The following is a 72,089-nucleotide window of genomic DNA, read 5'->3' as shown; positions in this document are numbered from 1 at the left end:
TGAGTCGGTCGTTTCGTCCTCAGAGAATATTTCTCTCTCTTCTGTTCCTGCCTGTTCGCTTTCAGTTCGGTTTTGCTCTGTCTCAGCGCTCAGCACTGTTTTATCAGGCACTGGTAGTTTCAGCGCTTCAACTTCCTCATCTGTGGGACACAACACTTTCTTTGTGTGACTGGCGTGAATCCAGTTGGGAACTCCTGCACACTTCACAGCGGTAGTGGTCGTCAGGATCACTTGGAAAGGGCCTTTCCAACGGGGTTCCAGACACGACTTTCTCACGTGCTTCTTTACCATGACCCAGTCACCTGCTTTCAGTGTGTGTCCTGGACCTTGGATCGGTGGCAAGGTGCTTCCACCTGGTGAGAGAAAGAGCGAACCACGTCAGCCAGACCCTTGCAGTAGTCTAACACCATATCATCTGTAATATTCAAAAGCGCGTTTGCGGGAACTGCAGGAAGTCTCATAGCCCTGCCCATGAGAATTTCGTGCGGAGACAATCCAGTCTTTCTATCAGGGGTGTTTCTCATTGACATTAGCACCAAGGGCAATGCGTCAGGCCATTTCAAATTTGTCGATGCACATATTTTCGCCATTCTTGATTTCAATGTACCATTCATTTGTTCCACCAGTCCTGAGGCTTCAGGGCGATAGCTACAATGCAGTTTTTGCTCAATGTCCAGCGCTGCGCAAAGTAACTATATCACCTCATTATTGAAGTGACTTCCCCTATCTGATTCTAAAGAGATCGGGAATCCGAAACGCGGTATTAACTCCCTCAACAATAGTTTTGCAACTGTAAGGCGGTCATTTCTACGTGTGGGGTATGCTTCAATCCAGTGACTAAAAATGCACACAATCACCAACACATACTTCAAACCTCCATGCACAGGCATCTCAATGAAGTCCATCTGCATTCTACTAAACGGGCCACTGGCCCTGCCAATGTGGCTTGCGTTCACAACTGTTCCCTTTCCTGGGTTCATCTGCTGACAAATGACACATTGATGGCAAACTGCTTCTGCAGCTTGACGAAATCTGGGGTTAAACCAATCAGTTTTGAACAATCTTATCATGGCATCTCTCCCTAGGTGAGCCTGCCCATGATAGAACCGCGCTAGCTGCGATAAGAGACCATTTGGCAAAACAAATTTTCCCTCATTTGAAACCCATAACTCATCTGGTCTCTTTATACATTGTGACTTAATCCAGGAATCTCTTTCATCCTCCCTGACGTTATTCTGTAATGCTTTTAGTTCATCTATTGTATCTACGACCTTCAAGGCAAATGCTTCAGCTGGTTCGAGTTCTGGTTCACTTATCGAATTCCATTCATCTCTGAGTAATATACAGTTCAAGGCACAAAATCTTGCGACTTGATCCGCATATGCATTTCCCAGAGAAACATAGTCCTGTCCTTTTGTATGAGCACTACACTTTACCACTGCAACTTCGGCTGGCATTTGAATGGCGTGTAACAATTCCCTTATTCTCTCCCCGTTTTTCACTGGGGATCCTGAAGAAGTCAGGAAACCTCTCTGTGACCATAGTTGTCCAAAGTCGTGCACAATTCCAAACCCGTACTGACTATCGGTGTAAATGGTGACTTTCATCAATGCAGACAGTTGACATGCTCTTGTGAGGGCTACAAGTTCTGCTACTTGTGCAGAATAGACTCCTTGAAGCCAGGCCGCTTCCAAGACACCTGTTACAGTACATACAGCATATCCTGCTTTCAAAATCCCCATCCCATCTCTTAGACATGAACCATCAACGAAAACAATTTGGTCATTTTCATCAAGCTTAGTATCCTTAATGTCAGGTCGAGGTTTTGTGCAAAATTCAGTCACCTGAAGGCAGTCATGCTCGACGTCTTCAGCGTTCTCAACTTCAGCATTTTCACCGGGAAGCAAGGTTGCTGGATTCAACGTAGTGCACCTTTTCAGCTGCACATTCGGTGAGCCCAGAATTATCGTTTCATACCTTGTGAGTCTTGCTCCAGTCATGTGTTGCGTTCGGGAGCGGGTCAAAAGTATCTCAACTGAGTGAGGGACCATGACTGTTACTGGGTGTCCCATCACTATTCCTTCACTCTGAGTGAGGCTGATACCAACTGCTGCTACGGCGCGCAAACACCCTGGAAGTGCTGCTGCGACCGGATCCAAAGTAGCTGAAAAATACGCTACTGGTCTGTTTATGCCACCATGGGCTTGAGTCAAGACAGACAAAGAACATGCATCACGTTCATGACAAAACAATGTACAAGGCTTTGTGTAATCAGGCATACCTAAAGCTGGAGCCCTGCACATGCATTCTTTCAATTCAATAAAAGCATCCATCTCATCTCCTTTCAGCTCAATTTGATCCAAGGCATCCTTCTGGGTCAGCTTCAGTAAAGGCTTCGCTAGAGTTGAGAAGTTGGGAATCCACTGACGACAGTAGCCCACCATTCCCAAAAACTTCCTCACCTCCCTCCTTGTCTTTGGTGGACTCATTTGAAGTACACTCGTTATTCTTTCCTTCATTATTCTCCGTGACCCTTTCTCTATCTGGTGACCCAAGTATTTCACTTTCTTCTGACAGAACTGCAATTTGGAAGGAGACACCTTGTGTCCATTCCTTCCCAAATGGTTCAACAGAGCAATGGTATCGGCTGTGCAGCCACTTTCTGTCTTTGATGCAATCAGTAAGTCATCGATGTACTGTACTAGGGTTGACTCGAATGGCAATTCTAATGCTTCCAAGTCTTTCTTTAGAATCTGATTGAATATTGACGGTGACTCAGAAAACCCTTGAGGAATTCAACACCAACTGTACACTCTGTCTAAGAATTTGAAACAAAAGAGAAATTGACTGTCCTCATGAAGAGGCACCGAAAAGAATGCTTGTGACAAGTCGATGACTGAGAACCACTCGGCATCGCAAGGGACTTGAAACATTATCACAGCTGGATTTGGTACGACAGGGCAACATTTAATTATGATGTCATTTATTTTCCTCAAGTCCTGTACAATTCGGACCTTTCCACTCGGCTTTATTAGTCCCATGATTGGTGAATTACATGGACTGCTTAACACTTCTTTCAGTACTCCCTGTTTTACAAATTCGTCAATGAGTTGGGCAACTTTCATGAGGGTGTCTTGTGCCATGTGGTATTGTGGGGTCTGGGGAAAGGTTGCATTGGGCTTTACAGTCACTTTCACTGGTTCCACTCCTTTCATCAATCCCACCTCTTTCCCTGTCATATCCCACACTTCCTTTCCGACTGTTTCCCGTAATTCAGCTGGAATATCTTCTTCAGTTATCATCGGGAAAAGACAAATCAGAGGATACTCTTCATCGACAGTTTCCATCTCATCCCCCTCTACACTGTCCTCTTCTTCCCCATCACTGCTCGTCTGAATTTTTATTCCATCGTTCGAACACATAATCGAACAACCCAATTTGCACAATAGGTCTCTCCCTAACAGTGCTATCGGGCTTGAGTCACATACCACAAACTTATGTAACCCTTGATAGTTACCAATGCTGACTGGTCCCGGATCTGTAATTGGGTTTGTCAGCTGTTTGTTTGCTACTCCCACCACTTGAACTGTTCCCCCTGAGAGTGGCAAATTTGGTACTTCAATGCTCTTAACAGTTGAACGTGTGGCTCCTGTGTCAACCAAGAATGAGACACGATGACCCATTACTCTTCCCTCCACGTACGGACCCTTTTGATCAACTTCCAAGGATGCTGCAAGCACACAATCTCCTTCCTCTCTTGAACTTTCACTCTCCCATACATTGTTTATTCCACTCTCACTGTGTAATGGGAACTGTTGTACAGTGCCATTTGTATTCATTACCTGACCCGAGACCTGTGGAGGAACCATCACTTGCTGCTGACTCATTGGTGCCAAAGGTATTTGCATTTGCTGATTAGGTACCATGGGAAACTGCTGTTGCATTGGCTGCATTTGCGTCATCTGCATACAGGGCATCTGCATCTGCTGCGGCTGCATGGGCTGTAATCCCTGTAGCTGATTTATGGTCTGAAAATTTGGGTTTGGACCTCTCATTTTTGGTCCCCTCATTGTCTGAAATGCATTGACATCATTGTTTTGCTGACCAACACCTGCACCTTCCTGCACCACCATCGGACACTCGCGTTTCCAATGACCGACAATTCCGCACACGTGACACGGCAACACCTTTTTCAATGCCTGCACACCATTCGGAGTCACAACAGTGTTCAAATCCGGACCATTATTCACAAAACCTCCTCTGCCTCTGCCTCTCGCCTGTGGCTGAAACGTCATATTTCCCTGCAATTGCGGCTGCGGTTGTGGTACCTGTTGTTAGAACCCTTGCAACCCTTGCAAACCTTGCAGACCTGTCTGAGCTGCTTTAAGCTGCATCATCATCACTTTCTCTTTCAACTTTTTCTGTTTCACTTCAATTTCGTCGCTACAGTATTTCGCATAATTCAACACCTCATCAATAGGTTTCGACTGCCAACAAATCAAATGCGACTTTATCATCTGACTTATCTCTGGTCTCAGCCCTTCCACAAATCTAAACACAAAATGAAGCATGTCCTTCGCCTCTATTGTTTCCGTGCCACTGTAGTTCTTGAACGCCTTCAACAACCTCTCATAGTAACTATGAATCGACTCTTTAGTCTCTTGGGCAGTTCGATCGATCTTCTGCCAATCCACATTTTTCGCGGCAACCTTCATCTTCAAATGCTCAATCACCTTATAGTACAAGCTCATCACCATAGGTGATCGTGCACCCGTATCCCTGTCTCTCTCTGGTTCACTTGTCGGCCAACCTACAGCTCTTTTGCAATCCTCCCACAAATCTGCCGGAACCACAATCTCAAAGAGAGTGTTCAGGTCTTCCAAGAGACATTTTGCAAGCTTCACAAACCTATCAGTCTGTTGATACCATTCAATCGGTTTCTCTCTCAGTTTGGGAAAATCATCCGTAAAAGACTGAATGTCGCTTCTGTGCCATGGTACATGTATTAATTTTCCCCCTGCTGTCTCCCTCATTGGTAACATGGTTACTGCATCACTACTCTGTGGTCTTTTCTCGTTGAGCTCTGGGACACTGTCTTTCCTCTTTTCCTTTCTCTTTACCCATCTGCTTTCCCATTTGTCTAAGCACCTCCACACTTGTGCACTCTGCAACAATTCTCTAAGGTGCGCCTTCATGCCTGCTGACCTCATGTGTTCAAAGTCTGTGGTCCCGAAATCCAGCCTGTAGCTCCTGCTCAAGTGTTTCGTCTTGTCTATATCAACCCCGTTTTTGTCAGCTATTTCTTGCAAGCTTCTATGTACCTTGTTCACTTCTCTCGTAATCCTGGGACATAGATACCTCAGCTCTTCTTCCGAGTAGGACTCTAACCTATTCACACCCATAGTCCCTTCCACCAATTCTTGTGCTTCCATGTTCAACCTGACCCTATTCAAATAATCTTCTCCCTTCCCACTGGCTGAGCTTTGTGTGGAATTCAGACTGTTGAACCATTGTGTCAACTGTTGCGCATTCAACCCCATCAGTGTAGCATTCACATCGACTGCCATTGATGGTTGCGGCAACTTTTCAGTGTTCGATGTTAGAGGTATTATCAGTGGGGGGCTCGACCTCACCACCGTTGACTGAGCACATATGGGACTAAACTCCATCAAGGACCCAGATCCAGTTGGCTGAGCCGCTATTGGAGTTATCCCTGGAGTGTTTTCTATGCACCTCCTTTCTGTCCCACTCTGCAGCATTGATCCATGACCGCTCATACCTAAGTTAGGCTGACTGTACAAAGGTACCGGTGGACCTACAGTAATGGGTAGTGATATCGCATCTGGGTTCTGTCCATTTCCCATGTTCTGAGACATATTCATTCCCACACTATGGGTCATCATTGCCGGCATGCCCATCTGACTCCCCGTCATCTGAGCATGTGCTGTTCCCCCCTGCATCTGCTTTTGAGGCATCAAAAACTGGGTTGATTCAGCTTGTGCCAATGTCGGGTTGTGACCATTCTGTACTCCCATTACGGTCGTATCTAGAATCATTCCTGCACTGTTGTCACTGCTGTAGTACCTTGGGATCTGCGGCTGATAATTTTCTGCTGGTTTCAACATAGGTACATCTGGATATATTCTCCTAACCTGCGGTATCTGCGGGGTGAACAGTAAACTCGGGTCCTTAGACCCCGATGATGCTCCTGAACTCTGAGTTTCACTGTTCTGTACCGGTGCCGGAGGGGCAGAACTGGTACTTGGACCTTGTCCACTCTCTGCATAAGGTGGTGGACGGTCGTTCAGCAATTGCATGATTAACTCCTCATCTTCTAACTCCTCTTCTCTTCTCAACTTTTCCTCGTCCTCTCTATCCTTGGAACACCTCCTGTTTGTCTTACAGGTAGCTTTCTTACCTGTCTCCTCTTCTTCCTTAGTAATTGCGGGAAACAATTTTATCCCCTGCAATACATCTGACCTCCACACCTTCTGTGCATTATCCCACCTAGCGTCCGCTAGTGTCTTTTCTACCTTCCTTATCCTAGTCTCGAACTTATTTTGCTGCTGCTGTCTAGCCATTAGTTCCCAAATCGCTAGAGCCTCAAACTGTGCTGGCCTTGGAGGTACCTTCATGTCGTACATCGTGAATCTCAAATTCTCTAGGATCCTTATATTGAATGTTCCATGGATCGGGAACGCTACGCTCCCATGTTTCTCTGTCAGCTTGTGCCATTGCTTTAGCCAAAGGCACGGAGCTACCCCCTTTTCCTCCATTACAATGTAAGCTGGTGTACCTTTGGGCGGCGTCTCCTCTCCTACGCTCGCTTTAATGTAAGACTCCCCCTTCATCGCACTCTTTAATGCTTTAAAAAATTTCATTTTCTCGTCTTTTATTTCACAAAGTTTGTAATCAATAGGTGACTTTAATTCCCGGAATACTCTTCGCTTGCCTTTCCCCTACCAATCGAGCCCCACGGACTGCGTCCAATCCGTGCGCGACCCTTCTCTACAACCAACCTATCCCAGGGCGGCTCCTAGTGACGTCACACTCACACACACTGCGGCTGACAAAGCCTCGCGTCTAGTCCTCCTTCACTCAGCTCCTCTCGTAACAACTTCTAGCATGTATCGCGAGCAACCAAAAAAATTAATAAAACAGATCTGTCGGTTTACTACAGGAAGGGTAACACAATCGCTTCAGGACCTTAGGGATTTTTCACTAGCCTCGCCAGTTATTCCATCTTTCTCGGTCCCCACTTTCGCAAGCAAATCTGACCCGCAGACTCTGCTCTCAACTTGTCAGTGATCTATTCTAGTGCACTTAGAATTTGCCAAAGCCCGAAGTCGAAGTTTCTTTCATTCCCTTAACACACGTACCGACTCGTTGAACACGCCCGATCAACCTACTAAACCGACCAGACCACAACATAAAACAAGTGTCTCATACACTTTTCAACATACTCCGGAGTCTCTTGACCTCGCAGGGCCCGTCTTAACAACAACAACCACGTGGACCTTTTTCTGCACAAAGCGCCACATGCACATGAAGTTCGACGACTTCCCTACTCTCACACTCGGAGTCGCACCTCCGCTATTTTCTATGAAGTTCGACGACTTCTCTACTTCTACACTTGGAGTCGCACCTCCGCTATTCTCTAAAATCCTCGCAACCTTTTCACACAATCTGCGGCAATAAGCTGTGCAAGCGCAAAACCCTAACTTCACTCATACCGTCACTAGTACCACCAACGCCGATTCCACACCTCCATTCTCTCCATTCGCAAGCTCCGAGATCCCGGGAAAGTCGCGGGGGACTTAGCCCATCATCATTCTCTCAATCTGTTTTATCCAAGAAAAATCGAATTCAACTTCTCGAGTGGGGTCTCAAAGGGCGTAACCGTTAATTCAACACCATGTACTTTAAGAGTACGGGGTCCCAAAAGGCGTAACCGTCCTCTGCTACCATCTACTGATAGAGCGTTACCAACCTAACAATTTACCTGTACTTGGACGCTCTTTTGGCCGATGAATCTTTTGGCTAAGTGGGACCCTCTCCACCCGAGATCAGTCAATTTAAACAAATCAATAATCAATAACGAACGTAAGCAATACCCTGATCAACATAACACTTAACAATTAATCCAGAATACATTTCGGCGAACCATGACCTTTCGGTCATGAATAACCACACCAGTTTATTCAAAGTTAATGAATTTATTTCCCTATATTAACAAAGCTAGCACAATATAGATGTGTCTCAACACCAAATGATAAGCGTAAATGAACATTAATAGCTGTCCATAACGACGAAACAGGTGTAATCTATGCAGCATTTGAATAACAAGGCATTCGATGATAGCAATGCAAATCACTAAAACTATAATCTGTAATGAGCTAATTGCATACATTTAGTCAGCATAACAAGGTCTCAAATTGCATCGTGCAACAAAAGGAATCCTCATCTAACCTCAAATTAGCATCGGCATGTGGGACTTCATGCAAAAACAATTTAGCAACATTAATTTGGAAAACTCCTAACTAGGGCTCTTATCAAAAATCAGCAGTTGGTTACCTAAGAGAAACACAATGCAATTTTACAATGTCCTTTCATATTTACCAATTTCAATCAGCATTCAAGGAAGTCTTCGTCTCACAGGTACCGTTTCTCGATCAGCATGGGACGGGGCAAAGGGGCAGGGGTGGACGGGGCAGTTGCCTCACGGCGGCAAGATAAACTACTACTTCATGCAAAGGGACAAATCAAAGTTAAAGTCTCTAGGGTAAGAATCATTTAAATCTCTTTCTCTCGATTAGAGAAAGCATCAAAGTCTCTCAAAATGGCGTAGCAGCAAGGTGGGCCATATTAGCTGTAAAATGGCGGGTAACGGCAATAATAGCTGTAATGGCTATAATGGCGGGTAATCGCTGGTAATGGCCCCTTTCTTCTCGTGCACCTGGTTTAAATAGACAACAGTTCAAATTCAGTAGGGTCTTCCATTGGAGGGTTCATAGGTTGGCTTCAAATTGTCCAATCAAAAACAACAGCTCTCAAGCTTTTACTTAAGCATACATTATCCTTGGAGACGGGTACGCAAGTTGCAACATTTTATACCAATTAACTCATTTTCAGAGCTTCCATTGTCCGCACCTGCAGATTGACCTTGGAGTGAAGAAGAAGATGCCAGGCTGGCACAAAACCTTAAAGATAAGCATGTGAACGATCTCACTGGAAAAGTACAGCTTCAAGCAAGAATACACGTTTATTAGCACATTGGAAAAATACGAGCATCTAAACCGTGAGACAAGGCAACTAGGCCAAAGCCTCCACTAAAGTTATGCTAAGCTAAAGCATTTCTAACAAGCAAATCATGGCACACGTTTACGATTATGTCAAACTAGTACAATTCTAATACATCACGTTATATGAAGCACGCTTATAAATGTTGGCAAACTACGCTGAGGGCACATTTTGTCCCCGTACAATCTTTATTAGTTCGGTTAAAGTCACACTTGATTATTGCAGCACTACGTTTATGCGCTAATAAATGTAAAACCTTCATTTCTGCGTCATCAATGGCAGCAATTTTATATTGTTGAGCATATTAATCAGGGCTGGCTTTAGCGCTGGTGTGCCCCGTACTCCCGCCAACCCTCCTGAGCGCCCCCAACACCTCCCTATGACTTCCTCCTCAGATTCCTTCACTACTACCCTGAAAAAGGCCTCTCCTCTCTGTAGCCCCTCTCTCACAATACATTTAATTGTTTTTGAAATCCCTGGTAAAGACTTGTTTTACTAATCCACTGAACTATCCACATAAAATACAGATCTGTTCTTTGCAACAGGCATATTCACACTCTGTGCTGCTTTATGACGAGTCAAAACTGCCATTAAACAAAACTCCAATCTCGCTCTCTCTAGCGTGAACATTAATCACAAGAGTTATCTGGACATTTGTATTGCTACCTGAAAGCTTGATGCACAAGAAACTTTGCAGCAGGTGCTTTTAAATGGTAAGTTAAACTCGACACTCCCCTGGGGTCCACCCCTCCATGTCAGCGCTCCGGTCGCACTGTCTGTGTTAAAGCCGGCCCTGGTGTTAATTTTCATATGTAAATGATGGACAATTGAGCTCTTACACTGTCTGTATACATCGGGGCCGTAAAAGGCAAAACCAGTTATCTCTCAGATATAGTCGGTATAAATAACGTCTAAGAAACTTTCTTGGCAGAAACGCATACAAGCACAGGCAGGAATTCAAATCCGTGTTTCAAATACGTAGTTTTGCATTAAAGCCGTTTATTCAATTTTATAAAACACTTTCTTGTGTTTAATGTCTTTCTAATTGATGATTCTCATAACTGTTTAACATACATTCTCTATGCGTCTCCGGGAGCCTACGATCCATTGGTAAAGCCAGTGTCAAGAAGTTTACAAAGGAAGTGACTCCTGATAGAGCGAACCGTGGTAACAATTTACCTGTGTTTGGACGCTCTTTAGGCCGATGAATCTTTTGACTTAGTGGGAACTCTCTGTACTCTTAATCCGGTCAATCTCATCAAAATCAATAATCAATAACGAACATAAGCAACACCTTGAACGACATAACACTTTACAATCAATCCAGAATACATTTCGGCGAACCCTGACCTTTCAGTCAGGAATAACCACACCAGTTTATTGCAAAGTTAGTGGATTTATTTCCCTATATTAACAAAGCTAGCACAATATAGATGTGTCTCAACACTAAATGATAAACATAAATGAACATTAATAGCTGTCCATAACGTCGAAACAAGTGTAATCTATGAAGCATTTGAATCACAAGGCATTCGATAATGGCAATGCAAAGCACTAATACGATAATCTGTAATGAACTAATTGCGTACATTTAGTCAGCATAACAAGATCTCAAATTGCATCGTGCGACATATGGAAACCTCATCTAACCTCAAATTAGCATCGGCATGTGGGACTTCATGCAAAAACAATTTAGCAACATCAATTTAGAAAACTCCTAGCTGGGGCTCTTATCAAAATCAGCAGTTGGTTACCTAAAAGAAACACAATGCAATTTTACAATCTCCTTTCATATTTACCAATTACGATCAGCAATCAATGAAGTCTTCGTCTCACAGGTATCGTTTCTCGGTCAGCATGGGTACCGTTTCTTGATCAGCATGGGACGGGACAAAGGGGCAGGGGTGAACGGGGCAATTGCCTCACGGCGGCGAGGTAAAACTACTACTTCATGCAAAGGGACAAATCAAAGTTAAAGTCTCTAGGGCAAGAATCATTAAAGTCTCTTTCTCTCGACTAGAGAAAGCATTGAAGTCTCTCAAAATGGCGTCGCAGCAAAGTGGGCCATAATAGCTACGAAGTCTGCAAAATGGCGGGTATCGAGCTGGCAATGGCTACCTTCTTCTCGTGCACCTGGGTTTCATAGACAACAGTTCAAGTCCTGTAGGGTCTCCATTGGAGGGTTCATAGGTTAGCTTCAAATTGTCCAATCAAAAACGACAGTTCTCAAGCTTTTACTTAAGCATACATTATCCTTGGAGATGGGTACGCAAATCGCAACATTGTCTCCCAATTAGCTCACTTTCAGAGCCTCCATTGTCCGCACCTGCAAGTCGACCTTGAATTAAAGAGAAAATATGCCATGCTGGCACGAAACTTTAAGATAAGCATGTGAACAGTTTCTGTGGAAAAGTACAGCTTCAAGCAGAAATACACGTTTAATAGCACATTGGAAAAATACTAACATCTAAACCGTGAGACCAGGCCACTAGGCCAAAGCCTCCGCTAAAGTAATGCTAAGCTAATGCATTTCAAACAAGCAAATCGTAGCATACGTTTATGATTATGTCGGATTAGTGCAATTCTAATACACCACGTTATATAAAGCACGCGTATAAATGATGGCAAACTACTCTGAGGGCACATTTTGTCCCCGTACAATCTTAATTAGTTCGGTTAAAGTCACACATGATTATTTCAGCACTACGTTTAAGCGTTAATAAATCAAAACCTTCATTTTCTGCTTCATCAATCCCTCCTCTGATGACTACTTGTCATCACACCAACCACTCCCACAAATTTTATTCCATTAAAATTCTGTCAGTTCCCTTTTCCTTTTAGTACCCCTAGTTTGCGCTTTGTATTCTTCTGCCATTCTTTTCATAATTTTCTCCTCCTTTCTTCTTTTAATTCTTTCCATAATCATTATTATTCCCCTTTTTATTCCCCAAATTCCAAATACACAAATTATTACTATTAATATTCCTTCTATTATTTTCAATAATATTCCATTCCAAATTCCCCCAATCCAATGTCCCACTGAAGCGAGTCCCTTTCCAACCTTCTCCCACACTCCTGGTTCTTTCAGTTCTTTCAAATCTGCACTTTCTTTTGTTAGATTAGCAAGCATAGTTTTAATTTTCACACTATTATCCAGTATATAGGTACAACAGTGACGTGCACCAATCATTTTGCAAACGCCTCCATCCTTTGCTAAAAGAATGTCTAAAGCAAGCCTATTTTGAAGAGTCATAGCTCTTTCCGCTGCAAGCTCAGCATCTATCAGGATTATAGCACCTGAAAACTTTGTCAACATGTTATCCACTATAGTAGACAACTTTCGTATCTTGATAGAATTCAACACAACTCCTAATGAAGGAATCATGGCTCCAAATATATCACCTACCACAGCAGCTGCGGTCTCTCTTTTCTGGATACGATGGGATCCAGATGTCTTTTGAATCATCGATACGTCATCCAGTTGATAAACCTTTGGGAACACTATACCCAAATAACATCTCCCCCACCATCCCTTTGGAAGACGATAACAGGCGTTATGCCCACAAATGTAATATACACCTGGAATGACAGGGTCAAGTCCGTTCATCATGAATGTCCATTTGGCCTTAAAAATAAACGTATGTTTGCATTCACTCGCTCCTACAAAAATATTGTCATAATAAGATTCTCCTCGATATATACAAAACTTCCCTACATGCCAAGCATCTAAAGCTATTTTCCCCTGTGTCTTTATAGCAGCAAAATCATAATTATCTACTGAAGTCCTCTTATGTAGCTCCTTTTCTAATTTCGCTTTCATTTGAGCCCTTCTATCATCTGTGCGATCTAAAAAGCTTATTTCTACAGCAGAGACGGAGCAAGTAAGGTTCTCCCTATGAGCATGAGCCGTCTCAAAAGGTAGCATTGGCTCGAAAAATTCCCTCATAATTTTAAAATCCCAATCTTTTGCAGTCTGGCTTAGCTGCGCTATTATAGGAACATAAGCAAAGGTAACATCATAATTCAAGTAAAAATACTGTATGTTAGTTTGACCATAAAACCTAGACATTACTATACTACATGTAATCCCATATGTAAGAGGCATGTGGTGATAAGTTACCCCTTCCTTTACTGATGTCGGTATCTGGGTACACACATAACAATCTTTCGCATCCATAGTCTCAACATACTCTGTTAATAAGTGATAGAAAACGTTATACGAAAGCTCTTTCTTATCGTGCAAGAGCCTCTCATCCAGTGCTAGTCTTTTCAATGGTTTTAGTTCAGTGACAGTAACAGGAGCAATAGTAGAAGCCTCGATATTCTCACTTTCACCCTTTCCATGCACTCCAAACACAATTGCCATTATTATTATTACACATGTAACTACCAAGCCTATACACACATATTTACAATATCTCTTTCTATTATTTTGCGCCATGATCTGTATAGAATCAGAGAGCTAGAAGCACTTATAAATGAAACTACTTAGCAATTCAGTTACAAAGCTGAGCGAGCACAATGTTCACACCGTCTTCTTCAAAAGGCCAGTCACTTATCAGTTAGCAGCATTTGTCTCAATTCGGCAATAATTCAGAACTCAGTCTTTATCAGTTTAGCAAATGTCTCAGCTGGTTGTTTCTTTCACTTTAGATCGTAGCAAGCAATATCATTTACTACCCTTTCAATCGACAGAGTCTATGAAACTTTTCTTTTCTATTGGTATCTCTTCTTCTTCTTCGTTCTCGATGCTTAGAGATACAAACTCATCAGTCCAATCATCATTGACTGCATATGCCCATTCAGGACCGGAATATCTCCTGTTTGGTATCCTTTTCCTTTTCAATTTTGCTTCTCTTTTCGATTCTGCTTCGCTGGTACTCTCCTCTTTTGTCAAGTCTTTTTCTTCACTTGACGATTGTTCCACAACAGTCACTTCCTTTCTTTTCTCTTTCACTTTTGGCCTTCCTCCTTCGTTCAAACTTTCTTTACCCCTTTCTTTTATTGGTGAGATACTTAGTCTTCTCTTTGCACCATGTCCATTTGATGGACCTGCGATCTTTTCTGTGGAAGCTTGAACCTTTTCGTTCTGTTCTGCCTTGTCCCCTTCTTCCGGGGAATCGATCACGTTCTCCTTTTCTCTTTCTGTATCGTCTGCTTCTGGGAAAGCCTTCCTCTGATCAGGCTCTCCTGCTTTTTCACCTTTTTCGAGCCCTTCGTCACCGTTACTTTCTTCAGGCTCTTTATCACTTTCAGCTGCTTCAGGCTCCTTGTCACCTTCAGCTGCTTCAGGCTTTTTGCTACCCTCAGCTGCTTCAGGTTCTTTGTCACCTGCAGCTTCTTCGTCGCTATCTGAACTTTCTCCTTGGTCTCCCCCAAGTGAGTTGGTGTCTTCGTCGTCGGAGAATATCTCTTTTTCTCCTGCTTCTGCCTGTTCGCTTTCAGTTCGCTTTTGTTCTGTCTCAGCACTCGGCACTGTTTTGTCAGGCACTGGTAGTTTCAGCGTTTCAACTTCCTCATCTGTGGGACACAGCACCTTCTTTGTGTGACTGGCGTGAATCCAGTTGGGAACCCCCGCACACTTCACAGCGGTAGTTGTCGTCAGGATCACTTGAAAAGGGCCTTTCCAACGGGGTTCCAGACACGATTTTCTCACGTGCTTCTTTACCACGACCCAGTCACCTGCTTTCAGTGCGTGTCCTGGACCTTGGATCGGTGGCAAGATGGTCGCTTCCACCTGGTGAGAGAAAGAGCGAACCACGTCAGCCAGTCCTTTGCAGTAGTCTAACACCATATCATCTGTAATATTCAAAAGCATGTTTGCGGGAACTGCAGGAAGTCTCATAGCCCTGCCCATGAGAATTTCGTGCGGAGACAATCCAGTTTTTCTATCAGGAGTGTTTCTCATTGACATTAGCACTAAGGCAATGCGTCAGGCCATTTCAAATTTGTTGATGCACATATTTTTGCCATTCTCGATTTCAGCGTACCATTCATCTGCTCCACCAGTCCTGAGGCTTCAGGGCGATAGCTACAGTGCAGCTTTTGCTCAATGTTCAGCGCTTCGCAAAGTAACTTTATCACCTCGTTATTGAAGTGACTTCCCCTATCTGATTCTAAAGAGATCGGGAATCCGAAACGTGGTATTAACTCCCTCAACAATAGCTTGGCAACTGTAAGGCTGTCGTTTCTACGTGTGGGGTATGCTTCAATCCAGTGACTAAAAATGCACACAATCACCAACACATATTTCAGACCCCCATGCACAGGCATCTCAATGAAATCCATCTGCATTCGACTAAAAGGTCCGCTTGCCCTACCAATGTGACTCGCGTTCACAACTGTTCCCTTTCCTGGGTTCATCTGCTGGCAAGTGACACATCGATGGCAAACTGCTTCTGCAGCTTGACGAAATCTGGGGTTAAACCAATCAGTTTTGAACAATCTTATCATGGCATCTCTCCCTAGGTGAGCCTGCCCATGATAGAACCGCGCAACTGCGATAAGAGACTATTTGGCAAAACAAATTTTCCCTCATGTGAAACCCATAACTCGTCTTGTCTCTTTATACATTGTGATTTAATCCAGGAATCTCTTTCATCCTCCCTGACATTATTCTGTAGTGCTTTTAGTTCCTCTATTGTATCTACGACCTTCAAGGCAAATGCTTCAGCTGGTTCGAGTTCTGGTTCACTTATTGTATTCCAATCCTCCCTTAGCAATATACAGTTCAAGGCACAAAATCTTGCGACTTGATCCGCATATGCATTTCCCAGAGACACATAGTCTTGTCCTTTCGTGTGAGCACTACACTTTACCACTGCAACTTCGGCTGGCACTTGAATGGCGTGTAACAATTCCCTTATCCTCTCCCCGTTCTTCACTGGGGATCCTGAAGAAGTCAGGAAACCTCTCTGCGACCATAGTTGTCCAAAGTCATGCACAATCCCAAACCCGTATTGACTATCAGTGTAAATGGTGACTTTCATCAAGGCAGACAGTTGACATGCTCTGGTAAGGGCTACAAGTTCTGCTACTTGTGCAGAGTAGACTCCTTGAAGCCATCCCGCTTCCAAGACACCTGTTACAGTACATACAGCGTATCCTGCTTTCAAAATCCCCATCCCGTCTCTTAGACAGGAACCATCAACAAAAAGAATTTGGTCATTTTCATCAAGCTTGGTATCCTTGATGTCCGGTCGAGGTTTTGTGCAGAATTCAGTCACCTGAAGGCAGTCATGCTCGACGTCTTCAGCGTTCTCAATTTCAGCATTTTCTCCAGGAAGCAAGGTTGCTGGATTCAACGTAGTGCACCTTTTCAGCTGCACATTCGGTGAGCCCAGAATAATCGTTTCATACCTTGTGAGTCTAGATCCAGTCATGTGTTGCGTTCGGGAGCGGGTCAAAAGTATTTCAACTGAGTGAGGGACCATGACTGTTACTGGGTGTCCCATCACTATTCCTTCACTCTGAGTGAGGCTGATACCAACTGCTGCTACGGCGCGCAAACACCCTGGGAGTGCTGCTGCAACCGGATCCAAAGTAGCTGAAAAATACGCTACTGGTCTGTTTACACCACCATGGGCTTGAGTCAAGACAGACAAAGAACATACGTTCATGACAAAACAATGTGAAAGGCTTCGTGTAATCAGGCATACCTAAAGCTGGAGCCCTGCACATGCATTCTTTCAATTCAACAAAGGCATCCATCTCATCCCCTTTCAGTTCGATCTGATCCAAGGCATCCTTCTGGGTCAGTTTCAGTAAAGGCTTCGCTAGAGTCGAGAAGTTGGGAATCCACTGGCGACAATAACCCACCATTCCCAAAAACTTCCTCACCTCCCTCCTTGTCTTTGGTGGACTCATTTGTAGTACACTTGTAATTCTTTCCTTCATTATTCTCCGTGACCCTTTCTCTATCTGGTGACCCAAGTATTTCACTTTCTTCTGACAGAACTGCAATTTGGAAGGAGACACCTTGTGTCCATTCCCTCCCAAATGGTTCAACAGGGCAATGGTATCGGCCGTACAGCCACTTTCTGTCTTTGATGCAACCAGTAAGTCGTCAATGTACTGTACTAGGGTTGACTCGAATGGCAACTCTAACCCTTCCAAGTCTTTCTTTAGAACCTGGTTGAATATCGACGGTGACTCAGAGAACCCTTGAGGAATTCGACACCAACTGTATACTCTGTCTAGGAATTTGAAACAAAAGAGAAATTGGCTGTCCTCATGAAGAGGCACAGAAAAGAATGCTTGTGACAAATTGATAACTGAGAACCATTCGGCATCGCAAGGGATCTGAAACATTATCACAGCTGGATTCGGTACAACAGGGCAGCACTTGACTATGATGTCATTTATTTTCCTCAAGTCCTGCACAAGTCTGACTTTCCCACTTGGCTTTATTAGTCCCATTATCGGTGAATTACATGGACTACTTAACACTTCTTTCAGTACTCCCTGCTTTACAAATTCGTCAATGAGTTGGGCAACTTTCATGAGGGTATCTTGTGGCATGTGGTATTGTGGGGTCTGGGGAAAGATCGCATTGGGCTTTACCATCACTTTTACTGGTTCCACTCCTTTCATCAATCCCACCTCTTTCCCTGTCATGTCCCACACTTCCTTTCCGACTGTTTCCCGTAATTCTGCTGGGATATCTTCTTCAGTTATCATCGGGAAAAGACAAATCAGAGGATACTCTTCGTCGACTGTTTCCATCTCATCCCCCTCTACACTGTCCTCTTCTTCCCCATCACTGCTCGTCTGTATTGTTATTCCTTCGTTGGAACACATTATCGAACAACCCAATTTACACAATAGGTCTCTTCCTAACAGTGCTATCGGGCTTGAGTCACACACCACAAACTGATGTACCCCTTGATAGTTACCAATGTTGACTGGTACCGGATCTGTAATTGGGTTCGTCAGATGTCTGTTTGCTACTCCCACCACTTGAACTGTCCTCCCTGAGAGTGGCAAATTTGGTGCTTCACTGCTCTTAACAGTTGAACGTGTGGCTCCCGTGTCAACCAAGAATGAGACACGATGACCCATTACTCTTCCCTCTACGTACGGACCCCTTTGATCAACTTCTAGGGATGCCGCAAGCACACAATCTCCTTCCTCTTCTGAGCTTTCACTCTCCCATACATTGTTTATTCCACTCTCACTGTGTAATGGGAACTGTTGTACTGTGCCATTTGTACTCATTACCTGACCCGTTACCTGTGGAGGAACCATCACTTGCTGCTGACTCATTGGTGCCAAAGGTATTTGCATTTGCTGATTAGGTACCATAGGTAACTGCTGTTGCATCGGCTGCATTTGCGTCATCTGCATACGGGGCATCAGCATCTGCTGCGGCTGCATAGGTTGTAATCCTTGCAATTGATTTATGGTCTGAAAATTTGAGTTTGGACCTCTCATTTTCGGTCCTCTCATTGTCTGAAATGCATTGACATCATTGTTTTGCTGACCAACACCTACACCTGCACCTGCACCTTCCTGCACCACCATCGGGCACTCGCGTTTCCAATGACCTACATTTCCGCACACGTGACACGGCATCACTTTCTTTATTGCCTGCACACCCGTCACAACAGTGTTTAAATCCGGACCATTATTCACAAAACCTCCTCTGCCTCTGCCTCTGGCCTGTGACTGAAACGCCATGTTTCCCTGCAACTGCGGCTGCGGTTGCGGTACCTGCTGTTGGAACCCTTGCATCCCTGGCAACCCTTGCAGTCCTTGCAGACCTTGCAAACCTGTCTGAGCCGCCTTAAGCTGCATCATCATCACCTTCTCTTTCAGCTTTTTCTGTTTCACTTCAATTTCGTCGCTACAGTATTTCGCATAAGTCAAGACCTCATCAATCGGTTTCGACTGCCAGCAAATCAAATGCGACTTTATCATCTGACTTATCTCTGGTCTCAGCCCTTCCACAAATCTGAACACAAAATGAAGCATATCTTTCGCCTCGATCGTTTCCGTGCCACTGTAATTCTTGAACGCTTTCAACAACCTTTCATAGTAACTATGAATCGATTCTTTAGCCTCTTGGGCAGTTCGATCAATTTTCTGCCAATCCACATTTTTCGCGGCAACCTTCGTCTTCAAATGCTCAATCACCTTATAGTACAAGCTCATCACCATAGGTGATGGTGCACCCGTCTCCCTGTCCCTTTCTTGTTCACTTGTCGGCCAACCTACAGCTCTTTTGCAATCCTCCCACAAATCTGCCGGAACCACGATCTCAAAGAGAGTGTTCAGGTCTTCCAAGAGACATTTTGCAAGCTTCACAAACCTATCAGTCTGTTGGTACCATTCAATTGGTTTCTCTCTCAGTTTGGGAAAATCATTCGTAAAAGACTGAATGTCGCTTCTGTGCCATGGTACATGTACTAATTTTCCCCCTGCTGTCTCCCTCATTGGTAACATAGTTACTGTCTCACTGCTCTGCGGTCTTTTCTCATTGTGCTCTGTAGCACTGTCTCTCCTCTTATCCTTCCTCTTTACCCACCTGCTTTCCCACTTGTCTAAGCACCTCCACACTTGTGCACTCTGCAACAATTCTCTAAGGTGTGCCTTCATGCCTGCTGACCTCATGTGTTCAAAATCTGTGGTCCCAAAATCCAACCTATAGCTCCTGCTCAAGTGTTTTGTCTTGTCTATGTCAATCCCGTTTCTGTCCGCTACTTCCTGCAAACTTTTATGTACCTTGTTTACTTCTTTCGTGATCTTTGGACATAGATACCTCAGCTCCTCTTCCGTGTAGGACTCTAACCTGTTCACACCCATATTCCCTTCCACCAATTCTTGTGCTTCCATGTTCAGCCTCATCCTATTCAGGTACTCTTCTCCTTTCCCACTGCCTGAACTTTGTGTGGAATTTAGACTGTTGAACCACTGGGTCAGCTGTTGCGCATTTACCCCCATCAGTGTAGCATTCACATCGACTGCCATCGATGGTTGCGGCAACTTTTCAGTGTTCGATGTTAAGGGTATTATCAGTAGGGGGCTCGACCTCACCAGTGTTGACTGAGCACATATGGGACTAAACTCCATCAAGGATCCAGATCCACTTGGCTGAGCCGCTATCGGAGTCATCCCTGGAGTGTTCTCTATGCACCTCCTCTCTGTCCCATTCTGCAGCATTGGTCCCTGTCTGCTCGTACCTAAGTTAGGCTGGCTATACAGAGGTACCGGTGGACCTACAGTAATGGGTAGTGATATCGCATCTGGATTCTGTCCATTTCCCATATTCTGAGGCATGTTCATCCCCATATTATGGGTCATCATTGCCGGCATGCCCATCTGACTCCCCGTCATCTGAGCATGAGCGTTTCCTCCCTCCATCTGCTTTTGAGGCATCATAAACTGAGTTGATTCAGCTTGTCCCATTGTTTGGTTGTAACCATTCTGTCCTCCCCTTACGGTAGGTTCTAGAACCATTCCTCCACTATTTTCTCTGCTGTAGTACCCTGGCATCTGCGGCTGATAATTTTCTGCTGGTTTCATTATGGGCACATCTGGATATATTCTCCTAACCTGCGGTATCTGCGGGGTGAACAGTAAACTCGGGTCCTTAGATCCCGATCGTGCTCCTGAACTCTGGGTTTCACTGTTCTGTACCAGTGCCGGAGGGGCAGAACTGGTACTTGGACCTTGTCCATTTTCTGCATAAGGTGGTGGACGGTCGTTCAGCAATTGCATTATTAACTCCTCATCCTCTAACTCCTCTTCTCTTCTCAACTTTTCCTCGTCCTCTCTATCCTTCGAACACTTCCTGTCTGTTTTACAGGTAGCCTTCTTACCTGTCTCCTCTTCATCCTTAGTAATTGCGGTAAACAATTTTATTCCCTGCAATACATCTGACCTCCACACCTTCTGCGCATTATCCCACCTAGCATCCGCTAATGTCTTTTCTACCTTCCTCATCCTTGTTTCAAACTTGTTCTTCTGTTGCTGTCTAGCCATTAATTCCCAGATTGCTAGAGCCTCAAACTGTGCTGGCCTTGGAGGCACCTTCATGTCGTACATCGCGAATCTCAAATTCTCTAGGATCCTTATATTGAATGTCCCATGTATCGGGAACGCTACGCTCCCATGTTTCTCTGTCAGTTTGTGCCATTGCTTTAGCCAAAGACACGGAGCTACCCCTTTTTCCTCCATTACAATGTAAGCTGGTGTACCTTCGGGTGGCGTCTCCTCTCCTACGCTCGCTTTAATGTAAGACTCCCCCTTCATCGCACTCCTAAATGCTTTAAGGAATTTCATTTTCTCGTCTTTTATTTCACCAAGTTTATAGTCAATAGGTCACTTTTATTCCACAAAGTTTGTAATCAATAGGTGACTTTAATTCCCGGAATACTCTTCACCTGCCTTTCCCCTTCCAATCGAGTCCCACGGACTGCGTCCAATCCGTGCGCGACCCTTCTCTCCAACCAACCTATCCCAGCGCGGCTCCTAGTGACGTCACACTCACACACACACTGCGGCTGACAAAGCCTCGCGGCTAGTCCTCCTTCACTCAGTTCCTCCCGTAACAACTTTTTGCATGTATCGCGAGCTACCAAAAACTAAAACAGATCTGTCGGTTTACTACAGGAAGGGTAACACAATCGCTTCAGGACCTTAGGGACCTTTCACTAGCCTCGGGACTTTTCACTAGCCTCTGGCCGCTATTCCGTCTTTCTCAGTCCCCACATTCGCAAGCAAATCTGACCTGCAGACCTACTCTCAACTTGTCAATGATCTGTTCTAGTGCACTTAGAATCTTGTCAAAGCCCGAAGTCGAAGTTTCTTTCACTCCCTAACACCCGTACCCGACTCGTTGACCACGCCCGATCAACCTACTAAACCGCCCAGACCACAACATGGATCAACATACTCCGGAGTCTCTTGACCTCGCAGGGCCCGTCTCAACAACAACAACCACGTGGACCTTTTTATGCACAAAGCGCCAGACGCACATGAAGTTCGACGACTTCCCTACTCTCACACTCGGAGCCGCACCTCCGATATCTCTATGAAGTTCGACGTCTTCTCTACTTCTACACTCGGAGTCGCACCTCCGCTATCCTTTAAAAAGAAAAAATCCTCGCAACCTTTTCACACACCCTGCGGCAATAAGCTGTGCAAGCGCAAAACCCTAACTTCACTCATACCATCACTAGTACCGCCAACGCTGTTTCCACATCTCCTTTCTCTCCATTCGCAAGCTTCGAGATCCCGGGAAAGTCGCGGTGGACCTAGCCCATCATCATTCTGTCAATCTGTTTTACCCAAGAAAATCTAATTCAACTTCTCGAATGGGGTCTCAGAATGCGTAACCGTTAGTTCAACACCATGTACTCTACTAGTACAGGGTCCCAAAAGACGAAACCGTCCTCTGCTACCATCTACTGATAGAGCGAACCGTGGTAACAATTTACCTGTGTTTGGACGCTCTTTAGGCCGATGAATCTTTTGACTTAGTGGGAACTCTCTGTACTCTTAATCCGGTCAATCTCATCAAAATCAATAATCAATAACGAACATAAGCAACACCTTGAACGACATAACACTTTACAATCAATCCAGAATACATTTCGGCGAACCCTGACCTTTCAGTCAGGAATAACCACACCAGTTTATTGCAAAGTTAGTGGATTTATTTCCCTATATTAACAAAGCTAGCACAATATAGATGTGTCTCAACACTAAATGATAAACATAAATGAACATTAATAGCTGTCCATAACGTCGAAACAAGTGTAATCTATGAAGCATTTGAATCACAAGGCATTCGATAATGGCAATGCAAAGCACTAATACGATAATCTGTAATGAACTAATTGCGTACATTTAGTCAGCATAACAAGATCTCAAATTGCATCGTGCGACATATGGAAACCTCATCTAACCTCAAATTAGCATCGGCATGTGGGACTTCATGCAAAAACAATTTAGCAACATCAATTTAGAAAACTCCTAGCTGGGGCTCTTATCAAAATCAGCAGTTGGTTACCTAAAAGAAACACAATGCAATTTTACAATCTCCTTTCATATTTACCAATTACGATCAGCAATCAATGAAGTCTTCGTCTCACAGGTATCGTTTCTCGGTCAGCATGGGTACCGTTTCTTGATCAGCATGGGACGGGACAAAGGGGCAGGGGTGAACGGGGCAATTGCCTCACGGCGGCGAGGTAAAACTACTACTTCATGCAAAGGGACAAATCAAAGTTAAAGTCTCTAGGGCAAGAATCATTAAAGTCTCTTTCTCTCGACTAGAGAAAGCATCGAAGTCTCTCAAAATGGCGTCGCAGCAAAGTGGGCCATAATAGCTACGAAGTCTGCAAAATGGCGGGTATCGAGCTGGCAATGGCTACCTTCTTCTCGTGCACCTGGGTTTTATAGACAACAGTTCAAGTCCTGTAGGGTCTCCATTGGAGGGTTCATAGGTTAGCTTCAAATTGTCCAATCAAAAACGACAGTTCTCAAGCTTTTACTTAAGCATACATTATCCTTGGAGATGGGTACGCAAATCGCAACATTGTCTCCCAATTAGCTCACTTTCAGAGCCTCCATTGTCCGCACCTGCAAGTCGACCTTGAATTAAAGAGAAAATATGCCATGCTGGCACGAAACTTTAAGATAAGCATGTGAACAGTTTCTGTGGAAAAGTACAGCTTCAAGCAGAAATACACGTTTAATAGCACATTGGAAAAATACGAACATCTAAACCGTGAGACCAGGCCACTAGGCCAAAGCCTCCGCTAAAGTAATGCTAAGCTAATGCATTTCAAACAAGCAAATCGTAGCATACGTTTATGATTATGTCGGATTAGTGCAATTCTAATACACCACGTTATATAAAGCACACGTATAAATGATGGCAAACTACTCTGAGGGCACATTTTGTCCCCGTACAATCTTAATTAGTTCGGTTAAAGTCACACATGATTATTTCAGCACTACGTTTAAGCGTTAATAAATCAAAACCTTCATTTTCTGCTTCATCACTCCTGTTTCCAAGCAGACTGTCCAAGTACTGCCCCTATTTAAAAAAAGCATACCTTAGACCGTAATGAACCAGTGTTCGACCACTTTTCCATTCTGGTCACAAAACTGAGCATCATTTCATACAGTATGTTCGTATCAATCTGATTTCTGTTTTGATATAGTACTGAGTCAGTCGTAATGTATTTTGTTGATAATGCCATGTGTGATAGAAGGCAAAGCATCACAATTTAGCCTCTTGCCTCTTTAGATATCATTAGCCATCGGGCATTTCTTTTCGTTCTTGGTAACTGCATGTGGGTGGCTGAATGCAGTATTCGTTTGAAAGCTACTTTTATAGCCCTGGCACCAAACTCCACGTGTCTCGGTAATTAGGACTCATTTTTCACGCGGTAAGTTTTGGCAGGTTTGATGTACCAAACGTTATTTGGGGAAAACATGATTACCACACATATAGAAATTAGTTGGGCCACGCCTATTGAGGGCTTTACAGCTTACATCATTCATTAAAGTTCTTGCATCCAGGTCCAGGCTGCTTATACTTCCTCGAGCATGTAACATTTACATGGCACCGCTAGGGCAAGCATTATTATTGGTGGTCGCAGTGGAACCTCTGCGTTTTATTCTTCATTCAAAACTCTCTTTCAAGGCACACATTAATTAGATCTCAAAATCATGTTTAAACACATATTCATGACAAATAATATCGAACGGCCCTCTGACTTCAAAAGCAATATGCAGACGCTTGCCCTTTTATGTCTAAGTGGTGGATATTTTACTTAGTTTGTTTACTGGTTTGCATTTTCTCTGTTGAAATCTTTTTTGCACATAGCTGCTCATTTGCTTCCCAGAACAAACACATTTGAGCATGTCACATCTGTACTGCTTAATGTGTATCGTTTGCCCTGCCACTTCAAAGCTGGGTTCATATTTAAAGCACATCATCCAGTCAGGGGCGGCTCCTCTGCAATGGCAAAGGAGCATCGCCCCACTGATTCAGAGCCAGCAGCTGAAAAATAAAACAATATCTTCCTATTGTTTTATTTTTCAGCTGCTGGATGAGCCTGGATGTGCAGGGAGTGGTGGGGCTGGGCCATGGGAGGGGAAGGAGGAATGGAGTGAGTACACCTAAGTGTGCATGGGCGCATGCCCGTTTAGACAGCCGTCTTAGGTTGTGTTGCACAACCGGGTTGGAGAAGCAGCACAGACTCCAGTGCACTGTCTGAGCGGTAGACCAAGCCTCTCAGACCAATCCTGACACTGTTCTCATGCTAGCTATAGCATGAGAGCAGAGCCAGAATTGCATGGGGAGGCTGTGCTGGTGCCCCAGTTACTGCTTGGACACCAACATTATCGGGTGGGAAGAGGAGCGAGGCGGCTGGCGGTGACGGAGAGGTACTTTAATTTAAGTATTTTATTGTTTTCCCCCTGTCCAACCTCCGAACCCCTTCCTTGAGATTTGCGGCAGCAGCTACTGCATACAGTCCCCTTAATCCCCATGATTTCATACATTTCATGACATATTCAAAATCTCAGGTGTTGGACTTGGCCCTTTCTGCAGGGTTACACCCAAACGTTTTGCCTTTACCCCCCTGTTTTGTGAGCCTGTTTGTTGGCTTTTAGGACTCTGTGCACTTTATCACCTTTAAACAGTGGTAAAGTCCTTGGGCTCTCTCCTTTATAACCAAATGACATATCTAATTTAGTAAAGTGGTACTACATATACCCTGGGCCTGTACATTAAATATTAGTAGGGGCCTGCAGCGACTGTTGTGCCACCCACTTAAGTAGCATTGCAAACCTGTCTCAACCATGCCATTGTAGCCTGTGTGTGCAGTCTTAAACTTCCATTCCGGCAAAATAAAGCTTTTGCCAGGCCCAAACCTTTCTTTTTAATAAATATAAATTATCCCTAGGGTAGGACGTATGTGGCCGACAGGGTGTGGTACAACGTATTTAAAAAGTAGGACACATACTTTTAAGTTTTACATGTCTGATAGTGAAAACTCTTAAATTCATGTTTCACTTTTGCAATGCCTGCCTCTCCCATAGAAAAACATTGGAGTTACCTTATTACATTTAATAAGCTGATCTTAGTAACAGAGACCCATTTCATGTTTGGTGTCTTTCGAATTGTAGTGAAAAATACTCTTTTATGGAAAAGTTAGATTTTGAATTACAATATGGAAGATGCTACTTTTAGAAAGTTAGAATTTTCCTGCCTTAGCCATTTGGTGCCTGCAGCCTGCCTCTGGGGTACATAACTGAATGTAACTGACTTGGTGTATACCTCCTGAACAGCCACACACAATAGAAAGCATATGTGTGCCTGGATGGGCCATCACTGGCAGGGTGGTAGCGTGGAGCTGGGCACAGCCCTACTTCACTTGAATAGGCTGTGTCCTGCCTCCAAACAAAGGGCTTCATACTCCCTGTAGTTAATCTGAAGGCAGGACAGGGAAGGCAGGAAGTATGTGGACCTCAAATGGAAACATGAAGAAGCTCTTCCCACTTTAAAGGAATAACTAGGTATAAATATTGGACCTCAGACACCCACTCTACAGAACACTCTTGGACCTGTGGAGACACTGCCACGAAGAAGGACTTTTGTGCTGCTGAAAGGGCTGCCACTCTGCTGGAATGCTGGACTGCTATCCTGTGGGACTGCTGCCTTGCTGGATTGCTGCAGAGCTGCGCTGCTGCCCTCCTGCATGAGCCAGAGGGATTTGGACCTGAGCCAAGGACTCCTAGAGTGACTCCATGGGCTAGATTGCTGTCATCCTGTTCAGCGCTACAGTGACAAAACAGTTTACCAACCACCAGAATCAGCACTCAGATCTAGCTGGAGCAAGCCCCTGACCTTTGAGTGGTGCCCCTCGGGTCCTGGAACATTGATATGACCTCAGAGAGGATGAATCGAGCGTTTTGGGCACTCCCAAACACAAACAGGTCAATTTGAGTCAAAACCTTGCCACTCTCACAGCCCACCAATGCAAAGTTCTGTCAATTCGACTCTTCATATTACATCATCAACCACTTGCAGGAACCGCCATTATGAAGCACTGTCTGGCCTGCTCATGATGACAACAGATTTTTCATGCTACAGTGACACCTGTCTGTGACACCAGTCCCGCTCTTCACGCTCATCGTCGACCACCAGTGATGCTTCCCTGCTCCTCGCAGCCTCCCTCCACTGTGAACGTGACTCTTTGCATTGGACTGAGAAGGTAAATTTTTATCATGACTAACCTTGTTCCTGTATCCGACCTGTACTCCATCATGGTCGGCCTGAACTAAACAACGTGATTGCAGTGAGAGTGGCATTTTGTTTTTTTGTTGCTATTTTCACTTTCTCCTTTAAAACTGCACATCTCTGGTTACACTGATTGGATTTGTATCATTTGTATCTTGTTTAAATGTATTACAGTTTACACTGCTTTTTTAAATTGGTGTGGGATCCTTTTTGTGAAGTGTTGTCATTTATTTACTGTTTGAAGTGTTGCACAAATGCTTTACACATTGCCTCTAAGTTAAGCCTGATTGCTTTGTGCTAAGCTACCAGATGGTTGAGCATAGGTTAATTATGGGGTTTGCTTGTGGTTTCACCCTGACAAGGATTATGGCTTCTGCATAAGTAGGGTTTCACCCCTCTTAACCAGTAACTCAATTTCTTACATCAGGGGGTATTTGCCACACTTTGAAGACACACTTTATAAAGATAGCTGTCTTATACTGAATTAAAAAATAGTTCAGATATAATTCTACTTGTTTTCTTTTTTATTTTATTGAAGATTGTTAGAAAGGGGGTCTTTAGGTGGAAGTCAGGTTACCCTCTTTCTAAGCAAGGACCCTCACTCTAGTCAGGGTAAAGGAGAATCACACTCAGTTAACACCGTTCACCCCCTTGGTAGTTTGGCATATGCAGGTAGGCTTAACTTCAGAGACAATGTGTAGAGTATTTGTACCAAGACACACAGTAATACAGTATAAACACTACAAAATGACTTAACACCAGGTTAGGAAAATAGCCAATATTTATCTTAACAAAACAAGACCAAAACGACAAACATCCGACATACACAAGTCAAGTTATGATTTTTTAAAGATTAAACTCAAAAACAGCGCTTAGAAACACAAAATGCTTCGATGAGGTGATAACACTGTGTCGTGATCGAGCCGTTCCCAAGAATCCGAGACCAATGGTGCCGGTTACGGAGTCACGCAGACCCCCAGGTACAGTACCTTAGTAAAATGTGGAAACAAGCCGATGCACAGAGTCGGGGATCACGCCCTCACTGGATCCGAGGCAGGGCCGGTTCTAGTGCTGCAGGCTGAAGGAGCAGAGGCGCCACAAAGAGGCATCGGGTCCTTGTTCCGGAGCAGTGGCGGTGAGGTGGCGTCTGTGCGAAGTGTTGGATCTGCGCACTTTGGCGGGGCTGCGGCGGCGTTGGCCCTGCGAGGGTTGTCGTACTCCAATGAGGACCACAGCTTCAGTTGCTGGTGGTGTCATGGGATTCGGCAGCGGGGTCGGTCTGGAGTCATCCGAAGTCAGTTTTCTTGGATTTTCACCAGCTTCTCCTTTCAAGGGCCCAGGGACTGGATTAGGCACCACTTGGCAGAGCAGGAGTCTCAGCAGAGAGTCCAGGTGCTGGCAGAGGAAGTCTTTGATGGCCCTGAGACTTCAGAACAGGGGGCAAGCTCAGTCCAAGCCCTTGAAGATTCTTCTCAAGCAGAAATATACCACCAAGTCCAGTCTTTGACCCCTTTCACTGGCAGAAGCAGCAACTGCAGGATAGCCCAACAAATCACAATCACAGGCTGGGGCAGCAGTTCTCCCCAGCTCATCAGCTCTTCTCCTTGGCAGAGGTTCCTCTTGATTCCAGAAGTGATCCAATCTTCAGGGGTTTTGGGTTCACCACTTATACCCCTTTCTGCCTTTGAAGTAGGCAAACTTGAAAGGAAAGCCTCTCTTGTTTGTAAGATCCTGCCTTGCCCAGGCCAGGCCCCAGATACACACCGGGGGGTTGGAGACTGCATTGTGTGAGGGCAGGCACAGCCCTTTCAGGTGTTAGTGACCACTCCTCCCATCCCTCCCAGCACAGATGGATCATCAGGATATGTAGGCTACACTCCAGCTCCATTTGTGTCACTGTGTAGAGGAGAGGTGAAAACAGCCCAACTGTCAAACTGACCCAGACCAGGAATCCACAAACAGGCAGATTCACAGAATGGTTTAAGCAAGAAAATGCCTATTTTCAAAAAGTGGCATTTTCAAACACACAATCTAAAAACGACCCTTACCAAAATATGTATTTTTAAATTGTGATTTCAGAGACCCTAAACTCCAAATTTGTATCTGTTCCCAAAGGGACTCAACACTTTAATAATATTTAAAGGCAGCCCTCATGTTAAACTATAAGAGAGATAGGCCTTGCACAGTGAAAACCAAATTTGGCAGTATTTCACTGTTAGGACATATAAAACACATTAGTGCATGTTCTACCTTAAACCTACACTGCACCCTGTCCATGGGGCTACCTAGGGCCTACCATAGGGGTGCCTTACATGTATGAAAAGGGAAGGTTTAGGCCTGGCAAGTGGGTACACTTGCCAAGTCGAATTGGCAGTTTAAAACTGTACACACATACACTGCAGTGGCAGGTCTGAGCCATGTTTACAGGGCTATTCATGTGGGTGGCACAACCAATGCTACAGGCCCACTAGCAGCATTTTATTCAGAGGCCCTGGGAACATCTAATGCACTGTACTAGGGACTTACTAGTAAATCAACTATGCCAATCATGGAAACTTAATTACACATGCATTTAACATAGGATCACTTGCACTTTAGCATTGGATAGCAGTGGTAAAGTGCCCAGAGTATCAAAAACAGCAAAAACAGAGTCCAGCACACATCAACAACCTAGGAAACTGAGGAGAAAAGTTAGGGGAGACCACTCCAAGGATGCCAAGTCTAACAAAGATTACATTTTTCCTCTTTTTACATATATCTACTGATTTAATTAAGCCTGTCACTTCAGTAGTGCAATGTATTGTGGAAGGAAATGGTGTTCTGTGGTAATCAGTCAAAGGCTCCGTCTAGTGAGGCAGATTCAAATTTAAATGCAAGTGATTCAAAGTCTCAGTAAACCAAGTACATTCAAAGCAAAAAGTTCCAATACGGGTGAGACCATAACCCAGATTTACTCAAATTTCACACAATTCAATGCAGCAAGATAAAATGCTGTGTGGCACTAAGTGAAATGAAGGGAGCAGAATTGATTCATACCTACTAAGATATGGCACACTTCTTCTCCCCTCTTGCACTGACACACTGTAAGCTGCCCATCAACAAAGAAGACACACTTGCAGCATGGTGCAACGTTGTCTCTGTAACAGTAAGGGTTGTTTTTGTGTAGGAAAGGCCTCCTTGCATAAAAACAACCCTAAGAGGCTATTTCCTCCTTTTATGTTTGGTGTGGAATGCACAACACATAGACAGAGGACCTAATGAGGAGAAATAAAAATATTTCACCTTGTTACAACAGTTTCAGTAGGCACACCATTTTGGCACATACCCAGGTTAACAGGCATTAGTAAATCTGGGTTTACATTAGAATCCATAGATGGATGCATGAGAATGCCCATGCTTGACATGGAACAACTAACAACTCCCCGATGTAAGGTAACAGTTAATAAGTCAAGCTAAGACACAAAAATTGGGCTTTGCATAGCTTAGTAAACCCCAACATGCTTCCTGGTATTTTTGAAAGTCCATTTAGGTGGTTCTGATCATGTGCAACTGATGAGGACTTCATGGGTTCATGTGGTGGTGAAATTTCTGAAGGAAATTCCTTGAAGCAATCTCATCTTTTTTCTGGACAGGTGTCACAAGAACCCCTATCTTCTGATGGAAGTTTCATAAAGTTTCATATTTGTCAACCGCTGATTAGAAAAATGTTTGTAAAAATGGCCCCCAGTTGAAAATGCAAAAATATGAAAGCAGTGCTTTACTGTTATTTTCTAGTTGTTTAGGATTGAATCCATAGCCAATTACCATGTCAAACAAATTGCCATGTGGGGTCACCACGAGCTACAGAACTGATCTAAAAGTTCTACACCACTGTGGCCGGCTTCTCAGATGGATACAAATACCTCATCAAACCAGAGGATCCAATCAACTTGTAAATGAAGTAGAAAGGTTCCAATTAGTATAAGTTAATCCAACCACTACTGAACATGGCTTTCAGCCATGCGTAGCAAGAGTTGGCTGCAGGGCCTAGCCACGGCCAGGCCCTGCAGCCAACCCCCTATATCCACCGAAACCTAAACTACACATTTCCTTTTACCATGTGTGGCAGGGGTTGGCCTCAAGGCCTGGACTGCAGCCAGGACGTGCAGACAACACTCTGTAACCACCCAACCCATCTCCACTTAGAACGAGAAATGTTCTGACAAATTGAAATGTATTTGACAAGCAAATAAAGTGAGATGATCTTTCTGTAGGTACCTTAAATAATTGAAGTTGAAAGGAATCTAAAGCTAAGAAATTACAAATGACACACCTAGACTGGAACCCTCAACTTTCTGTGTGAGTTTCTGAGACCTTTACTAGGCCACAGGTGATTCTTTTCTGTGCATTGTCCAGACATATCTATGACATTTAAACCAAGGATTATTGATTGGAAAAAGACGTAAATGTTCCATCATTAACAATGTTTAACATTCAAAACATGAGTAAATAAACAGACACACTGCCACCAGATACCAGGATTTGAACCTTCAAGTTCAAGAGCCTTACCAGTAGTCCATAAGAGATTTTTCTGCTGTGCATCAAAAAATAACTATAACATTTGTACCAAATATCATGCTAGTGTGACCCTTTCAAGTTATTGTATGGAGAGATTATTGCATTGTGGGATGGGAGAGTTAGAGAGAGAGAGAGAGGGAAAGAAAGAGATAGAGAGAGAGAGAGAGAGAGAGAGACAGGACCACAGGGGGAGCCTCAAGGCCCCCACGGTACTAGCTGGTTCCCTGCCTCCTGCGGGACCCGGCATTGCTCTGGCATGCAGGGAGCTGCTGTAAATGCAAACAGGTTCCTCCCAAGGGTAGGCACCTTGATAGGTAGCAGGAGCTGGCCCTGGGGGGTTGAGGTCCTCAGGGCCACATATGGCTCCATGAGGGGGGCTTCAAGGCACCCTTCCTCTGTTCTGCAAATGGCCAGACCCTAAGGAGATGGTGGCCCCTGGGGCTGTATATGGACCGAGGGGGAACATGTGGTCCCCATCATTTTCTAATATAGTCCTGGGTTGGTAGTGGTCCCCAGGGCTCAGGGTGTTCATCGCGGCTCCCTGCTTAATTTTATTAACATAGCCCAGGAGAAGTGCCGGTCCAAGGGGCTCAGGGAGATAAGGACAGCCCCCTGCATCTTTCTTTGTTGTTGCCCGGGGAGGTGTCGGTCCCAAGGGCCTGGGTGGTCCGTGGCCTCCCCCGTATCACACTTAGCCCCAGTGAGGTAGTGATCCATGGGGCTTTTGAAAGCTCTAGGAGGGGGGCCCCATGTTCCCTCCTCCTTCATGTTTATACCAAGTATGTCCCTGGGACCTGACCCACTTGTGAGCAATATTAAAAGCAAAACCGTGGGGGGACCATGCGTGCTTTTTTTGTTTTGGGAAACATTTTCGAATATTTGCGAATGTCACCATGAATTTGAAAAATAATTGTTTTTTGCCCTGGCGGAGGTCCCACAGGGACCCTTGGACCAAGCCTAGGGGCTCGGGTTATTCCTACCTTGCCCCTTTGTCTTTTTTTAATCTCTTTTTTTGGAACTCACATGAAGCTGAGTTCCAAAATGGCTGCCAAGACTTCCTGGTTGAAGTGTTGGCAGACAATTAGATCTCTGCATGAGATCGGGAGGATCTGTGAAGGGATCGCACCTCCAGATATACAAATTTGGTTTTCTTTCAATATTTCGAAAACTACTGACTGGATTTCCACCAAATAAAAAAGGTCACTTTCTGGACCAAGAGCTGGCTGTTTGCCAAATTTGGTGTAATTCTGTCCAGCTGTTCAGGAACAGCCACGGGAAGTAACATTAGAAAAACATTTTTCTTTACTTCCCCTTTTTCTCAGTCCTTGCTTGACAGATCACCCAGAAACTTTCCATGCACAACAAGACCCAACTTGACACTTTTTTGGAAAATTTTATGAAAATTCAGCAAACGGTGACAGAGATATAGGCAAGGCAAACAATGATTTTTCTATAGAAACTAGGTCCTAACTATAACTACCTACCGGCGACAGCCAGGAGGTAATGTGTATATATATATATATATATATATATATATATATATATAGATAGATAGATAGATATAAAATGTCCACAATTTGTCGCTTGATTCCGGCCGATTATTAGCGGCGAGCCTGCAGTAGGGTAGCGAACCCTAATAAATCCAACCTGCTGCGTCGCCTTAGTGCGTACGATACAGACGCTTCACAGACAACTTTCTGCGGCTCAAGTCCACACAGCATGTTTATTTTAACAGCATGAAACAGCAACAAAAACTAACCCAAAGCATTTCGGAGCCTTTGCGTCTTGCTCACGAGTTCAAATGGTTCCAATATATTTCCTGTTCATGACTTTTGTGAATTAAACTTCCATATACTCAATAACATAAATAACAGACTAACAGATACTCACTATTTCTTAGAAAACATGTCGGCCATTTTGAAACATTTGAAATACTATTATGAACTCAACTTTACAAATCAGTATGTGTATACTTTCACGTTATATCCTCGTTAACTATTTGAATTCTTATCATAATACATTAGTTTTTGGAACTGCTTTTACTTATCACTCTATTGCCGACATCATTACAAAATTGTAAAATACTTAGTTCTTATCTCTATAAATAACAGCATTCTATCCTTACTCAAATATCTAGATCCAAGATATGTGGCTAAATAGCCTACCATATTGCACAAAGTTCTGAATGCATTTTTCAACTTATTGACCTGCTACAATTTGACAATTATATTTAAATACTCAAATTCCAAAAACAAGTGAAACAAAGCTTCACCTTGTTAGAGAATAACCCTAAAAGAGTTCATATCTAACAATCACCCTTTAAATAAATATTTTTTAAATCTTTCAGGCCGGAAGAAGGGATTAGATATAATAGCTCTCCTGTATTCGAGTACTTCAATCTCAGCTTCAGCTTCTCCCTAGTAAATAAAAAAATTAAAAAATTAAAAATATGAAATACATACTCAAACTTAAATCCAAAAAATCACGTTACTCATCTATTAGAAAATATTTTCACAAAAACTTTATAACATTTCCTATTTACACCTGAAATTCTGATTGTAATAAAAAAAAACCTCAACCTAAATGCACTGATAATTCCTCATCTAAATTCAACCTTCCTGGATTAAGAGTTCTATATTTGATAATGAATTTAGATTTCAGTCTCCTTAAATCCTGCACCCTATTTCCTCCTCTTAAACGATTAGGGATGCTCTCCAAAGCACAAAACCTTAATAAGTTAGTATTTTTATGGTGGTACAGAGCAAATGTCTAGCAATTGGATATTGTTTATCATTGTTTACTGTGGCCCTCATGTGTTCAAGCACTGGTTTTTTAGCTTTATGAATTGTACTTTCAATGTAATACTTTTCACATGGACAGCCTAGTGCATAGACACTGTATTCCGAATTGCAAGTCAAATGTTTTTTAATAATATATGTTTAGATAATTGAATTTCACTGCAATTACTACTATGTTTACAAGCTTTGCATGAACCACCCATAAAAAAGCCTGTTATAGGTATTTGTATTCCAATCTGTGTAGATTGTACTAGGCTCTCACAAAGTTTATCTTTCAAAGAGGTTTATCTTCTAAAAGTTATCTGCAGTTTCTCTCCAATATATTTAACTAGTTGTTCTTCCATTCTTAATATATGCCAATACTTATTCGAACTATGTCTCACTTCCCAAGCCTGATTATGAAAAGTTGTAATAAACCTCACAGATTGAATCTCATCACTTTTTTCCTCTATTTTTGTTGTCAACAGTTTTTCCCGGTCAATTGTCATGACCTTATTACATGCACTCTCAATGACTTTTCAGGAGTAACGTGTCTCAAGAAATCTATTCCTCATACTCTCCATTTCAGGTAAAAAAACAGTCTCTGCTCTGCAATTCCTTTTGGCTCTGTGCAATTCTCCATATGGAATGCTCTCTATCAGGTTTTTGGGATGACAACTCTTTACACAAAATAAACTATTTCCTGCTGTTTTCTTATGAAACAAAGAGCTTACCAACTTTGAACCCTGAACTTCCAGCCTTAGATCAAGAAATTCAGTAATAGATGAATGTATGTGGGCTGTAAATTTCAAATTCAATCGGTTATCATTCAATTGCTTGACAAAGTCCCATGCTTCATTCTAATTGCCTTTCCAGATACTGAAATATCGTCTATATAGCGGACCCAGAGGACGGTGTGTTAGTCAAACTGACGGATGTTATATGCTATCTGCTCTTCGATCCACCAGCCCAGGTAAAGACCTGCATAGCTGGGAGCAAAGCAAGTGCCCATCACCGTCACTTGGGTCTGCCGACAGACCTCTTTGTCAAAAATAAAAAAAATGATTTGTCAAACAAATGTGCATCATTTAAAAGAGCATCTCAGTATGATGTAAAAATGATATTGACCTGGCCCTTACAAAATTTTTGCTAGCTTTTATTCCCAAGTCATGAGGTATACAGGTGTATAAACTTTCTACATCTAAGCATAGAAACACATACTGTTCCTCCCTTACAATGCCATTTATTCTTCTTAAAAAGTCACCGGTATCCATTATGTACAATGACAAAGATTGTACAAATGGTCTAAGAAAAAATATCAACATACTTTAAAGTATTTTCTAACAAACTTCCTCTCGAAAAGACAATATGTCTCCCTGGTGGATTAGCTAAATCTTTATGCAATTTCGGTAAAATATATAATACAAGTAATTTTGTAAAATCACATTTCAGAAAAAGATATTCATCTCTCGCAATTACTCCTTCATCTTTCTAAGCACTTAATGTATTTAAATATTCCTTGGTTGCTATTAAAAAAATCTGTTTTGTTTTCACCTCATACTCATTGGTATCATTTAATTGTCTTAACCCCTCATATCGATATTTCTCTAAAGGCCAAATCTCCACATTGCCTCCTTTGTCAGATTGTTTTATAACAATGTTCTTATTAGTTTTCAACTCATTAATAGCTTCCAATTGTTTCCTTTTTAAATTCATATATCCAATTTTCCTTTTTTTCTCAATTTTGTTAAATTCCTTAACATACACTTTTCAAATATATCAATAGGTCATTCATTAATTGGGGTCAAAAAGTAGATTTAGGCTTGAAACCACTTTTTGTCCCACAGTCCAAATTCAATTCCATACCTTCAATAACTAGATTAGTAATGGTATTATCTACCCATCTGCTGTCTCCCAATAGTTCCTCCATTGTTTGGAGGACTTCTATATCACTTATTTCCAAATGTGAAGGATTAATTCTAGTTTCTACTTTATCCTTTGATAACCTTGTTCCATACCAGTACCTTAATTTTAATTTCCTAATAAAATGAAAAAAATCAATTCTACTCAATGTATATCCAAAAAATGCTGTAGGACAAAAAGAATGTCCTAAAGAAAGAATCTCCTCCTGTGTTTTCATAAGAATAATATTTGATAGATTTACCACTGTCTTGTTATTCACTGTTTTGATGCTATCTGTCCCCTCGTTCGAATTCCCATAGAGTTTTTGATATCTCTTTTTCTCATTCCGTCTCCTTTGTCGCCTCCTTTGCCTCCTCTTCCACAATCTCTGTAACCTTGTGCAGCTCTGCCTCCTTGGACCTTTATTCTCCCTTGTGCCATCAGGTTGAATTCCTTTAACATTTTTGATTTTACTCCTTCTCCTTCAGACTGATTTGATACATCACTCTCACTGTTGTCACTTCCCGTTGATTCCTTTTGAGTTCTTCTCAACATCACTATTTGAGATGATGAATCTATCAATGTAGTGGTTGAAACAGATGACCGTTCTCCCTGTCCTTTGTCTCTTATATTGCTCCTTAAATAATCAAATTTTCATCCAAAAGTCAATATTTGGCCTTTTTCATAGTCAACCTCATCCATATGAAATTTTTTTTGTTTCTTGGGCATAATTTCTCCCTCCAATTTTTCAAGGCGATTTGTTTACCTTCTCCATTTCTTTGTCAAACTCATTAACACTACATTTTTCTTTCAGAGTTTCCATGCACTATTCTATTTCTTGTGACAATCTTTCAAAATCTCTCATAGCATATTTAATCAGTATCTTCAGCATCACAATTGAACAATTATGATTATTGGCCGCCCATTCTTCAATCATGCCCGGATCAGGATTATTTAATGTTGGCATAATAAAAATCCTTAGTCCTCTTGGTATTCTGTCACATTCCACATACTCTTGTAATGTGGTGGCTTTCCACCATTTGGCTTGCTGTTGTTTGGAAATTTTCCACAGATTTTCCCAAAGTTGACTCTTAACAAATTATTCATTCTGATATCCTGAAGCATCAGAGCCATTTTGTTTACCATCTGTATATGCAAACAGGTTTTCAGCCGCTTCCCTCCTTTTAGTTTCTCTTTTTGTTGCATCATGCTCTTTGTAACAATACAAGATTTTTCAGACCTGCATGCCTCTCCACTTTGGTTATCCTTATTTTAAGTAACATTTGATGAATGTTCACCATGCACAGTTATCCGATCAATAATTTTACTGCAGATGTTACAGTGACATTATCAATGATGTAATCAAAGATGTCATGAGGTGCATAGCAAGGGTGCGAGATATAGTTACCTTAGGGCAAGAGTTATAGTTACTTTAGATAACTCTAACTATAACAGGTGAATTTCTATGGTTTGATACTTTTAAAATCTGAGCCTAACTATAACGTCCCTGTAACCTTTGTTTTTTAAGTAAATTTCTATGTTCGATTTTAATTCTATTTCCTAACTATAATGTCCCTGTAACCTTTGTTTTTTTCAGTGAATAACTATGTTTTTTTAAACATTAAGTAAGTTTCATTACTATACGCCAATCCAAGCACCACCGCGAATGGCCCCTTGCCCGTGCACTGCGGCTGGCTGCAGGGCCTGACCTGTGGCCAGACCCTGCAGCCAACACCCTCATCTCCCAACCCCACAGTGTGCACGGCCCTTGGGCCCTGCATGGTGGTAGTTGTCAGCGGCCTGTCTCTCTGGGTGTGAGTATAGGTGTCCGACGATGTATCTGACAGTAAGAGTGGGTGTGAGAGTGTCAGTCTGGGTGTGAGAGTGGATGCATCAGTGTCTTAGTGGGTGCATCAGTTTCTGCGTGGTTCTGTGAGTGGGTGCGTGAGGGTTTCAATATATCTGTCAGAGGGTGCACAACGGCCTGAGTGAGTCTGTGAGTGGGTGAGTGTCTGAGTGGGTCTGTGAGTGGGTGCATGAGGGTCTGAGTGGGGCTGTGAGAGGGTGCACGAGGGTCTGAGTCGGTCTGTGAGTGGGTGTATGAGTGTGAGTGGGTCTGTGAGGGGGTGCTTGAGTGTGAGTGGGTGCATAAGGGTCTGAGCGAGTTTGTAAGTGAGTGAAAGAGACTGATTATGGTAGGCATCCCAAGACATAGCAGGAGCCGGCCCTAGGGGGTGGCGGTCCCCAGGGCCGTTGTAGGCTCCACAATGGGAGCTGCACTGCCCACCTCCAACAACATTGTCCTGGGTAGGTGGTGGTCCCTGTGGCTCAGGGGTCCGAAATGGAACTCCTTTACTATTTTTTGTAGCCCCTTTGTGTAATTAGTGCCCCGGGTAGGTGGCGATCCACGGTGCTGCGGGGGGATGCACCCCCCTGCACTGTGTGTAATTAGTGGCCCAGGGAGGTGGTGTCCCCGTGGCTGCAGGGTGGGGCAGCTTTTTTGCTCTTGGGGGGTCCCTCTGGGACCCCAGCACCAGAGCTAACTGATCAGGGTGTTCTTAACCTGGCCCCTTTTCTCAGTTTTTTTCAAGGACTCCTTGTTAAAGTGTTGATAGCTGATCAGATCTCAGCACAAGATCAGGAGCGTTTACAGAGCCTTTGCATATCTATATATACAAATTTGGATTCTCTTTAATTTCCCTAAAACTACTTAATGGATTTACACCAAATCACGAAAAGGTCACTTTCTGGACTAGGCCCTAGCTTTCTGCCAAATTTGTTGTAATTCTGTCCAGTAGTTTCTGAAATATTGCTGTTCCAAATCCCTTTTTTAGTTTTGGCTTTCATTTATAATTTCTCCACCACCTCCAAATTATTATAAGTAGCGGACCTTTTTACACACACTATTCAGCTAACTAACCAGACAATATCAACTATAATTTGCCACGCTACCTTGCACTAATGTCATTTGCTAGGTCATAAGTGTTGTTATGCACAGGTATAAACTGTACATGGGGAAGACGTGAATTGTAGTTAATGTAGTGTGGCGAGTGAGGTGGCAAGACTGTGTAAGGCATAGTAATTAGAAGGTGGTGTGTAAATTATTAGTTGAAGGTATAATTATAACTTTAAAGTTTTTAATGTTCGTGCATTTTAATTTGGGTTATTATAGAAATTATTTCTAACATATTTCTAACTATTAATTATCCTTAAACTTAAATTATTGTTGTATGTTAATGGTTCTATTTTGCAATAAAAATGGTTTTCAAATAGCAATGTGAAGTGTCATTGATTGGAGTGCCATAAAATGGAGTGGAGTACAGTACAGTAAAGGAGACTGCAGTAGAGTTTAGTGTCATAGAGTGGCGTATTGTAGAGTGAAAGAGATTGTGGTCTAATAGAGTGATCTAGTATACAATGGAATAAAATGTTACATAGCTGAGTGGCATGGTGTGCCGTATCATGGAGTGGAGTATCGTAGAGTGGAGTGGGGTTTTGTAGAGTGCAGTGGTACATCGAACAGTAGAGCTGAGTGTTATACAGTGGAGTATTGTTGAGTGGAGTGGTCATGAAATGGAGTGAGGTGGAGTGGAGTGTCATTAAGTAGAGTGTTGTAGAGTGGCATGGAGTGCAGCAGAGTTTTGTAGAGTTTGGTGGCATAGTGTATCATATGGTTCAGTGTTGTTGAGTGTAGTGTTGTGCAGTAGAGTGGGAGAGAGTCTCATACAATGTTGTGTTGTACAGTGCAGTATCATCATTTTTAAGAACGGTAGAGTGGTGAGCTATAGTTTGTGTTGTCTGGTTAGCAAGCTGAAAATTGTGTGTAACAACTTATAACAATTTGAAAGTGGTGGATAAATTGTAAATGAAAGTTATAAGTACAACTTTGGAATATTTAAAGTTTGTTTAGTTTAAAGTTGGTTTGTACAGCGAAAATACGTTTTCCTAACTGTAAGATTTAACCTTTGTTTTTTTCATGGAATTTGATTTTTTTACATTTTTTTATAAAAATGTGTTTCAAATCATAGAGTCTAGTGTCTGAAGTGAGAATGGTTATATAGAGTGTTGTACAGTACAATGTACAAGAGTCTTGAAAAGACTATTGTCATAGACTGGACTGTTGTAGATTGGAATCGAGTGAAGTAGAGTAGAGTAGTAGATTATTGTACAGTGTAGCAAAGTGTTTTATAGTATAGTGGCATGGTGTCTCATATAGTGGAGTCAAGTATCATAGACTGGAGCAGTGAGTTGTAGAGTTGACTGGCATGGCGAATGGTAGAATAGGGTGTCCTTGACTACCACTGAGTGGAGTAGAGTGTTTTAGAGTGGAGTAGGGTATGAAGAGTGTCATAGTTTGTAGCATTATCATGTGGAGTTGTATAGAGTACAGTGGAAGAGAGGGTCATAGAATGGTGTGCCGTTTCATATAGTGGAGTGCCATATCATAAAGAGAAGTCGAGTAGCATGTTGTCGTCATACAGCATAGTACAGTGGCGTAGAGTGTATGGGCCTAAAGTGGAGTAGAGTATCAAAGAGTGGCAGAGAATGTAGTACAGTGTTGTAGAGTGGAGTTGCATATGGTGGAATAGAGTGTTGGACAGTGGAGTGGTGTAGAGTGGAATATAGTACAGGGGCATAGAATGGGATAACGTGTATTGAGTGGAGTATAGCGGAGTGGAGTACACTAAAGTAGGGTAGTATGGAGTGGAGTACATTGTCATAGAGTGGAGTGGTATCTCATAGACTATAGTGGTGTGGAGTGCAGTAGAGTGGAGAGGCATAGCATACAGTTGAATAAAGTGTCATAAATTGGACTACCATTTTGTACAGTAGAGTGTAATGGGGTGTAGTACAGTATTGTAAAGTGATGCAGAGTAGAGTGGCATACAGTCTAGTTTATGTTTGTAGAGTGAAGTGATGTACAGTACAGTGTTGTAGAGTGTGGCACAGTGGATTGACATACAGTGTTATAGAGTACAATGGCATTGAGTGGCACAGAGTGGAGTGCCGTATAGTGGAGTAGTGGAGTAAGGTGGAGCATTGTGTCAGAGTAGAGTGGAGTAAAGTGGAGTGCAGTGACATACAAAGAGTTGCCTAGATTATTGCATAGTGGACTACAGTACCATAGAGTAGGGTGGAGTAGAGTGTTGTACAGTGTTGCACAGTGGCATACAGTATGGTCATTGTTGTACAGTGGAGTGAAGTGGTATAGACAGGATCAACGTGTTCGAGAGGGGCAAACAGTGTAGTAGAGTGTTCTAGTGTGGACTTGAACAGAGTACAATAATATGTGAAATAGTGGAGAAGTGTATGGTTGATTACTGTATAGTAACGTATAGTGAGGTTCAGTAACATAATATGGAGTAAAGTATAATAGAGTGTATTGGTGTGTCAAAGCGTAGAGTGGCATGGAGTGGAGTGTACTGGTGTAGAGAAGGTTGTAAACTGTTACAAATTGGAGTGGGGTCTCGTACAATAGAGTGGAGTGCTGTGTCATATTGAAAACAGTTGTAAATTGAGTGTTGTAAATTGGAGTTTGTCAGTATAGAGTGGAATATAGAGTTGGACAATGGAGTGTAAATGGATAAAGTTGAGTAGAATGTCGTAAAGGCCCATGAAGTGTGGTAGACTTTTATAGAGTGGAGTTATATAGAGTGGAAGAGAGTGTCATACAATGGAAGGGTGTAGAGTGGAGTGACATACACAGTAGCAATTTAGAGTGGATTACCGTAAAGTGGAGTGGCTTACAGTGTAATAGTGTACAGGGAAATAATGTACAGTGTAGTGTAGAAGAATGAAGTGACATAAAGTGGAACAGCGTAGAGTGGAGGTGTGTACAGTGGAATGGTGTAGACTGGAGTGGAGTACAGTGGCTTGGGGTAGAGTGTAATAGCATGCAGAGGAGTGTCGTACATTGGAGTGGGGTCCAACAGACTAGAATAGAATGAGGTTGGGTAGAGTAGAGTCCCATACACTGGAGTGGCATAGAGTGGAGTAGCATAGAGTGGAGTGGCAAACAATGGAATAACATAGAGTGGAGTGGCATATAGTGGAATGGCTTAGAGTAGAATAGCATATACTAGAGTAGCATATAGCAGAGTGGCATACACTGAAATGGCATATAGTGAAGTGAAGAAGTGTGGAGCTGCATACAGTGTAATAGCATAGCGTGGACTGGAGTAGAGTGAAGTTGTGTGCAGTGTAACAGCATAGAATGGAGTGGTGTAGACTGGAGCAGTATAGACTAGATTGGCTTACAGTGACTTGGGATAGAGTGTAATAGCATACAGTGGATTGGAATACATTAAAGTGGGGCCCAATCAAATATCGTAGAATCAAGTGGCATAAATTGAAGTATCATACACTGGAGTGGCGGAAAGTAGAGTAGCATGCAATGGAGTGGCATATAGTAGAATAGCATACATTGAAGTGGTGTAGAGTGGAGAAGCAAAAAGTGGAACTCAGTAGAGTGGTCTGGTGTACAGTAGAATGGTGTGTAGCGGATTAGCGTATAATGCAGTAGTGTACAGTGAAGCAGTGTGCAGTAAAGTGACTTAGGCTGGAGTGGCATAGAGTGGAGTTATGCACAGAGTACAAATTGAGAAATAGAGCCCCCCCATCTGGGAATACTCAAAGGTAGTGGCAAAACACTAGTATACTTTCAAAGGCTTTCTGAAGAAAAACCTCCCACCATGGCAAGTGCTCAGTCATTGTGAATAGGGAAGTTGAAGGTTGGTATTATCCATCTTATTGAGCATGCAGAGGACCCGTGGGGATCTCTTACTCTGAATTTTAATCCTATTCAAGGGTCTCTTTCTTCCGAAGAAATTACAGGGCCATTCAGAGATCATCCTTTATCATGTATTTCATCAGGTTGTATTATTATGGAGGCTCCACCAGCTCCCTCGGCCTTACAGTCCTCATTAGTACTGAATTACACCTCACCAGGCATTTCCCCACTTACACTGGGGTCTATGGTGGCTAATAGGAGTTTGGAAGTACTGCCAGAAACTCCTAGGGCCAAATTCTAAGTTTAGATCAAAAGTCTAAACTTAGACTAAAAATGTAACTTTACTCGTAGTGAAGTTAGACTGTTAGTCTAAGTATAGTTTTTTGGTCTAAAACTAGTGTAACTTGTAAAGTTTTGGTCTAAGTTTAGCTTTGTGAATTGGACCCCTACTCTGCAGAAATGGTCCATGCCCTGTTTTCGAGTACACCAAGCGATTTTAACCTCTGTTCCCTCACATTTCTCAGCATCTCCCTACTTCTTGTGAAATCCCCCAATTAACATTTCATCTGATAATGTATGTTTTTCTAGATCTTGGCCAGGCCTCAAGCTTATTCTGTCATCCATCTTGTCTTTATTGGAGAAAACCAGGGAAAGCTCAGACCATATTTTAGACATCCTATTGGTCATACTGAAAGAACTGCCTACAAAATCAGTTAGGGATGAAAGTATGTTCAGTGTTAAAAGCTCTGCTCCTAGGTTTTTGGATGCCCGTATTCAAGTAGGTGATCCTAGGATTAAACCCTATAGAAAGGTCAAAGATGTGACCAGTCATTAGATCTAAGCCATCTGGAAGCTCTCCTCATGGGAGAAGTTCTCTAGCTTCTGAGTGCATAAACAAAGGGCCAGATCTTTCGAGTCACATCCCGGACTTAGGGAAAACGTGTGAAGTTTTCTCAGTCTTCAACAAATCTAAAAGGAGTAATCTAGGAATGATTAATCAGGAACCTGGCCCTAAGCCTGGTAATGGAAAAAAAATAAAAAAGGTAAAAAAGAAATTGCGAAGGATCACTAAGAGAAGAACCAACCAATCGAGATGTATGCTGTTCTGCCTATAGCAACTATGGAAACTGTCCCTGCTCTCCAAGGGGTTGGATTCCCATTGTGTGATTTCAAAACCAACTGAATCCTTGTTGGCTGATAATGGTGCTGCACATAAGCCTGCTCATATTGGTCATGACACATTAATGCCATTACAGGGAAAATGGGCACTTCCCGTGGTAGCTGGAATGGAGAATCCCATGCCAGAGATGGATTTAAAGTGGGGTAAAGAAACTTTTGCCAACCCCTATGAGGAAGTTGACTGGGTCCTTCAATTGGTAGACATTTTTGCAGACTCTGAGTCAGAATGTCTGCTAAATAGATCGTGCATTCTATCTCTGTTTTAGTCCACTCTTCAGCTGCCTAAAATATCCCCCAAAGACATCTCTCTGGTTGTTCGTACCAAACATGTGATTCAGCTGCTTCCTCACCATTTGTATTGGTACATTTTTATTCCAGGATAGTAGCTGAAGAAGACCTGAATTCTCTGAATGAGCTTCAGCGGTCAGGCTTTGATATCTATGGCACATGTATCCAACAGTCTGTATTCCCCATGGCCCAGCCAACTCATGAAAAGAGCTATGTGGACTTGATGGGGGTACAACTTTATCATTGTAACCAAGATCGCTCGCTAGTGGGTGGGGGTGCCAAGAAAGTGCTGTGTCTGAAAGGACGTTTGATGTGAAAACTGATAAGGATAGGCAAATCTTCCCTAACCAGGAGGAACCATCTGAAAAGAACAAAATCACCTGGGATTGCATCAGGGGTACAATCAATTAAAAAAAGGGCTGTCAAAACCCTTCGTCTGTGGATTCTTATGCCAACTGGGTTACTCTCCTGTCTGAAAACACTGCAGGGATGAAAAGGAATTTTGAATCTCTTCTGCTTGTTATTGAAGATAAGAATGTAATGATTACTGCCCTGCAAGAAACGTGAAACTGAGGATCTGGTGTTGAGTACCTATATTGTTTTTAGTATTAAAACAGTTAATGTGCAATTTGGTTGCCCTGTTAGGGGCCTTAGCAGTTATGATATCTGTAAAATATGATGCTGCAGTGTCTATTCTATTCAGGGAATATACTAATTTCCTGACTGTCAGTCACTAGTCTACCATTAACTAAGAGGAATAAAATGGGGGAAAAGGTCTCTCCAGATTTAATATTAATTAACACATACTTTCTTCTGAACAAATTCTGTATAAACAACTTAAAGAGCTAGCATCGCTATTGGGAAAGACTCAATTTTCCTTTGCTAATGTGCCAATTTTACTGATAAGCGACTTTAACGCAATTATTTCAGTTGAAGGCTTATCTCCAAAGGGAGAATGAAAATGCTTGGAATATTCCCTGACAGGTCTTGTCGTGCAAGCAGGGGGATGGGATTGGCAGACAATTAGGTACTCTGCTAGATAGCCTAAGTATGACTATAGTAAATGGTAGGTGTGTAGGTGATCAGCTGGCCCAGCCAGTGTTTGATAATAGGAGGGTGACTTCTGTGACTGATTATGTTATAATCTTTTCTGAATATTTTGGGTTGGCAAAAGATTTAGTAGTAGGTGATATAGCTTGTAGTGACCAGAAACCACTTGCACTTTCACTGTTTAGTGGAGCTTATCTAAGAGAGCTTTGGCATAACAGTCAGCCAATGTACTGCTGAAATGAGTGTAGATTAGTGTGGTCCACAAAATTAAAGCTCTCCCCTATAAATGGTACGATCAAATTGTTGAATTCACAGTTTAATCCACCATCCCATCTCACAGTACAGGATTTCAAAAGGTTTATTGCCTTTATAGGGGACATGTCGTCCATAGGTTTAAATAGGGGCTGGGTTAGGAAGGACTCACTTAGCTCTGATAAGACACGATCAAAGTCAACTTTAAATAAGAAAATAGTAGAGATGTCCAAAATAGGTAGGGCTAATAGGGATTGCCTAGTTATAAGACACAGGAAAGCTTTTAGGAAAGAAATACAACAAATAAGGAGGAGTGAAAACGAGTGTGTGTGGATGAAAGTAATAGTCTCCCTTCAGACCAGTAGTCTGGTGTATAGTTAATAGTATACTTGGGCTGTCAACAAAAACTGCTGCAGCACCAATTCCTGAAGAAAACAAAACTGGTTCAGATATATCTGATTTGTTTGAAGTAAAATAAGGAGAAAGAGCCGGCTTGGGACCCTTGCAGTTGTGGCCTTCAAGGAAAGGGGTGGTAGAGAGTACAATGCTTCCCTCTGTAAGCAGCATCGCAGCAGTAATAAAGGGTCTGGAAAGCTCTAGGGCTCAAAGGTATGATGGTCTCTCCTCAGACATTATCAAACGTAATCCTAGCCTGTGGGTCCAGATCTTGGCTCCATTGTTTGGAGGAATAATTAATGGTCAGGATATGCCAGAATCCTGGACAGGAAGCATTAGGGTGCCACTGCTTAAAACGGGTGAACAGGCCCCACCTTCAAACTACCAAATGAATACCCTGTCAGACATTCCTAGCAAAATGTAAGCTAGACATCTGCTGGGTTTATTGAAAGATTAGGTAAGTGAGACCAGAATTTTACCTATGGCCAAATGGGTTTTCATAAAGGTTATTTAACTATGGATGGTTGCTTGAAGCTAAATCTTTTAGTTGTGGAATATGCCATGAGAAGGAAACAGCCTCTTTATGTGACTTACATGATCTACATCATTTCACACTATAAATAGGGCTTTACTTTGGGAAAAGGTATCTAGATGAAATTGCCCATCGAGTTTATTATAAAGTTGATAATTCAATTACATGAGGGCTCATCAACTAGAGTGAAACTTGGTGCAAATGGAGCCTTGTCTAAAAAGATTGGTACCATCAATGAACTTAGACGGGGTATATCCTGGCACTGCTCCTGTTTTCAATTTATATTGCAGATGCTATGATAGGATTAAACCAGGTTCGGTCCTTTCCCCTAATAACTAGGAGCTGAGGCTATACCAGCATTATTTTAGGCAGATGATTCAATGTTTTTTAACCTGATTCTGGTTCGTCTTCAGAGGCAATCGGATGCTTTTTTCACAATATTGTAAGGTGAATGATTTGACAATAAATATGGCTAAAACAAAGGTTGGGTCTTTTCAAAAGGAAGGATGCATTAGGTTTAAGTGATAGTTGAGAGATGTACAAATGGAGACGGTAAAAGAATATAGATATTTAGGCCTCCTTTTCAGTTATAATCTAACTTAAAATCTCTTATTGACCTTCACAAAGTGTATTCCAAGGCTATTGCTGGTGCTTTGCAAAGGCAGACTCTAGCCTTGAAACATAAGCCTGTTGAAGTTCAATATTAAACGACAAAGATAAACAAACTGTAGGTGTTCACTTGAGGTACTTTCCCTCTTCACGCTTTCGAGGGAATTGTTTATATAAATTACCATCTCAAGCATGTCTTGTTATCTATTGTTTGGGAACAGACCTACTTCAGGGGTCTAAGCAGATCTGAATAAATAAACCTCATTTAAATTGATAGTCAGAGGGATTACGACCAGATGCCATCGCTGCTATTGATGCTGCTCGTCGCCTTGACGCTGACCCAGTCTTCATGTCCTTATGGAGTCTGAGCTAGAGACCTCATTCCAAGGTAACAAGAGTTGGGGGCTCTTTTCATGGACATTGCATTGGCAGATTAGGTTAAAACATATCTTGCTCTCCTTTAGGTTAGAGGTTAGGCCTATCATGCTAGGGTATTAGGACATATTTCACATTTTATGTCTTTTCATGTTATTGCAAGATGGTGGGGGTCTTTGTATTAATGACTCTTGTCTTTACCATTCTGTTGCTTGCACTGTTCATTATCCTAATCATTGCAGCCCATGCAACGTATCACAGAATGCAGTTTTGCTAAATAAAACCTATTGAAACTTTACTCCATCTTCTTCCTTGCCTGTGATTGATTGAGGCATGTTGTTAATGTGAGAAAGGAGTAATCTTCGTTTAACCACAACACTCCCTGAGATGTCACACTCTTGAGTCCATGCGTAAAGGCTGCCACAAATCACCTTTTACTGTTTGGGTTTTTGGTGAGGTGCTGCTAGTGAGCTGGTAAGGTTGGGACGACAGTTGCGACCGGTTGTAGGACTGGCATAGTCGCCTACAAACATAAGTACTGTCATCCTTAAACCTGCAGTCTTGCCTAGAGCAAGAGTCCAACTACGACAAACTCTTTACGAACAACAATTACTGCCAGGTGATTGACACAGATAGCACAGAGACAACTAGACACACTCACAACATACACCCGTACATCCCTCACGCACCCCACATCATACACCCCACCACATTACTCAAGACACTCTCACCAACACACACAACACCCATGTCCCCACAAAGGCCCCCCTGTTTCACTGATGAAGAGTTAAGGGTCATGGTGGAGGAAATTGTCAGGGTAGAGCACAGGTACAGCAGATATCCATTGCAAGGAAGATGGAGCTATGTCGAGAATCGTGGACAGAGTGAATGCCGTGGGACCTCATCCAAGAACAAGGGACATCAGGAAGAGGTGAAATGACCTAAGGGGGAGGTACTTTCCGTGGCAGCAAGGCACCAGCTTGCCATCCAGAGGACTGGCAGTGGACACCCACCTCCTCCCCCACAGCTCACAGCATGGGAGGAGCAAGCCTTGCCATTACTGCATGCTGACAGACTCGCTGGAGTAGCCGGAGGACTGGACACTGGTGAGTCAAAATTTACTTCTTATCATCCCTCATGCCTGCATGCCATCTACCCCCTCACCCTGACTCCCATCACTCAACTCCACTACACACAGTGCACCTACACATTTGACTAACCCCTATGCCAAGCCCTGCATGCTATACCGATGGATGGACACCTCTCCCAGCCCTGCATGGACACCCATCACCAAAGCATGCACAGCATAGGGAAACTAATAATCACACAATACATCACCATACACAAGCAAAAGGTGGCGGGGCAACACCAACGATAGAGGGAAAGCCAGGGATGTACAGTATCTCACAGACATGAAGAATAATACATCACTTACATCCCCACAGGTGCCCCAGCCAATCCCAGTGGAGAGGAGGTGCCATGACAAACCAGTCCCCCAAAAGAAGATGCCCCCAGTGATGACAGTAACTTTGGACTTCTGGATCTGGACCAACAACCTGGCCCATCAAGCACCACTGGACAGTCGGTCACCCAAGCCCACTCCCAGTCAACTACAGAGCCTCCCCCATCAGTATCCAACACCACAGCAACCACCCAGCATCCCCACAACTCTGTCCCCAGGATACATCAATCAGCAGTGTGCCCAGCTGTACAGGGACCCCAGGCCACACCTCATGCCCAAGACAATCAGGAACCTGGGGTCAGTGGCAGTGGGCACACCATTAAAGGGACAGAGGCACAGGCCAACAGGAACACTGGGAGGACCGCTGTGCACCAGGGGGAGGACAGGCCCAGGGAACCGACTCTCCAGGAGGCACTCACACAGATCCTGGGAGCCTACCAACATTCCCAGGACATGATGGGCCAGATACTTGACATCATGCAGGAGAACAGGCGGCTGCCGGATAGATAGTATCAGGGGCTCAGGGAGGACTTGCAGGCCATTAACACCACCTAGGTCTCCATAGCAGGGGTGCTGGAAGACAGGGCCAACATCATGAGGGAGGCAACAGCACAGCAGCGGGCCTCTACCACTAGCCAGTCCATTGACCTGCACTCCACCTCCATTGCAGCTAGTGGGCAGGAGGGCCTACCACAGGACCCACAGGCCACCAGCACCCCTCCCCCTGCAGAAGGTGAACCACCCCGCAAACGTTCCCTACGAACCAGACAGAAGCCAGAGACACTTGCCAAGACCATTGCCAGGAAATGAGACTCTCCTGATTGTCCCCCTTGTGTCCCACACAGTCATCTTGTCCACTTTGAACTGCCTTTGTTCCCCTTCCTATGGCCCCTTGGACACTGGACCTGTGCTACAAACAAACTGGAACAATACCCTGGACCTTCCTCCATCATCACCCCATTCCATTGCACGTTTCCTTCAATTTCATAGCACTACAATAAACACCCTTGAACACAACTTGACTACCAATATTTTATGTATTGAAAATGTGCAGTTATGAAAACAGTCACATCTAGTGCAAATGATCTGAACACTGCTAGAGCATACAAATATTGACCTGTAGGTGTTGGTAGTCAGCTCATCAGTACACAGTTGTTATATCACCAACATCTGTAAAATGGCAAGCCATAGGTGACAATAATTTGAGATGCAAAGGAAGTTAATGCCACCATGCTACAGCCACACAGAATACATTATTAGTCAGAGGACTGGCCAGTTGCACTGTCTCACCTGTGTGTCATTGGAAGTATTGACAGATAACTGATGTTCGGTTGTACTCATCCTCAGCCTCTTCATCCTCATTGTCCTCAGGGTCTACTGCTCCCAAAGGGGCATCTCCAGTCTCTTCCTCCTGCAGAAAGGGTACATGCCGTCTGAGGGCCAGGTTGCGCAACATGCAATATACCACTACTATCTGGCAGACCTTCTCGGGTGAGTAGCACAGAGATCCACCTGTCAGATGGAGGCACCTGAGCCTGGCCTTTAGGAGGCCGAAGGTTCTCTCGATGACCCTTCTGGTTCACCCATGTGCCTCATTATAACATTCCTCAGCCACTGTCCTGGCAATCTCCACAGGGGTCAGCAGCCACGATAGGTTTGGGTAGCCAAAGTCACCTGCAAGTATTGAGGGACAACATTTAGCATCACACAATGCTATAGGGATGACACCTGAAGGCATACACTAACATACAGTGGTTGGGGACCACGGCTCACCTATTAGCCACCCCCTGGGCCTCTGTAGTTGGGCCAACACATTTGGGATGCTGCTATTCCTTAGGACAAAGGCATCATGCACCGACCCAGGATACTTAGCATTGACTTGGAAGATGTACTGGTCTGCCAGGAACACCATTTGCACATTCAGTGGGTGGAAACTCTTCCGATTCCTGAACACCTGTTCATTCTGGCGGGGGGAACAAACACAATATATGTTCCGTAAATCTTCCCAATAATATTGGGTGTATGTCTCATTGTAACCAAATCTTCTACCTGGGGGAAAGCTATGTAACTGCACATGTGTTTCACCAGGGCAGACAAAACTCTTGCCAGCACTATTGAGAACATTGTCTGTGACATTCCTGCTGCCAAGCCCACTATTACTTGGAAAGAACCAGCTGTCAGGAAATGAAGCACTGATAGCACTTGCACAAGAGGGGTATCCCAGTGAGATGATGAACAGCAAATATCAGGTCTGACTCTGATTGGGCACACAACTCAGTGATTGTGGCCCTGTCTAGTCTATAGGGGAGTATAATGTGCCTGTCCTCCAGTATAGCCAAGTCCACAAGGGGTCTGTACACCAGGGTATCTCTCCTCCTCCTATTTATCTGCAGCTGTAGGTATCTAAGGCACACAAGAGTGAGTAGGCTGTCACAATTTGAACAGTGGAACCACAACTTCAGTGTACATAGTGCATTTATGTGATGGGACAGTGGGAATGGTGAGGTATGTGCTAATCTAGGCTGTGACACAGTTAAGGTTGATATGACCGTTGTCATATGAAATGGTGACCGCCTGTCCTGTATGTAGGGACGGGTGGAAGTGAGGTAACTCCACAGACGTTGTGGCGGAAGGCGGTCTTGCACCACCGTGCAATTCCTCTTTGGATAATATGGGGCTCTATGGAGTACAGTGGCCAATGGGGATCTGCGCTGGCGGTGACGGTGTACACCGCCGTGGACGTGACTGCCATTTTCAATCTGATTCCTCACTTGTTTCCTGACCTTCAACAGGAGAACACCTACACTGCGTGTGCTGCTGTGTTCTGTGTCTGGAACCTACCATGGCCCATGTGACTGGGGAAAGGGCCCCTGCCTTCACTTCAGAGGAGTTGGAGCGATTGGTGGATGGGATCCTACCCCAGCTGTATGGGGCTCCAGACCAACAGGTGAGGACACCTTGGGCACGATCCATGTGTGAAGGATGCATGGAGATCTGTGTGCAAGCATTGTGTCATCGGAGGGGAATGTCTTGTGGTGGTGTACATGGTGTGCGCCAGCTGATGTATGTGCCAGTGGTGACGGAAACGGGGTTGGTGGGCCATATACGTGACAGGTTGGATTGCATGGTTAATGATGTTCTCCTGTCTGTATTATCTCACCTCTGCAGGTCAGCACCCATCAAAAGAAAGGATTATGGTGTGCCATCACCAAGGACGTGCGGACACTGGGGGTCTATGGCAGGTGGAGCGCCCACTGTCGGAAATGGTGGGAGGACCTGACACGCTGGGCACGGAAGACCGCGGAGGCTCAGCTGGGGATGGCCTCCCAACGAGGAAGGGGTGCCTGTCGGAACATGACCCCCCTGATGTCCACCATCCTGGAGGTGGCCTACCCTGTGCTGGATGGGTGCTTGAGGGAATCACAGCAGCCAAAAGGGGGTGAGTACAGTGGGCATTATTAAACTTTTTGGCAGGTGGCATGGGATCCGGGTGGTGGATGTGAGTTAGTGGGTGCCCCTAAGGCCAGGCCAGACATTGCAGCATGATTCAACTCTAGGGTAATGTGTGTATTGCAAATGCAGGTTCCCAAGCTTGTTAGCATTCCACGTCAGTCAGGGCATTGTGGGTCCTAGGAGGGGTGCAGTTGGCAGTGTGTGTCCCTCATCTTGCCATGGCATCTAGCCAAATCACTAGCAGTGCAATGCATAGTTCTCAAGCCTGATCCCTGTGTGTGACGGTGCTGTGTATGCCAACTGTGCTGTTAGTTCAGTAACTGACCCTGTGTTTCCCTTTTTTCTTCTGTCATCCTGTCAATGTGTGCATTAGCATCATCTGGTGGAGCAGCAGGAGCACCGGCCACAGAGGGAGCTGCATCCCATAGGACCCAGGAGGCAGAGTCCACCGACGCCGATGGAAATAGTGTGATGGAGGGTGAGGGGGGCACCACAGCAGAGACAGGAAGTGACAACACTGACTCAGATACCTCCTCCGATGGAAGGTCCCTGGTGGTGGCGGACACCTCTGTGACCACCCCTGCTGCAGGTACGGGCACCACACCCCTACCAGCACCGCCCTACCAGTAGCCCCTCAGCCAGTTGCCCGTGCCCGCTCAACCAGGAGGGTGGACATCTCCTTCGCCCTAGGCACCTCAGGCCCTTCCCCAGTGAGGCTTCTTGCCCTGAGTGAGGAGGCTATCAACCTCCTGAGATTCATCTCTGTATGCAGTCAACCATTGTGAATGCCAGCCAGGGGCTGGCATCCCAGATGCAGCAATGCAATGCATTCCTGGAGGGCATCCATGGTGGATTGGTAGCCCCACAGAGATCGATTCAGGCTCTGGCCTCCTCTCTGATGGCAGCCATTGTCCCCGTTCCCACTGTCCCCCCTCCAACTACCACTTCCCAGTCTCCTCAACCTCAACTCATCCCATTGTACACATACAGATGAGCATGCACACAAGACAACACACAAGAGTGGCTCAGTCAAACACAGGCACCACACTTCATCCCAAAAGCACTCACGCAAACACAAGACAATTGCAGACACAACCACATCCACTACCTCCACTGTCTCTCCCTCCTCCTCCTCCTCCACCTCCCTCACAATCTCGTCCTCACTCACACCTGCATGCACTGCATCCACATCCACCACCAGCATCACCACACCAAGCAGCACACACACCTCATTAGCAGACACCTCCACAACATCCATACATGCGTTCTCTGTGTACTCTTCCACCCTGTCAGTTTCCCCCTCCTAAAAGACACAAACGCAAGCACTCACACACCCACCAGTCATCCACTGCACATCAGCACACTGCCCATGCACCTGCACCCAAATCCAGCAGACATACAACTCCTACAACCAATCCCTCAACTTCCTCCCTCCTCCTGTCCCACTGTCCCTAAGAAGCTTTTCCTTGCCCAACTTGACCTCTTCCCTCCCCCTCATCCCCATCCTGCCCGTAAGAGCAGGGTCCCAACGACCAAGCCCAGCACCTCAGCCAAACAGTCAACGCAAACAGCGGTTGCACCACCTAGTCGTGGTGACAAGCCCTTCAGGTAACTATCATTTGTGCCTCCGCCATGCACATGTTTTAGATCAATAATTTTACTGCAAATGTTGCAATGATATTATCACTGATGTCATAGAAGATTCAGTTACTGATGTGGGATATTTGGCAGTGCAGGGGAAGGACATGAGTCATAGTTAGCTTACAGTAACTCTAACTATAACAGCTGAATTTCTTTGATTTTGTGTGTGTAAATTCTGATACTAACTATAACGTCCCTGTAACCTTTGTTTTTTTAGTGAATTTCTACGGTTATTTAAAAGCTAATTTCTAACTATAACATCTCTGTAACCTTTGGTTATTTCAGTGACTTTCTATGTTTTTTTAAATGCAGTGGGCGCCTGCCCTAGCGCCTGGCCCTAGCGCCTGGCCTACGGCCAACTCCCTGCATGCATTCAGCACCATGTCACAATGGAAAAGCAAGGAGAAGACACTCCAAAAACAGGATAAGAAGCAAGGAAAAAGCAGTGAAAATGAGGTGCAATGCAAGCAGAAGGCAAGCAAAATATGGGGAAAGAAGCAAGAAGAAATCAGTGAAAACAAGGGAAAAGCAAGGAGAGGGCATCCAAAAAATGGGGAAAAAACTGGGCGAAAGTAGTGAAAATAAGGTAAAAGCAAGGAGTGGGCACACAAAAATCGGGGATAAAAAGCTAGGAGAAAGCAGTGAAAATGAGGAAAAAGCAAGAGAATGCACTCAAAAAATTGGGAAAAGCAAGGAGAAAGCATTGAAAATTACAGAAAAACAAGGTGCAGGCACATAAATAAACAGAGAGAAAAGCAAGGAGGCAGCAGTAAGAAGGAGGGAAAATCAAGGAGAAGGCACTCAACAAACATGGGAAAGTGTGATGCAGCAGCATGGGAAAGAGTGATGCAGCAGCATGGGGATAGCTGAGCCTTTTAAAAAAAATAGTTTTTACTGTGGATTCGTGAATCGACCATGATTTTGTGGCAAAAATAAAAATGCAATGTTTTTTTGCCCCCATTGGTGTCCCTTTGGGACCTCACCTCCAGGCCTAGGGTGTCAGGGTATTCCTACCCTGCCCTCTTCTGTTTTTTTAATATTTTATTTTACTTTTTTCTTGGGACTTGGCTGAGCCTGAGTCTCAAGATAGCTGCCAGCACTTCCTGGTTGAGATCTGTAAGATGAGCAGAGGATCTGCATCCCTAGATATACAAATTTATTTTTTCTTAAATAACACCAAAACTACTGAGTGGATATGCACAAAATTTCAAAAAATGCTCTTTCTGGACCAAGATCTAACTTTCTGCCAAATTTGGTGAAATTATGATCTGCGGTTTGGGCTGTATTTGTGTCTAAAATCTATAAGGGAAATAACAAGGGAAACACATATTTTTTGAGGCCCCTCCCATTTGTCACCCCCCATTTGATAAATCACCCCAAAACTTCCCATGAAGAACTAAGCAAAGTAGGACACTTTTTTTGGAAATGTCATGAAGATTCGCCAAAAGGCGCCAAAGTTATAAGCAAATTAAAAAAATATTTTTCTATGGGAACTAGGTCTTAACTACAACTACCTACTGGTGGCGGACAGTAGCTAATATATATCTATATTCACTGTAAAAAGCAATGGTTACAGGGACATTATAGTTAGATTGACCTGGACAAAACCATAGAAAATCATCAGTTGTAGTCATACTTATAGTTATACTTATTTTAAGAAACTATAAACAGTAGCCTAAAGTTACTTAACGGCATGCATTATAGTTTCTCCAGATAAGTGTAACTATAAGTATGACTGTAACTGCTGATTTTCTATATTTTTGTATGGGTAAAACTTCAACCTAGCTAAAACAACTTGGTAACCTTTGTGTTTTTAAGGGAATTTGTATGTTTTTTTTAATGCAAAGTAATATCTAATTACCGCACATTTGTGCAACCACCGCCACGCACAGCAATGGCTATGAACAATGGAAGTTGGGAGTTGGCTGCATGGCCTGGCCCCCACACCACAAGTTTTGATGTGTGAGAGGGTGTTTTTTTTCATTGTTTCTTGGATTCGTGGAGCCATTCTGAGTGCTGTGGTGGATCTGCTGATGAGTCGAAAAAATTGGGCCAATTTTTGTCCATGATGGGTGTCTCGGGCCCCTCCACCTCTCCTATGGAGCCAGGATACCTGTACCCTGACCCTTTATGTAGGTTTTGTATTTTTTTATTCTCCCTGCCAGATGCGAGAAAGAAAATGGTGGCCGCAACTTTCCTCTCAGGTTGCGGCTAGCCAATCATGGCCTTGCTTTTCCCCCAGGATGCTCAGATCCTTCGCGAGTCCCTAGATGTCTATATTTCTCTTTCCTTTAATAACTCTAAAACTACCAAATGAATTTACACCAAATAACTGGATCAACAGCTAGCTTGCTGCCAAATTTCATGTAATTCTTCTGTCCAGCAGGTCTGGCTGTAGTCGTGTTTAAAATCCCTATGGGAAGTTGCATATGGAAAACATGTTTTGGGTCCCCCCCCTTTTTTCTCAGCCACTGTTTTGCAAATCACCCAGAGCTTTCCACAAAGCAGTTAAAGTGACTGATGTACCAGTTTTTTTTAAAAATGGAAGATTCTTCAAACAATGCCAAAGTTATCAGCAAAACAAAACATGGTTTTCCTATGGAAACTAGGTCCTAACCATAACTATCTAAAAAGTGGGAGGGGGCATGCCCCACCCTCTTGCCCAATTTCAGCCACAGGGACCCCATGCCATGAGTCCCGGCTGAATTCAAAATGTGGGAGGGGGCACACAGCCTCCCCTACCCAGGCCATTTCCAGCCCTGGGGATCCCATTCCCCAGGGCCCAGCTGCAATTACAAACAGGAGGGGATTTGTGGACCCCTCCTTGAGTGATTAATGGTCCTGGGGGCCCTTTCCCATGGCCGGCTCATGCTATGTCCTGGGGTGCCCATAGGGCATAGAAAGTATAGGGGTTTCCCTGCCTGCTCTTGAATGGGCAGGTAAGCCTTTGTTTGCTCTCCCTTGGTGGGACCATTTTCAACACTCCTGCCAAGCGGGAGCAAATAATAAGTCCGCTCCCAGTGGATTCCTCTGAGTCAAGAAAAACACTCACCATACTTCTCACCCTCCTACTGAAGGTGCCATGGGGTGGACCAACTACTGGAGATCCTTTATGAAAGATAAAGGAAAAGAAAAGAAGGGGTCTAAAAAGCATAGTTGGCAGTGAGGTAATGATGAACCAGTGATTGTTCATGTAGGGGATGGCAAGAATGTAGCATTGCAAAGTGCATATGTCTTCTATTCAACCTACTTCTGTACCACCACTACCTGCTTCCATTTTGTCAAAGAACCAAAACCTAGCACCCCAACCACTGTCAGTTTGCCCTAAGAAAAAGCAAATGAAATCACCTAGGTCCACTACAGCAACTTTTATCTTTGACTCCCTAAGGATGCTCTCCTCTCCTGTATAAGACTCCTTTATACTTTTGCCAGATGTGAACCACTCTACAGACTGCTCAGGTTGTTGCAGAAAAGTGCATCGTGGGAAGGTAGATGGATAGTGTGGTATTGGGCTCCTTTAAACTTTGGCCACATGAGAACCACACTACAGACTTCACAGGTTGTTGCACAACAGTGCATTGTGGGAAGGTACTTTCAGTTCTGTGAGAACAGCACCTTAAACCTATAGCAGTTGCCATGAGAGAAGAAAGTAATGACGAAGATGTGGTCATCATGTGAAACATACCTACTGCAGACACACCTTGGAACGAGGAAAAGAGGAAGGCCAAGACCTCTCAAATGCATGCATGCAACCCACCTCCTCCTCTAATGTCACTTGAGGTGGCAATATCACAAAAGGAAACAAACAAATCCATCCACTAAAAAGTCTATGTCCAGCAAGAAGTTGCCCATACCACCAAACTCACAGGAAAAAGTCCAAAAGGTTAGGGCTTAATCTCCCCCCTTTTTCATTGGTGGAAGGAGAGAGGTTTCTTGAATTTGAGATATGCTTTGTCCAAAGTGGAAGTTCGAAGTCTGGCCTATGTTTTTAACTGCTGCTATGCCGCAGCTTCACCATCAAGTGTATTACAGACAAGTAGGGCAGTTTTCAAGGCACACCCAATGTAGGAACCAGTGTACACAAAGGGCCACAATTATGAGTTCAAGTTGGAATGTTCTCCATGGAGAAAGTGCATACAGATGCCAACACCTGTACAAAATTCAATACGAAATTATATGAATGGCTCGAATGCAGAGTTCTCAGCATTGATTGTTACAACATTACTGCCAATGGCAGTAACATTGCCAAACCATGTTAGATGAGGAATACTGCAGAGTGCCATTTTTAGCTCATTGCATCAAACAAATTGTGGAGGTCATCCTCAAAAATGAAGTTAACATTATACCTGTTGCAGGAATTGCTTACATTTCAGCCATCCCTTCAAATCCCAGAAACAGTTGAGGATCATTCAACATGCTAAGATATCGGAATGCTCCTTGTACATGCTGCAATTCCTATTTGAGCAGTCCTGATCTATCTGTGATTATGTACTACACAGAAGAGGGTATACAACTGCAAGAGCCATGAAGATGAAGGTTGACAAATGGGGCCAGTAAAGTGCCTGATCCCAATGCTAGTTATTTTGAGATTTTGACACAGAAGTATCAAGAGCCAACCCATTCTATTGTTTCAAACGCTGCAGAGTCATTGGAAAAGGTGAAAGATTCACCTACCCATGTTAATAAAGAAGGAGTTGATTTGTTCAACAGCTTAATCCTTTATGTGAATGCATATCTCTGAATGTAAAACCAGCCTATCTCATCTAAAGGTTATATCTGTGACACTAACTTGATTCATGGTACAAATATTCATGATACAAAGAGCGCTATTCACTTACATTGCTTTTCAGCAGTGGATGCCTCCATTTATAAAACTGGAATTTCAAGAAAGCAGGAAAACTGAAGAATGAAAGATTGCAGCTTTGAGGGCAAAGAAGAACTGAAGTACTGTCTTCACATAGCATACCTCTGTGGTTGCTATGAGTCCAGAGGCATGCCACAAATACAGTGGCAGCATCCACTAGTGACAATACAGCCATTATTCCAATTTACAATTGCTACTAAATCAATAATAACTAACAGCATCACTTCATCTAACCTCTGGGATAGGTTTTCTTTATGAACATTTTAGGATGTCAGGTTTTATTATTGCAGATCCACTGAAACGTCCTGTCATCTCTGATTTTGTGTGGTAATGAACAATATGGAATGTATTACCAGGCATCGAAATTGGGGGAGAAACAGGGAAGGAAGTGAAAGAGAAACACTGGGCTGGAGCCCTCTTGCCAAGATTTCATCTGTTTCAGGGGACAGCACCACTCTGTCTTGATGTTAGAGTAATAGGTAGAGCTAGAAAGCTGAAACATAGAGGGAACATGGTGAGTATGTAATACCAGCTTGGCAAGAAACAATAACAAATTGAACAAGACTTACCAGTTCCAGCAGAAGATGGTACTAAGACATGTTGCTTCCCTGGAAGTTAGCTAAGGACCCTGGACACTGCAGAACTCTCACAGGTGAGACTACAGATAAATGGGACAAGAGACGGCATGACCAATTGTACAAAGGAAATAAGGGGACTAATGGGAACTGAGGAAATCAAAGGGGAAAAGCAGCACACAGTGAGGGAGTGCAAAACGGGTGTGAACAGTACGACATGGAGTTCTGGACAGCACCAGTGCAAACGCCAGTCAGGGAGGCGCACCTACCATTTGGGGGCCGCGAGGTGCCCCATGGCCCTCCAGGAGGTAGCAGGAGCAGCTGTAAGGCGTGGGAGCGACGACGGCGATGAGAGAGGTGGCAAGGTGGCACGGTGGAGTGGCCCGTGTCCCCTGCTCCCTCAGCAGTCCAGAAGTCTAGCGGACCAGTCTTAGTGACACCAGCGGAGCACTGAGCCCAGAATTTTGGCCCACGCCATCAACAGCGGTCTAGAATACGCACTGAACTTACATCTTTGGTGAATAATGGAAATCTTGATCTTAGTATAAACAAAGAGAGGAAAGTGGAAAGAAAAGATGGGAAAAAAGGGCAAACTGCAAATTTCTAAAAAGAAATCGAGGAAAGATAGGTTCTCGAACTCAGGAATTCCTGGAACCCCCTCTATAACGGAAGAACTCGAGCAGATCCCCACGTCAGGTCTCTCCCAGGATACGCCTCCTGATGGAAAAAAGATTTTGTTTTCCCCACATCTATGTGATGACTCCTTATGTAATGTGAAGATAAATACTGAGAAACCTAACTATACGTCTTCTGAGGGTTGGGGAAGTAGAATTTAAGAATGTGGATTATTCACTGACCATCGAGACCGCTGCATGTTTGGAGTTTTCAGTATTACTTGACTCGAACATCATTTTGAACTGCTCACTTTTAATCTCTTGTTTTTCAAAACTAGATGAGTTAAAATTGATTGAAAGCAGAGGCATTTCTCGTGTGTATTTAATCCATGTTCAAGCAGTGAAGACAAGAGTCTGGTTGCATTTAAAAATTATTGCAAAATTGATTCTTGTCAACTGCGAGCAACTGCAATGTAGAGGCATGGATGTGATTCCTATCGGGGAAGAAGAGCCCCCCTTCAATAAATATCAAGCTCCTTCAGCTCCACATCAATATGGAGGTGGGCTGTGCCCTTTGTGAGATCTAATGAGCTCTCCTTTGGAAAACTTTAGTGTCTCAATTTCTACTGGAGAAAGAGTTGTCAATTATGTGGGCAATGCTCCCTTCCGTTATGCAGTTTCTAAACAGGAGAACTGGACCTGGTTGGCTGGAGCTCTAAATAGCACTCTGGCAATAGGAAACACAATGCAAATGGGTTACTAACCCTAATCTTCGGATGGTCTCTTGGAATGCTGCGGGGATTGAGAATCAAACCGAAAAACCTGTCTATGTTCATTACAGGTCGATTTAATTTGTATCCAAGAGACCTGGTGTTTAACTGATTTATCTTTTCCAGGCTACACGGTATTGTGTCAAAAGGCGCAGCCTATTAGGAAAGGGTGTGCAAAAGGGGGAATTGGTATGCTTTTTTTTTTTATAACATATTTTATTGTTTTCATGGCACGTCATACAGTACTATTCGTTAGCAGTAATCTAATAGCATTTGTGATCAAATACAACACATATTGTTATACGTTAGCATTGGTGTCATACAATGTTTTGTAGATGTGCATTATTGTTAGCTAACACATTATATAATCTCCTGACGCCAATTGTAATCTTTACGTCTGTGTGAATTCTGAACATTTAACATTACTAATGAACTTTTAACTACTAACTAGACATCTTCACTATATGTTGGTAGGGGTCTCCTGCTTCTATACCATGAGTTATCACCTTCTGTATTCGCCTCCTTGCATGCACAACATCTATACTATTGGGAGATTTAGCCATTTCTATTGTATTTGTTAGGTGATCTATTATTTAAAGGTCATTTCAGTTTTTGATGATTTAGTGGCGTTCGTCATCTTGACTATTTTCTTTACTCAGTGTCGCAAAGGTGTCTACCAGCTCATCCCATTCTTGGGCTATGGGGCAACTTCTAACTTGGGCACTCTCCTCCCGTCTAAGGGCGGCACCTTCCGCTTTTCCCCATTCTGTCACCTCTGTCCTCCATTGTGTCACTGTGGGTGCTATTGTGGCTTTCCAGCGTCTTGTCAACAGACGCTTTGCTAGTATAAGTGCTAGGTATATCATTCTTGGAAGCACTTTCCTTTTTTTGGAGCGCAGGAGCATACCAAGCACACACACTTCTACTGTACAGTATATGGCGTTTCCTGCTAGTTTGTTTAATATGGTGGTTATTCTCATCCAGTATTCGGTTATGTCTGGACAGCCCCAAAGCATATGTAAGAGCCCTGCTTCTTCCATCTTGCATCTGGGACATGCCGAGGCCACTTCTGGATATAGTATATGCACTGAGAGGGAACCACTTTTAACATTCTGTCTATTCTATTCCCCCCAAGAACTAGGATGGATAAAAGGGGTTATATCCTATTAAAAGGTCTGGGGGATCCTAGTTATATGATCTTCCACTCGGACTGCACAGCAGCTTTTACACATAAATCATGTCAGGGTAGCTCCATTTTTTAGTGGCTTCTTATGTTATAGCACAATCTGTGGAGGACATGTCAATTGTTGTCACCCTGTTTAGTGATCATAAGAACCTCAGCCTCAATTTGAAGCTTCATGTGTCTGCTGTGAAAGCATGTAATTTTAATGGCCAGGACACTCGTTTTAGTAAGAAAGCTGAAAGAATTCATTGGTCACCTTTAAAAATATTATGTGTCAAAAAGTGTCTTGAAAAGACCATCATGCATGTTGATGTCTGGCGCATATTGTTTTTCTGAATTTATGGGAAATATAATCCAAAGCGATCAGCCAAGGTGTTCTAAGCTACCGCAAAAGAAGATAAGGCCATCTCTATTATTACTGAATAGGGAAATTAATAAATTGGTTAGGCTCCAATATGTGTTGGAGTCAAAGGAAAGGAATAGAATAATCTCCCTATTAAAGAGTAGAAGAGGGCGACTGAAGATAGATATAAGAAAGGAGAAGACAAATAAGGTTGCCCTGGGAGAAGCTGTTATGTCTAAAAATGTCTGTAAATTCTGGGCAATTATCTCAGAATGTTGTGGGTCCTGTAAATCCTCTCTTGTCCCCCCAGTGGCTGAGGTAGAATGAAGTGAGTACATACTTTCTCTGTATGCAGAAAATCAGGATACTGAGTAGAGTAAAACTGATATTTCTATAGGTAGTAGGGCTGAGCTGGAAAGTTACGGCCCTCCCACAGTGATGGAAATTGTGTGATATAAATGGTCCACGTGGGCCTCCAGTGCAATGGGCTGTGATGGGATCCCATTTCTATAATTAAACAAGAACCCTTGCTTTGGGCAGAGATTCTCCACCCTTTATTTCAGTTTTGTTATTCAAAAGGTGTAGTCCCTGCATCTTGGGTTGGGAGTTTTATAGTTCCCCTATATAAGAAGGGTGATAGAACTTCCCCAGTAAATTACTGCCGAACAGCTTTATTGGATGCAGTTTGCAAGGTTTTTACTAAAAGTGTACTAGAGCATTTAAAAACCTGGGTTTGAGGGTAAATGCTGCCCTTCCTTTGGAGCAGGCTGGCTTTAGGAAGGGGTACAATACCTTAGATAATATTTTAATAATGCACATTTTTTTAAGTAAAAATATGTACAGATTAGGGGTGGAGTTGTATAAGCCGCATTTATAGACTTTTCTACAGCCTTTGATAGGGTTAATCATAAGATCCTGTTGAAGAAGCTATCTAATTTAGGCATCCCTCGAAATTTGTCACGCTTGATTATAGCGTTACATTCATCCACCTGGTGTAAATTACTGTTAGGTGGTGATCAGGGTCTGCGGAATTTCTCACAAACAATGGATTGAAGCCGGGATGTCTTTTGGCACCGCTGCTCTTCTCACTGTATATTCATGATTTGCCTACTGCTCTAGGGAATAGTGAAGGTTTTGCACCCAATTTTTTTATTTTATTTTAACATACGCTCAGCAGGTGAAGCTCCGCAAGCAATGTTTAACCCGCTGAATGAAATATCCTGTTGTAGGATTTTAAAATTTCTTCAGACATTTTTACATTTATGTTGATTTTACTACTTATTGGCAGTTTACTTTAAGAGGACACTTACTTGAATGGGTTTATGTAATGCATACATTGATGCACTGTACAAGAAATGTACTTTAGCTCAAGCTAGATTGTGATTTAGATGCACTTTAAAGCTTACTTTTATTCAAAAGGATTTATGCAATTCATATATTGAAGTCCTGTATAGGAAATGTACTGTAAAATAAACATGATGGCTGCGATTGGGATGCATTTTACTTTGTTTATAATATGGATTTTGATGTAGATTTTATTGATTGTCTATATATTGTTTTTTATGAATTATACTGTTTTATGTAGACCTCTACGGAGTTCCAAATCATGAATAAATAAATTGAATTGAAATTGAATTGAAATTGAACAACCATTGCGATAATGACATGGGAAAAAAGGTGGCAAGAACTCTGGAGACTAGCAAGAACATACCCAGCATGATCTGTAGCCAGTATATGTTGTGAGTGGGATTTCAGTGTAGCTGGTGCAATTTTCACAGTAAGGAAGATAGTCTCTCTACTCATAACACAGAAAGATTAACAATGATTAAAACATTACAGTGGATGAGGGTCACGCTGACACATCACTAGAATGGGGAGTAATCATCCTCAAGATGACTTCCTTGACTATGAAGATGAACTACACATTTTAGAAGATAACACAATACACTAGTGACACAGTAGAAAGGCCTACTGTAAAAAAGAAAAAACAATGTTATTTTTAATTGACTGTGCTAATTTAAATAAATGTGAATGGATCAGTGTAAAATTCAGAAACAGATAATTATAAAGGACACAACCATTTTGGCCTGCTGCGTGAGCACTGATGTAACAAAAAAGAATTCAACCTTAGGGTCGACCATAGACTTTACAAGTCGCAATGTGTAGGAGGCTGGCCTGGTTTGTTGTGGGTACCCAAGGTATTTACACCTTATACCAGGTGCAGTTATCCCTTATTAGTGAAATGTAGTCAGTGTCTAGAAGCCAGGCTGTCTAGGAGTAGCTGTAGGCAGAGCAGCCAAGGCTTAACTAGGAGGCATGCAAAGCTTTTGCAACACCACTGTAGTCACACACCACTCACACACATGAAGGACAATACTCAGGGTTACCAAAGATAAAGGTACTTAATTTTATTGACACAAGGCCAAAAATACTTTGGAGAATATACTCCCTTAGGAGGTAAGTAAATTATACAATATATACACTAGTAACCAGAAACAGGTAAGTACACAGTCAGAAAAAGGTTCACAGAGTGAAAATCTCATTAGGTTGCAATAGGCCTAGGGGGAACACAAACCATATACTAAAATAGTGGAATGCAAAAGTTGGTTTCCCACCTAGGCACGTGTAGTGTGTAGAAGGACGCTGGGAGTGTAAGAAAACACCACAGGTAAGTAAAATACCCCACCCTAGAGCCAAGGAAAGCAGGAGTAAAGCACAGCAAGTTACCTAAAACACCCTAGAAGTCATAATAGAAGATAATGCAAGAACCAGAAGAGACTGCAAGACACCAATGGTGGATTCCTGAACCTGAAGACCTGTAGAAGAAGGGGACCAAATCCAAGAAGCACTGAAGAGTGCAGGAAGAACAGGAGCCCCTGCTAACCCGGATGAAGGTGCAAAAGGGGAACCATCGGTGAGAAGACAAAGTCAGTATTGCACCAAAAAAGACAGATGCAGGTTCCTGGTTGGTGCAGAAGATGTCCCACGCCGGATATATGAATGTAGTCTGGTTTGTGTCACTGGATTCCGCCAACAAGCCTTGGTAAATACAAAGCTTGTGGTTAGTGGAAAATGGCGCTGCCCGGGACCAGGTGGGACCTGGTGGCATCTACGCAGGAGGGAGAAACAGAGGGGGCTCTCAGCAACTCAGAGAGCCCTCAGAAGACCAGGCAGCACACACAGGAGTCCCACAGCACAGGAACAAAGGAGGTGCAAATGGGGGCCCATGCCAGCACGACTCAAAGGATTCCCACGCCGCCGGAGAACCACTCAGGAAGCTGTGCATCACAGGATGGAGTGCTGGGGGCCTAATCTGTGCTGTGCACTAAGAACTTCTTGGAAGGTTGCACACAAGCCTTAGCAACTGCAAGTCATGTGGTGCATGGGAGTACTATCTTGCGTGGGGATGCTAGCTCTTACCTCCACCAAAGCTGGACAGCTGGACAGTGGGACTGCTGGAGTCACTTTAGTCCACCACCCGTGTTGCTAAATCTATGTGTCATCTGGAGAGGGGGTCCAAGCCACCGGTCATTGCTGCAGAGAGGGGCCTGCTGAAGCAGGAAAGTGACTCTGATACTCCACGGGAGATGATTAGTTCTTCTAGTGCAGGCTGAAGACAGGCAGTCGTCGGAGAATGCATGACATGGAAACTGTTGCAGGTGTTGGCAGGAGCTGAAGTTACAAGGTTGCAGAAGTCATCTTAGCTTCCTTGTTGCAGTTTTGTAGAGTTCCTGGAGCAGTCAGCCATTTATCCGCCGGTAGAAGATGAAGTAAAGGATGCAGAGGATTCCTGCTGGAGTCTTGCAATCCGAATCTGAAGAAACACCCAGAGGAAAGACACTAATTAGCCCTGAGAGGGGGATTGGTCACCTAACCAGGTAAGCACCGATCAGGAAGGGTCTCTGACATCACCTGCTGACATTGGCCACTCAGATGCTCCCAGAGTTTCCTGACCATCCTGAAAACAAGATGGCAGAACCCAGGGACACTCTGGAGGAGCTCTGGGCACCACCCCTACAGTGTCTAGTTTTGTGCCAGAGCAGGGACTGGGGGTTTATGCAAGAAGGGTACCATCTGTGCCCTTCAAAGCATTTCCAGAGGCTCTGGGAGGATATCCCTCCCATGCCTGTAACACCTATTTCCAAAGGGAGAGGGTGTAACACCCCTCTCCTAAAGGAAATGCATTGTTCTGCCTTCCTGGGATTGAGCTGCTCAAACCCCAGGAGGGCAGAAGCTTGTCTGTGAGGTGGCAGTAGCTTGGGCTGCAGTGAAAACCTCAGAAGGCTGGTATGGCAGTACTAGGGGGCCATGGTGGAGCCTCCAGAGCGCATGGGATTGTGCAACTAATACTGGAATCAGTATTGGGGTACAATTCCCAGTTGTTAGACACCTTATTTGATCATATTCAGGGTTACCATTGTGAAGCTACATATATGTATTGACCTATATGTAGTGCACAATTATAATGGCGTCCCTGCGACCACGAAGTCCAGGAAAATGGGCCTGGCCGTGTTGGGGGATCCTCTGCTAGTGCAGGGGTGCCCACACACACAGGTACTATGCACCTAGCCTTCAGGGTCTGAAGGTTAGACATATAGGTGACTATAGGTGACCTGGGGCCACATGTACAAAGATCCAGTATTGCGACTCGCAAACTGCGAGTCTTAGCGACTCGCATTTTGTGAGTCGCAAAACCGGATGTACAACAGTGTACTTTACACTGTTTGCGATTCCCAATGGGGTTGCAAATGACCTACCTCATGAATATTCATGAGGTAGGTTGCAATTTGCGACCCCATTGTGAATGGCTGCCCTCACAGGGATGGTGGCCTGCTGGAGACAGCAGAATACCATGTCTGTGACTACTTTCAAATAAAGCAGTTTTATTTTTTTCAAATGCAGCCGGTTTTCCTTAAAGGAAAACGAGATGCGTTTCAAAATCAAAAATGAAAAGTTTTCTTTTCATGTTTTTCAGAGCAGGCAGTGGTCCATTCACAAAGGGGAAGAGATCCCATAGGGACCCCTTTCCGTTTTCGAATGGGTTAGCCCCAGTTTGAAACTGGTGCTAACTGCGATTGTTTTGTGACTGCATTCACGGTCACAAAACAATCCTTCATCACACTGCGACTCGCAATTAGGAAGGGAACACCCCCTTCCTAATTGCGACTCGCAAACCTTTTTTGCGATTCAGTAAATGGATTACCACATCGCAAAATAGGCTCTGTACATACCAAAATGTTTTTTTCCTGTCGCAAACTGTCCGATTCTGCAGATCGGGCTGTTTGCGACAGGAAAAATGGTACGAACATGTGCCCCCGGGTGCAGTGAAAATGGCTGTGAAATAGTGCATTCACTATTTCATACAGGCTGCAATGGCAGCCTTGAAGAAGCCTTTGTATGGTCTCCTTATGGGTGGCAAAAGAAATGCTGCAGCCCAGAAAGATTCCCTGGAACCCCAGTGCCCAGGGTACTGATGAAGCAAGAAAAAGAGAAACTAACAAACATTCATATATCATGTAACAAAATCGTATAAGGCAATGTGATTTTAGCAAAGAAAAATAATGTGTGTAGAAAATGTGCCCACGAAATAGTTCGCCATTAGTATAAACGAGCTTAATTAATCATGAAGAATCGACAATGTAGTAATCCGTCATAATTGCAGATGTATTTTATGATTTTCTCGTTAAAACTGTTATATGCTTAGCTTAAATTTAGCAGAGGCTTTGGTCTAGTCGCCTGGTCTCAATTTTAACTGTCTGGTTTTCACTTGTATTAACAAAGACATGTTTAAACTTTAAAAGCTGTATTTTTCCGGTAGAAGGACTAATACACTTATCTCAAAAGTTGCGTGCTAGGCAAGTTTCATCCCCTTTGAAGCAAGGTCAGTTTCTGCAGGTGCAGACAATAAAGACACTGATGCAGAATTAATTGGCAACTTTGTTACTACTTGTGTTCCAAAACACGAAGGACACCTTATGCATAAATGAGTACTAAGAGAAAGACACTATTCATTGGTCAAAGAGAAACCACCCCATGGTCCCTCCAATGGAAGACCCTGAAGAATTTGGAACGTTTTCTTACTTAAACCCACCGGACAAAGAGAAGTCAGCCATTTTCTTTGATGCCATTTTGAAGCCAGATATGAGAAGCCATTTTGATGACACTCTGATGCTTTTTCTCTATCCCAGAGAGAGAGACTTTAAAGAATTCTCACTCTAGAGACTTTAACTTTAACTTTACCCCGTCTTGCCCATACAATAACTTTTGCCCCATTTTTTCTTGCTGCTGCAAGGAAAACTTGACTTAAACTTTGCCCCTTTGAAATCTGCCCCATGCTTATCGAACCGGTATCTGAAGGACGAAGACTTACCTTGAATGCTGATTGTATTTGGTAATTATGAAAGGATAAATGTGTTTTCCATTGTATTTTCCTTCTTAGGTACCAACTGCTTATTTTGACAGAGCCTAAGCTAGAAGTTTTCTAAATTTATGTTGATTAAATTCTTTTGCATGAAGCCCCACATGCCAATGCTAATCAGAGGATAGTTGAGGTATTCACTTGATGCACCATGCTAAATTGAAATCTTGTTATGCTGACCAATGTATGCAAATTCAGTTACTCTTATTAGTGATTTGCATTGCTATAACCGAGTGCATTATAATCCAAATTTTGCGTAGATTGCGTTTCTTCCGTCGTTATGGACAGCTAGTAATGTTCGTATATGTATATCATTTGATTTTGAGACTTACATATATTGTGTTAGCTTTGTTAATATAGGGGAATAAACTCATTAACCTTTAATAAACAGGTGTGGTTATTCATGACTGAAAGGTCATGGTGTGTCTAATTACTGATTTTCTGTTTAACTAATTTGTTGATTGATTACTAATCGAATATTGGTTATTGATTATAAATGATTATTGATTTGAGGGATCCGACTATTCTTTGGATGAGGAGAACTCAACCCGGTCAAAAGGTTCACCGACCTCCGGTGTGTCCAAGTATAAGAAATTTATAAGGACTGGACGTGCTATCAGTACCTATGTACCATATACTAGGGACTTATAAGGGTGGTCCAGTGTGCCAATATAGAGTGAAATATGGGGTCACTAAACTGTAGTGACAAATTTAGAAAGAAAGAGAGCATGAGCACTGGAGTTCTGATTAGCAGGACTCCAGTGACAATTTAGAAAACAGTGAAACACACTTACAAGCAGGCCATAAATCATAAGCACTGGGGTCCTGGCTAGCAGGATCCCAGTGACACAGTCAAAGGCACATTGAAATAAGGCAGAAATTGGGACTAACATGCCAAAAAGGGGGTACATTTCTACAAAATGACCAAGGACATCTAGGTCTGTAATTGACACCTCCTTGATTCCCAAGCTCGGCTGTCAGCAAAAATTCAAAAGAGTGCACTGCTTATGCATGTAGCTACGATGGGACAAAGACACATAGATAGATACCACAGAGGTAGCTTGCATTAATTATGGAATGTCAAATTCTGATTCATATAATTGTGAAAGGAAGGGACTGAGATAAACTTGGCATTTTTAAAGTTTGGACAATGACTCTGAGTTAATGTTTATCACTATGGGTGTTTGACCTTTAGTTAACTGCACACAAGCACCTCTACATTCCACTACGACCTCTCAATTTACCCTACCTCTAAGACTCTATTTGTTTTCCTTTCTTGTTCAATAGGGCTGTCTCTTTTACTGAAGAAATAAAACCTTCAAGTCATGCAAACAACATCCAGGTGGCTGACCAATTACCATCTACTTTTATGAGCAAAAATATCATTAATGTTAATAGATTGGAACAATGTGATTTATTCAGATTAATGAAGTCTAGTGGCTCAAGGGCCAAATGCGAGGTGATACATGTTGTGATCATGACTGGCATAGTTAAACATGTTTATTGTTTAGGTGATCAATCATTCAGGATAAATGCTGCCTGTGTCTGGTAGTTTGGGGTTGGCACTAGATTGACCATTAGTTAAAACACGTCAGCTTACGCTCAGCACCATGTTTACCTTGGCTCTCAGAAATTTCTTTTTTTTTAAGTTCTTCTCTTTTGCAAAGAACCTTCATGGTGCATCTGCTCTGTGGTTCACCCTGTTTTCAACAAGGACAATGCTAGAAGAATGCAGAGTCATCATTTGTATACAGTATGCATTTTATTTACTTTCATATTATGTTTGTTTGAACTGTGTGTGTCTTCCCAATGATGCATTACAGGCTATATACTAACTTAACATTTATCTTTCTTACATCATAAATGTGCCCTGCTCCTGGAGTTGCTGAATGGTGTGTCTGTTCTCTCTCAACTTTTTCTTAGTTCTCCATACCATTTTATTGATTGATAACCTAACCTTCTTCTCTCCAATAGTGTGATTTATTGTGCTGTAATCTACTGCCACCTTCTACAGGCACTTGTTTGGGTGGATCTTCTGTAAGCAACACAAAACTGTTATAAGAGGATGGTAAACAGATTTCAAAGTTGCCAACACCATCTACATTTCCCTGGCTATTGGATATCATGGTGAATACTCAATGGTAGGTAGGACTAGGTAGTGGGTCCTTTTTTCATAATATACACCACACAGTGAATCTATCTGCTGAAGTAACATGCTCAGGGCTTGTATTTCAGTTATGTATTATAATCTATACTACTTGACTCAGCAACTGACTTACACTGAAATGATAAATGCTGGTTTTTGTCTGGAATTTCCCATTCACTCTACCTTCTTTTAGTTACATATTGCAGAGGATTTTTGCTGGTTCATCTGCTCTACTCAGAAAAAGGCCCTTGTGTTTCCTTATGTGTCATCCCTGTTTGGGCTTATTAGGGCCTCTAGCAGTGATTCCATTTGGTAATAAAAAACATGATATCAACTGCTACTCACAGGTATTGGAAGAGGTGGTGGACAATACATTCCAATACAGGTCAATATAAACAAGACCACAATCAT

The sequence above is a fragment of the Pleurodeles waltl genome, chromosome 3_1 (genome assembly GCF_031143425.1).
Source record: "Pleurodeles waltl isolate 20211129_DDA chromosome 3_1, aPleWal1.hap1.20221129, whole genome shotgun sequence".
Classification (NCBI taxonomy): domain Eukaryota; kingdom Metazoa; phylum Chordata; class Amphibia; order Caudata; family Salamandridae; genus Pleurodeles; species Pleurodeles waltl.
This window is presented reverse-complemented; position numbering follows the sequence as displayed.